The 72,089-nt window shown below is 35.0% G+C and overlaps 1 protein-coding gene across 12 annotated transcripts; it reads left to right on the top strand.

Moving 5' to 3' along the window:
• The first annotated feature begins 24,057 nt into the window (after positions 1-24,057).
• On the top strand, positions 24,058-49,477 carry LOC131166141 (uncharacterized). Of its 12 annotated transcripts, XR_009139757.1 has the most exons (7): positions 24,078-24,289; positions 46,975-47,039; positions 47,654-47,706; positions 47,784-47,848; positions 47,936-48,031; positions 48,310-48,445; positions 48,802-49,477. XR_009139757.1 is itself a non-coding variant. In XM_058124474.1 (5 exons), the coding sequence occupies exons 1-4, from the start codon at positions 24,235-24,237 to the stop codon at positions 47,899-47,901; spliced, it is 291 nt and encodes a 96-aa protein (XP_057980457.1). In that variant the 5' UTR covers positions 24,058-24,234; the 3' UTR covers positions 47,902-48,031; positions 48,310-48,697. The 12 variants fall into 12 exon arrangements, 4 of the variants coding, with proteins under 4 accessions (XP_057980457.1, XP_057980450.1, XP_057980442.1 ...); XR_009139756.1 differs by having other exon boundaries at positions 24,058-24,289; positions 47,784-48,031; XR_009139759.1 differs by having other exon boundaries at positions 47,654-47,848.
• The last annotated feature ends 22,612 nt before the right edge of the window (positions 49,478-72,089 follow it).

The following is a 72,089-nucleotide window of genomic DNA, read 5'->3' as shown; positions in this document are numbered from 1 at the left end:
AGTGTAATGCCTCAAGAAAGAATTGAACCCGTGATCTTAGGATCACCAGAGTTATAAGACACGCTGCGATTTATGCTTTCTTACAAATTATGAAATTCACATCCCAAAAAATTATGCAGGGCATTCTTTTTATTTTTTTCCATATAGCCGACAACCAAATCAATTAATTACGAAATTATGGACATCCATGCATATTAATTATTGATTTGTGAAACTAAACCAAACCTATTATGTCCATAAAAAATTGCGCAATTCGTGTAATTGTGTATATATATAATGAGTTACACAATTATGGACATCTGTGTAGGTTAGTTATTGATTTGCAGAACTAAACCAAACCTATTACATGCATACAAAATTGTGCAATTATGCATTTATTCAAACTGAATTATTCATAGTTTTAAAATTATGTAAATAGATTTTTGTAATTATAGTACTAGTTGCGTAATTATATGGTTTAGTCCAATAATTACATGCCTTTGCAGACATATGATCTAAATCAAATAAATCATGGCATGACTTGCATGCATGTATATTAGTTGGTTCGGATAATCGAATTAAATCAATTACATGCATACGCACTTACATAATTTATACATATATAATTTGAAAATTGTATATATATATATATATATATATATTTCAAATAATAATTGTCGTCAATACTATAATTAGATTCCTACATAATTACAACATATCTAAATTGAATTAATTGTGTAATTATATATATTCTTGCATATTAATTAGTTTGTATAGTCAAACTAAACAATTCATTAAGTATATAATTGCATAATTACGTAAATAGTAATTACATTATTACATAAACAGTAATTGCATAATTACGTAAATAGTAATTACATTATTACATAAACAGTAATTGCATAATTACGTAATTAGTAATTACATAATTACAAATATATTCAAATCAAATTGTTCATAATTATAAAATTATGTATATAAATTTTCAAACTATAGTGTTAATTATGTACTTACGTATTTTTAAATTTCTAATAATAAATGTTAGTCAATACTATAACTACATAAATATATACATAATAACAATCATATCTAAATTAAACCGATCATGTAATTATATACACGTATACATATATATCAATTGAATAACTAAATTAAATTGATTATGTACTTCCACAATTGCATGATTTCATGCATAATCAAATCGATTTTTCCATAATTACAAAATTGTGGGTATAGTTTTCTAAGTTATTATATTAATTACAATATTATGTAGATTAATTTCAAAGAATAAATGTAGCCAACACTATACTAGTTACATACCTAGATAATTATAGACATATCTAAATCGAACCAATTATATATATATATATATATATATATATATATGTATATGTATGTATGCATGCGACTTAGGTAATAAACCAAACTAATTGATTAGTCAATACTATAATTATATATATACATAATAATAGTCATATCTAAATCGAACCAATCACATAATTACATACATGCACGTATATATATTAATTGACTAACCAAATTAAACCAATTACATATATATATATATATATATATATATTATTTTTTTTAATTTCAAATAATAAATGTAATCAGTGTTGTAATTACAAACATACATAATAATAGTCATATTTAAATTGAACCAATCACTTAATTACACACATGCACACACATACATATATGAATTGAATAACCAAATTAAATCAACATCATACTTGCATAATTGCATAATTTTGGGTGTAGTTGAATCTGTTTGTCCATAACTACAAAATTATAAAAATGGATTTATGAATTATTATATCAATTACATAATTTTATGTAGATTAGTTTCAAATAATAGGTGTAGTCATTACTATTGTAGAAACTTATTTTATCCAACCATTATATAGCAAAATATTATATTATTAAATGTTGAATTTTAAAATATTTAAATTTTTTTCAAAAATTCACCAAAATATGTAATAAGTGGACCATTATTTTTCAAAATTAGTCAAAAAAAAAAATGTTTTAAGTCGGGGTCTTTACCTTTTTCATAGCTCTCACCTAATCTTCTAATTCACTCATCCTCCCATTTTGCTAAAAATAAATTACTCATGCATTTATCCACGTCGCATTACAAAATTCAATTAACTACAGAAATAAAACATAAAAAATAAAAGGTTTCTATAAACGTTGGATTTTGTTGATTGGAATGGTGGTCCCCAAAACAAGAAAACAAAGAGTTTTGATGAAAAGGAGGTAAAAACAATTAAAAAACGAAGTCACTAACTTATTTGTTAAAAAAAAAAAGGAAAAATAAAGAAAAACTCTGCAAAAGATCTACGAAAATCAGATTTTGAGTTTGGAGGTGCATTTGTGCATAGAAAAAGTGATTAGCCAAATCATCTTAGTGATGATTAGCCTTTCAGCATCCCTAATGATACTCATTTGTAGAACGGTTGCCGCACTTACGTATATGTTGCCCTAAAAAAAAAAAAAAGGAAGAAAAATAGAAGAAAAATACCCTTTTGGTCATTTAGTGATGGAATCAGTGTCTGAATACTCCAATGGGATTTCAAGAAGCCCAAAGTATTGCTCAATCTAAAAGGGTTGGTCTCAGAACCTTATGTTTGAATACTCCAACAGGACTTCAGGAAGCCCAAAGTATTGCTCGATCTAAAAGGGTTTGGTCTCAGAACCTTATGTTTTGATGAAAACAAGATGGCGATGGATGGAAAAACTATTGGAATGAGAAATGTCATGCTTGTATTAATGACCAAAAAACTTAAGTTTTTTAAAAAACGAGAGGATTGGGCTTGTGTTACCAGTATTTAAAATAGTAAATAAAACGAGTGAGTTTGAAAATGAGGTTTGACTTGGAATGTTTAGTGAAATGCACGAGTTTTGGAAATCATACGACTTCATCATCAACCTTTTAAAATTGAGAAAAATGTCGGAAAACACATAAATATGTATTGATATCTAAATTGGGAAATTAATATTAGAATACCTATATTATGTCAACATTTTAAATTTGTTTTCTACCTATTATATTTTTTTATTTTTTAACAATTGGTAAAAAATAAAAATGTTGCATTTCTCATTACAACTCATTTAGGTCGTAAGAAATTTAAATTCAATTTAAATTCCAAAAATGCAAATAAAAATTAAAGGGAGGAATCAAATTCAAAAAATTGGACGAGTGAATCAATCTAAAATACTCTGACCCTATGTGTATAAATGTATACATGTATATAATAGTATATTACAAATAGTTTAATGGTGTGACAATGATGACAGACATGAGAATGTGTGATCAAGAAATTAAGCTACAGAATACTTTGTTTAGTAAGAAAACAAGAGATTATTATTTTTAAGTTTTTAGAAATAATGAATAGAAATTAATCATTAATTTTTAAAGAAGATCTGTAAATTGAAGAATAATGACACCAACCCAAAAGGTCTTGAAAAAATATACAATAATGAGCAACAAAATACTGCTAAGTTCCACATGGTAGTGGTCTCCTCGATCTCTGTGGCTATTGACATTGTTCCTACTGCTTTGAGGGGACAAGTTGCCCACGTTGCTGTCTCCCACGTCCATCTACACCCTCGTTAACTTGTGTTGTTTGTGAGATTTGTTGTTGCAAGCTAGCATCATGTGAGCCTAGATCATCGAACAGATCGAATGAGATGGGTGATGAAATAAAAAATTATTGGTATTACTCCTATTCCTAGTAGATTGGGGTGGGTAGGATGGAATGGCCTGTGGTGCCTTCGGCACATATGGTGTACTACTAGATGCCCCATATGGATCCTAATACGTCCTATATGCCATATGGGAAGAAGAAGCCCCATATGACATATGGGAAGAATAAGTCTCATATGGCATATGGGAAGAAGCCTAAGTATGCCAGGTTGTCACGAGCTAAGCTTGTTCAGGGCACTATGCTTGCCTGTGACCGTTTGTCTCGTGTGCTTGGGATGAGTTACCATCATGTAAATACTAGTGTAAGGTTATTTTCTGCTAGTAGAGTCGTTGTATGTCAAATAAGGCAATATGACTCCTCGGTCACTTTGATGTTTCCTAGTGCTAGGATGATAATTACATAAAAACCTCTTTAAGGGAGGGTGAGTGTTCATCGGTCATCGTAAAACTCACTAGCTATTGTCAACGTGTTTAGCCTACTTGTCTCCCTCGCTAAGCACACGATGTCAACGGAGGTGTTGTTAATGAATTACGTTTGCTTCAATGTTTACTACTTGCTTGCCACAGCTTTCATGAATTGATTACTGTTTCCGCTGCCATTTGATTGAATGCAAATGAAAGTGTTTTGTGGATGAATGTTGGTAAAAGATAGGCTAGCTAGTTAACCAAGAGTGTTTTAGCTAGTGCCGCACGACCCTTCACAAAGGTGTGAAAATAGTCGGACCGTGACACTTGGTATCAGAGCCCAAGGTTGAGTTGTTACGTGAATTCGATTGCCTTTGTTAACTCTACGAGTTCAATCCTATTTTGATAATGACAAATCACTTGGTATTTGATCTATGCATTGAGATTGTGAATAGGAACAATATTTAGCATGCACGGAAGGATAACAAGTCATGGAAGTCATGAAGATTAAAACATATATATCTTGGCACAATCCATGGAACTGAAAGAGTAGAAGAATGAAGATGCAAGCGGTAAGTTCAAGATTCGTCATGAGAATGGGTACTTAGAACTTATGTATTCACATACTTCATATGATTTAATTTGAGGCTCAAATTATACCCTAAAATGACATTAGGACTCATGCATCTCATTAACATCATTGGGGGATATTAATGGACTTAGAAATATTTTTGAAATCATTGAAAATATTTTTATAAAAGAGCCAAGAAAGAGAGCAAAGTAGATTTTTTTGAACTAAAAAGAAAAATCGAGGAATTAGTCACTTCAGAAGATCGAACTCAACGTTCAGTCGTCTGAAGTTACGACTTCAGAAGACCAAAGTTAAGCTTAGTCATATGAAGAATTTCTTCAGAAGACCAAAGATTAAGTTCGGTCGCCTGAAAAATTAATGGTGAAACACAGAACCTGATAGAAGCACCTCAGAAGACTAAACTCAGACTTCAGTCGTCTAAACCCGACACTTCAAAAGACTAAACTCCAATTTCAGTCGTATGACCCTGTGTCTAGGTTAATTTTTCGAAACTCTAAGGAACTTTAGTCGTCTGGGACTTAACCCTCAATCGTATGAACTTGCGAGAAAGTTTTAAATTTTAATTTTTAATGAGAGAACTCACGAATTATTTTTTGATCCAACGATTGAGATTTATTCTAAGGGCAAGATACCTATATATTGAACATCTAAACCCTAGTGCTAGAGCTAAGATCAAAGAGAAGAGAGTAGAACAAACCTTTGGCATACGATTGAGGAGATTGCACGTTTAGCACAACTTTGAACATACTACTGAAACTTTAGATTGGGATTTCAAAGTTCTTACGTCAAATCTGAGCTGAGGATATCTCGATTTTCAAAATACAATCTAGCAATCATTGTGTACTCATTTTGGTATTAAAGTTTGGTAAATCAATATGCACGTTAATATTTATTCTCCTGGAGTTCTTCATATAAACTAATTCGCTTGTTGATACTTATTTTTCAAAGAACTTTTCATCTCAAAATCTGTTATTGAATATAAGTTGAGTGGTTGATCTTGAGTGTATTTACTTATAGTTTATTTACATAAGATCACTACTTAAGAAAGGTTTTTTGCCATTGGTTAAACAACTTTTGAATCAAGTGTGTATTCCTTTAAAGGCTCTATATTTTAGATATCTTTAAACCACTTGATTAAATATCCTTAGTGTTCATAACTATATATTTTATTTAGAGATATTTTTTGAAAAATCTTATATTAGGTTTTGATCTTTGGTAATCACATCATATATATATATACATTAATTTGCATATTACAAAGATCATATTGTGGTTGAAAATTTGGGAGAAAGCATATTGATTTAGATCTTTATAATATTCAAGACAAACTTTTTTTTAACAAGATCATATTTGATATTTGTGCATCTTGTCTTCAAAACTATTACTCATACAAATATTTGGGGAGATTTGATAAAAGAGAAAGTCGCTGAAGCATATTCATTCATTAACGATTGTATTGTTACATACATATTGAGCTTCAAGTTTCATCATATGTATATTTGATAGGTTTCAATTGTACTCACTAGCTTTGTTAGAAGCAAATCTTTAGTTGTTTTGCAGATTTGACATTATATAATTGTAATCACGGTTCGGCTTGTGAACCGGGTGAGGAGGAAGTTGTGCCTTTTGTAAGCAGCGGATGTAAGGGAAGCTCCATCCCAATTTAAGGAGCAGGGATTTTAATGGAATCCTTGAGTATGTTGCTCAAGGCAAGGACGTAGGCCGAGTTGGATGAACCTTGTAAAAATTGTTTTTACCTTCTCTCTTCCCTTATATTTTTATTTTCCGTATCGCTTTCAATATCTAGCTTGCATGTGCTTGTTGAATAACCTCACATGACCTTGATAAGTAATTTGTTAAATATAGAAATAGGGATAAGTGGTAAATAAGTTTTAAAAAATTTTAAAATACCCAATTCACCCCCTTCTTGGGATTACACCTAAATCAGCAACCTTCATTGTGAGATTTGGAAAGTTTTGGTAAGCAACCATGGCTCCAAACAATGCTGAGAGGATCAGTGTGCTAGAAGCACAGGTTGAGGCAACAACCAATATTGTGGCCGCAGAGGTGGTTCAAATGAGAGAACTTGTTGATGAAGTGATGGGATCACAAAAACATCAAGTAGGTTTGATAGGCGACATGTTAGAGGACTTTTACCACATAGTTGAAACTTTGTAGTCGCAGATGGCTAATCTGGATGCAAAGGTGAATTTGATGGTTCTTGCTATGGGGAACACGAACACTCCGAGAGTTAGCAAGACCAAGGTACTAGAACCCACTGTGTATGGGGGTGCCCGAGATTCCAAGGAGTTAAAGAATTTCTTGTTTGATGTGGAGCAATACTTTTGCACTGTGGGGATGGCCTTAGAACATGAAAAGGTGAATATTGCGACCATGTACTTGGTTGGTGATGCCAAACTGTGGTGGCGTACCAAGTACCAAGAGATTGAAAATGGAATCTGTGTAATCGATAGTTTGGTAGACTTGAAGAGAGAGGTCAAGGCCCAATTCTTTCCTGAGAATGTTGAGTATAATGCAAAGAGAAAACTGAGTGATCTCAAGCATACGGGGTCGATCAGGGAATATGTGAAACAATTTTCTACTTTGATGTTGGATGTTCGGGATATGTCGGAGAAGGACAAGTTGTTCTATTTTCTTGAGGGGATGAAACCGTAGGCAAGAGTTGAACTTCATAGGCAAAGGGTTTAAGACTTGTCAACTGCACAAGCTGCTGCAGAACGTTTGACTGACTATGCTGGTGATGATACCATTTCGTCCAAACGGTTTGGCAAAGAGGGAATCAGTGGAAAGTTTTTTAAGAAAGGCAAACCCAAGAGTGGGGGAGCCGACTCTAAATTGTCAACCTCAAAGGAAGTTTCGCCGCTTCAAGGCTTCAACACACCCAATGGAAAGGGGAAGAGTAAAATTTCGTGCTTCTTATGTGGTGGTTCTCACAGAGTAAGTGAGTGTCGACACAAGGGATTACTCAATACCTTACAAGCTTCCACTTCAAGTAAAGTGGTGGAAAGCGAGGAGGAAGAGGATGATACCCCGAGGGTAGGTTCAGTGCTGCTGGTGAGCGCATTGGAAAAGCAAGCAAAAACACTGAAAGTTACACGAGCAAAAAGGTTAATGTTTGTGGACTTGAGGATAAATTGAAAGAGTACGCACGCTATGGTGGATACGGGAGCTGCTTATAATTTTGTTTCGTAATTGGAAGCATAAAGACTCAACTTATCCTTAGAAAAAGATACTGGACGCATGAAAGCAGTTAACTCTGTAGCCCAGTCTACTCTGGGAGTAGCCAAGCAAGTGGCTGTAAAGCTTGGATAGTGTGAAGGTTATGCGAATTTCACAACGGTACCATTAAATGACTTTCCAGTCATTCTAGTGATTGACTCTATATACTTACTATACTTATTATTTTTATTCCTTATCTATATACCTTTTGGATAGGATTCAAAACTATTCAAATGAAAAATGACTTCGATCGATTATTCTTCTATTATATTTTCTTGTAAATAGAGAGCAAGAAAGCTCCATGGAAAAGTGGCGATTCAATTTGATATTGTCAAATGTTAAGTTTGACCACAAATGTGGAGTGAGTAAATCAATGGACAATTTTGATCCTACTAAAAATACCAGTGGAAGTGAATGTTGGGTTTTAAATGATACAGACTACTTTCTTGGTAGTCCATTGTGAATGAATTCATAATATCTATTTTGCCCTTATTATTCTCTAAATAATAGTCCAACAAAATAACTTAAAACCCATCATAGGAAGTAGAACTCAAATATTTAGAGAGACAAAAAAAATTAAGTGTCAAAATGAACAATTATTGGAGAAAGGACATGATGACAAAGGTTTTTAAGATGTTTGAAAATCTCTCTCTCTCTCTCTCTCTCTCTCTCTTTATATATATATATATATATATATATATATTAAACATGTCTTATATTTATGGAGTTAAACAAATAATTTGATTATTACAATATAATGATTTAGAATTTTTTTTTTCTGCAAATAATTTAAAACGAATATTTTATGCTTCAAAATTTTTTTAGAACTTTTAGATAAATTTTATTGTAAAAGACACTAACCTCCCATCAGGTTTCAAAAATTTTAGGGATCTCCCGTAAGATTTCAAGAATTTCAAGGACATCCTTTGAGATTTACCAAAGAGACACAAACATCGGTTTTTATTTTATAAAAAAATAAATTTCTTAAGAGAGGGTCTACGACTTTTTGGCAAACTTGAGGGGAGATTTTTGGTATTTTTGAAACCTTAAGGGAGGATTGTGACATTTTTTTAACCTCATGAGAGATCTATTTTTTTTTGCCAAACCTTAAGTGAGATGAATGTCTTTTACCTTAAATTTTATCATTTAATTTTATATTTATAAATAAAATAAAATGTGTGTGGACAAAATTGTTAAAAGTATAGATTTCACAACTACTAATATAGATTTCTCGCCTTCATAAAAATTCACTCATTTTATGAGTTAGTGAAATTTTAATGAGAGGAGAAACTTTGTTTAGTTTTTTCTTATAAAAAAATAATTTATTAGTTAATCTTTTTATATGCGATTTAATTTTTTATGTAAATTTAAAAATTTAAATAAAATTTCAACTAAAAAAAAATTTATCCACATGCAATGCATGTATATTGTTACCTGTGCACTAACTATAAATAGAAAAAATAATATAAATAAATTTTATTTTTAATTTAAATTGTGAAAGAAAATGATAATAATAATAATAATAATAATAATAATAATAATAGGAAAAAAATTCAAAATTTTAAATTTTTTGTTAGTATGAATGCAATGTGAAAGAATTCATACATGAGTTATACTTTTATATAAAAAAAAAAAATCAAAATAAACAAAATGAACGCATGACACATACTTGAATATGTGGTACATCTTGAAGAACACATGCTTGATCATGTGACATTGAGAAAATGCATTAGGTTCTATTGGGGAACCTAAAAATGATATCTACATAAGATTTAAAAAAAAATGGAAAATATAAGATAAAATCACTTTTTAAAAGACAAAACATATAACAAGATGTGTATTTTGGGACATTTGTTTCCAAAATATCCCTTTAACTAGCCATAAATATTTCAAAACACCATTTGTGATTATGTTAAATTTATTTTTATAACTACTTATAACTATTCAAAATACTCTTAAAATTGCACTCAAATCGAGTCAAGTTGAGTCGAGTCGAGTGAAGTCGAGTAAAGTTCTAGTATGTTAAGACTTGACTCATTTGATAATTTAGAATCAAACTCAAGTTAGACTTATTTACTAAACAAGCAGAGGGCAGCATTGTTCATATTTGACTAATTTATTAATTGAGTTTAAAACGAGCCTAAATGTGTTAAAACTAATCTTGTTAAAATTACGATTATGTATTAATGAACTTAAAAACTAATCTAAAATTGTTCATTTAAATATAAATTTAATATTTTAATTTGTGTTTTATTTTCATATGTAATTAAATATTTTAGAAGATAAAAAATAATGTGCATAGTGATCACTAAAAAGATAATATGTAGTGATGACTAAAAAGATAATATTTTCAAATGTGTAAAATATTATAAGTTGAATATAAATAATAAATAAAATATATAAATTTGTGAGTCTCCTAACAAGCCAATAGATATTGTTTATTTTATATACTAACAAGTTAATGAATTATTTTCATTAAACCTAAGACAACAACAACAACAACAACAAAACCAAAGATTCTTTAATTTATCTTTCAATGTTACGCCACTCATCCATCTAAGCATTCTCATCTCGGCAACTTTTACTTTTTGGATATTATGTTTTTTTGTTGCCCAACATTCTGATCCATATAACATAACTGGTCTAATAGCTGTCCTATAAAACTTCCCTTTCAATTTTAAGGGTATTCTACGATCGCAGAGCACACTTGAAGCACTTCTCTATTTTACCCAACCTGCTTTAGCTCTATGCATTACAATCATCTTCAATTTCTCTTTCAGCATGCATAATAGATCCAAGGTATCAAAATTTACAAGTGCTATTTATTTCTTCATCATCAAGTTTAATTTTGTCTCCAATATTCCTCCTATCATTACTAAAATTACATTACATATATATAGTCTTATTTTCTACTTATTCTAAAGCCTCTAGATTTCAAAGCTTCTCTCCATAATTCTAACTCAGCCTCTACTCCGTCCCTAATTTCGTCAATTAATACAATATCATCTGCAAAACAACATATACCATGGAACCTATTTTTGAATACTTTTAGTCAATTTGTCTATCACTAAAGCAAAAAGATAAATACTCAAAGTCAATCCTTGATGTACACCTATGGTGATTGGAAATTCTCTAATTTCTCCATCTACAAACCTTACACTAGCCATTACTCCATCGTACATATCCTTAGTGACATTGGTACACCTACTACATACACCATTTTTTTTTCTAAAACCCACCATAGAACTTCCTTAGGTATCTTATTATATGTTTTCTCAAGGTCAATAAATATTATATACAAGTCTCTCTTATTTTTCCTAAACTTTTCCATTTATCTTCTTAAAAGATAAATAGCTTATGTGGTGGAACTATCATGCCCTAATCTCGAAAATGGGACCCACAGTGTGATCTAATAACCTAACCTATCCCTGTCTCATACAACATCCATGATGCTACACAATATAAGGGCACGTATACCCTATCCATCATGACATACACAATATATTTGCAGCGAAAAATTCAACCTAATACATTCATAAAACCATACCAGAGTCTATACAAAATAGGATCTAGTCTCACGATACAAAACATAATCCCCGAGTATCCACATAACCCAAAATGACAACCCGACCATAGTACAATACTTACACAAGTACTTGACAGCTAACCAACAACCACGCTCCCGAAAAGCTAAGATACTAGTGTCAGCTACTCGAAGGACTTGAAAAATATTTGTATGATGGGGGTGAGACACCTCTCAGTAAGGGAGAAACAGGTTATATCAGTGTGTGGATACATAAGTGTTATTTCAATAGTAAAACATAAACATTTCACAATTTCAATATTTTCACAAATAGTTCCAGTATACATCTCACAAAACACCTTGGTCTAGTGTCGTCACACTCTTCGACCGAAGTCGGCCGCATGACACAACACCCTCGATAACCTAGCGTAGCCTAAGCCCCACAACGTTCAACCGGTGCAAACATGGTACAAACTCATATCCTTCGATGACCAACCAGAATCATAGGTGGTATTGCACACCCTCGGCCTCAAGCCGGAAATCTCCGCCTACGTTATTATTCTGGCACGCCTCATATCTTAACCTTCGATTGTTAATCGGCACACTTTGATAGTCTTTGGCCTTCGATTTTATCCCAACTCGGCATTTTCACAAAACCTAGAACATTTTGGAACTCACGTTCTTCTATCTCATTTCAATTACTCACAGTCTACAATAGTTAATTGGCACACTTTTCCACAAAATACATCATTCACAAACTACGGTAGTTAACCGGCCCACTTTTCCACAAAACATATCATTCAATATATATCAGCTCATTCCACACTTATTTAGGTAAACAAACAATCTTATATCAGGTATTCCAAAAATACAATTTAAAATAATCAAATGTACGATCATCTCTATATTACAGTTTAACTAAATATATAGTTTTCCAATAGAAATGGAGATGATACCCGAAACCCCCAATTTTCCCAAAAACTGTAAACCCGAAAATCCGGTAATTTCACTTGATAGATTTTCTCAAATAAGTAACCAAAACATCCGTAGAATCGTAAATCATAGTTTTACCTATTTAGATTATGAAAATAACTAATATAAACAGAAACCACTTACCTTCCCCGAAAATTGAAACACGAACTTAATCGGTTCAAAACAATGGCACGGGACCCCCAAAACCTAAAAATCGAAGAACAATACTTCAATATAATTCCATCCACTGCATATCTACTGAACCAAAAATGAAATCGGACTCTTACCTCGATTTTGGATCAAAACCCAAAGATCCTCGAAACGAAATTCTGATCCGCTATAAACATAGAGATTCTCCTCTTGATCCATGTGGTAACGTCAGATCTTTGATTCAGGTAACAGACGACCCGAAACCTGGAGAGGGAGAGAGAGAGAGTGATTCGAGTTATAGAGAGAGAGAGAGAGAGAGAGAGAGAGAGAGAGAGAGAGAGATTTTGAGTTTTCTTAACAATGAAGCGACCAAATATCCTATTTATAAACCCTTGACCCGATCCAATTCGTTGACGAGACGACACCTTTGTTGACGAACCAGTTAAGCATTTCGTCGACAAACCATTACCTTCATTGACGAACCATATTCTAATATTTTACAACTCGCTCGGTATCTCTTCATCGATAAGGCTCTGAATTTCAGTGACGAACAGTATGAGGGCCTTCGTCGATGAGAACAATGGCTTCGTCGACGAAGCCTACTAATTTTACCTTTTTAATATTTACTTATTTATTTAATCTGGACTTCTTGGGTCGGGTTCTTACAACCTCCCCTCCTTACAAAAATTTTGTCCTCGAAATTTGCGATCTCTCACTCGATAACTCAACTATATAACCCAAAACGCATATCCGACTCTAGAAAGAGCCGGCGGCCACCCACATAGTAGCCCTATCCCAAATTTATTACATACCCTCACTTATGGAAGAGGAATACTATGCTTACATACACAGGGTCTCGGGAGTTCACATTTATCACAAAACCCCTCCAAGTGACTAACCACACTTTAACATTCTAAACAACAAAACATCACATACTTATATAACCTAATCCTGTAAACATTACTCCTCAGAACAAGTGTGGATACTTCCGGTGTATTTTCATCTCCAATTCCCAAGAAGCCTCCTCAACCGCGTGATTCTACCACAGCACTTTCACTAACGGTATCTCCTTGGTACGCAGCTTCTGAACTTTCTAGTCCATAATCTGAACAAGTATCTCCTTATACACCAAAACATCCTCAATCTCTAAGGATTCGTAACTAATCACATGTGACGGATCTAACACATACCTTCTTAACATGGATATGTGGAAAACATTGTGGATCTGAGAGAGAGCTGAGGGTAGTGCAATCCTATAGGCTACTAGACCCACTCGTTTAAGTACCTCGAATGGTCTAATATATCTTGGGCTCAGCTTGCCCTTCTTCTCGAATCTCATCACTCCCTTCATTTGAGCAATCCTCAAGAATATCTTACCCCCACCTCGAATTCCAACTCATGACGGTGAACATTCACGTAACTCTTCTGTCGACTCTGAGCTGATTCAATTCTATCCCTGATCAACCTAACCTTCTCAGAAGCATGTACGAGTTTGGGTCCCAATACTTGCCGTTCACCGACCTCATCCCAATACAGAGGAGACTGAAACCTCCGACCATACAATGCTTCAAATGGTGCCAACCCAATACTAGCTTGGAAGCTATTGTTATAGGCAAATTCCAGTAACGGTAGAAACTAAATCCAACTATCACCGAAATCTAACACACACCCCCATAACATATCCTCCAAGATTTGTATCGTCCTCTCGGACTGTCCATTAGTATGGGGGTGAAACGATGTACTAAAAGTAAGCTTCGTTCCCAATGTCTCCTGTAAGCTCTTCCAGAATCGAGAAGTGAATCTCGGGTCTCGATCTGAAACAATGGATACCGGTACCCCATGCATTCTGACTATCTCTTTCACGTATAGATCTACTAACCTACTCAAGGAGTAGCTAACCTTCATCGGTACAAAGTGAGTAGATTTAGTCAACCTGTCCACGATCACCCAGATTGCGTTTTGCCCATGAAGTGTTGGTGGTAATCCGGTGACAAAGTCCATAGAAATGTGCTCCCATTTCCACTCCGGGATGCTTAATGGCCGTAATGCTCCCCCCCCCCCAACCTCTAATGTTCAACCTTCACCTGCTGACACATTTGACATTACTCCACAAATCGAGCAATCTCCCTTTTCATGTCACTCCACTAGAAAGATTCGTGCAAATCCTGATACAACTTCATGCTACTCGGATGTACCGTATACAAAGAACAATGTGCTTCCTCCAGAATCGTCCTCCTTATCCCCTCGTCGTTTGGAACACACAGTCTATTTCTAAACCTCAATAAACCTCCCTCGGAGATGTTAAAATCTACAGTCAGCCTCTGCTGCACCTTCTCTACAACCTCGACTAACTCTTCATCATTAGTCTGCATAGCTTTAATCCTCTCTAATAATTTCGGTTGGATCACCAAGCTAGCAATGAAAGCCTGATGATTACCATCCACCAACTCCATGCTAAGGCTTTCAAGATCCCATCTGATATGATGCTGAGCTATCACTGTAGATACTGACACATGCTCTGACTTCCGACTCAACGCATCAGCTACTACATTAGCTTTCCCCGGATGATAGCTAATGGTGTAGTCGTAGTCCTTGATTAGTTCCAGCCACCTCCTCTGCCTCATGTTCAACTCCTTCTGCGTGAAAAAGTATTTGAGGCTCTTGTGGTCCATGAAGATCTCACACTATTCACCGTACAAGTAGTGTCTCCAAATCTTCAGCGCATATACCACTGCCGCCAACTCCAAATCATGCATGGGGTAATTCTTCTCGTACTCCTTAAGTTTTTTAGAAGCATAAGCAATTACCTTCCCCTGTTGCATCAGCGCGCATCCCAAAACCTTCAGCGATGCGTCACTGTAAATCACAAAACCACCGTTCCCAGATGGGATGGTTAAAACTAGAGCAGTGACCAGCCAGTGTTTCAATTCCTAGAAAGCATTTTTCAATCCAATCAAATCTCACACCCTTCCTCGTAAATCGTGTTAGAGGGCCAGATAACTTAGAGAATCCCTCCATGAACTGCCGGTAATACCCAACCAGTCCTAGGAAACTTTGAACATCTTGCATGCTCTTCGATTTCATCCAGTCAACCACTGCTTCTATCTTACCTGGATCAATTGAGATATCACCTCCCGACACGACGTGGCCAAGAAATGCGACCTGTTTCAACCAGAACTCATATTTCTTCAACTTGGCATACAACTTCTTTTCCTGTAGAACCTAAAGCACCAACCTCATATTGTTTTTGTGCTCTTTCGAACTCTTAAAATATACCAAAATATCGTCGATGAACACCACTACGAACTGATCTAGGTACTCATGGAAAACCATGTTCATTAGGTCCACAAATACCACTGGAGCATTAGTCAACCCAGATGGCATGACTAGAAACACGTAGTGACCATATTTGGTTCGAAAAGTAGTCTTCGTAACATCCTCAGTCCTAAATTTCACCTGATGATACCCTGACCATAAAACGATCTTCAAAAAGACCTACGTTCCCTGCAGCTAGTCAAACAAATCATCTATACGAGGCAACAGGTACCGATTCTTCATTGTTACCTAACATCTCACGGTTGTCAATGCACATTCTCATTGAACCGTCCTTCTTCTTCATGAACAATACTAGAGCTCCCCAGGGCGAAATACTAGGCCTGATAAAGCCCTTATCTAGTAGTTCCTGCAACTGCTCCTTAAACTCTCTAAGTTTCGCTAGAGCCATTCGGTATGGAGCTTTAGAAATCGGCGCCTTGCCTGACAGCAACTCAATAGTGAACCCCACCTCTCGATCAGGAGATAAACCGGGTAAGTCTTCTGGGAATACCTCCGAAAATTCGTTAACCACTCGAATATCTTCAAGTTTCAAATCATCCTGAGGTGGTTCCTCACAAAAGTTAGGTACCCCTTACAACCATCCAAGAGTAACCTTCTTGCCTGCATAGTCGACAGAATCTGTGGCGTCAAACGCACGCATATTTCGTTTCCCCAGGAGGTCTGAACACCACCACTTTCCTACGGTAGTCAATCACCACAAAATTGAAAGATAACCAATCCATCCCAAGTATAACATCAAACCCGTACATGTCATATACTACCAGATTCACCAGTAGCAACCTTATCTGAATTACCACTGAGCAGTTCTCTAATATCTTCCTACAGATCAACACACTGCCCGACAGTGTAGCCATAGATAACCCCTCATCCATAACTTGGGTTTCAGCCCCACACAGTTTCACAAAATTTGCAGATATAAAGGAGTGGGTTGCTCCTAAATCGAATAAAACAACTATTTTTTTAAAAGCAGTAACATGGTACTTGCCACCACGTTGCCAGCATGCTCTGCATTGGCTGGAGTAAGCGAGTACACCCTCGCTTGAGCTGTGTTTTCCTGAGACACCTGATTTTATCCCCGATTCTAATTCGGTGCAGGTGTACTCATCATCTGCGTATGACAGTCTCAGGCTTTATGGCCTGATTTGCCACAGTTGTAACAGTTACCCCCAAATAACTGGCATTCACCATCATGCCATTTGTGGCACCTGATGCAATGCTCGCGAGCTCAGTTCTCCTGTGGACCCCATAGTTCCATACCCTGGCGATTACCCAAACAGTAGTTCCTCTTCTTCCACCGCCTTGATGGGAACGAGTCTATGAACCAGAAGGTACTGCCCTCTTCTTCTAATCCCGTGTCACCTTATCCTCTCGAAGACCAGCCTCAACTATGACGGATTTCTCCTCCAGAACAGGGAACTCCCGAATCTGCAGCATTCCTACCAGCCTACATATGTCCTTCCTCAAGCCCTTCTTGAACCTTCGAGCCTTTTCGTACTCGTTCAAGATCATATATTGCGCAAAGTGAGACAACTCTATGTATCTAGATGCGTAACTTTGCACTGTTAGGTCCCCTGAATTAGAATTAAGAACTAATCTACCTTTACGTCATGGATGGAGGCCGGGAAGTATCTCTCGAAGAATACCTCCTTAAAGCAGCCCCACGTCATCCCTGATGAATCAGTTCTCTGCTCCTCGAGCAGACTCACAACCATCCACCATCTCTCAACTTCTTCTGCTAGCTAAAACATAGCATAGATAACTTTCTGCTCGTCGGTGCAATGCAAAACTTTTAGTATCTCTTTTGTCTTTTGCACCCAGTTCTTGGCTACAATTGGGTCGGATCCCCGAGTAAACATCGGAGGATGCATGCGGGTGAACTTCTCAATGGTGTAACCTGTAGCCGTAGGTGGACTCTCCCGTCCCCTAACACTTCTCCTAATATCTTGCATAATATGCCTAGTTAAGCCCCGAGGCAAAGAAGGTGACCTTTCACTCGCAATCTCTTCTGAGCTACTATTTTAGTTGCTATCTTTGGGCTCTATACTGAAAATAGTATAGAAATAGATTAGCATTCCTATATCGTAGCACAATTAACACAATCATTGCAGAATAATTATGTTAAACTCTAGACTCTCAGGCCTAAGTCTGCCTTACTGCACAAACACGAAACCATCAATGGTTTGCCATGATTTTACTAGAATTGTCATTCCAGGAAAAACACATAACACCTGTAACGACCCGAAGAATAATGGTATTTAAATAATAAAAAGAAAGGAAACTCGAAACAGGAACAAAAGGAGGTAGTCGACTTCATCGACAAAAGCTTCGAGTTCGTCGACGACGTTGCGTTTTGGATGGGATAATCCTGAGGAATTTTCCAGGCCTCATCAACGAACACAGGGGTTTCGTCGACGAGGGTTCTTCAGGATCTCGTCGACGAAGTCCTGTCTCGTTAACGAGAAGATACCAAGGAAGGGTTTTTGGAAGCCTGAAATTCATCGACGAGGGTTGAAGTTCATCGACGAACTTTCTACAGGACTCGTCGATGAGGTGACGTGGCTCGTCGACGAATCCCGCAGTATAAATAGGATTAAAAGTGATTTTTCAACTCATTTCCTACGCGAAACCTCTCTCTCTCTCTCTCATCCTTCGGTTTCTCCTCCTTATTTCTAAGATCTCCAGCCATTTTTCCACCAGTTCGACGATCTGAAGCCATCACGACACTCCTGGAAAAGTTTTATGCAAGTCTGCCGGAGCGGATTATCGGTGGGGCTGAGTTGGAAACCATTCCAAATCCAGGGTAAGACTTTTTACTCAGTATTTGGTTATTTGACAGTTGTAGAAAGCGTAGTACGCATAAAAATACTAAACTTTAGTTTTGGGGAATGTTGTTTTCAGGATGTTGAACGGGGAACCATATGGTTGCAGTAGTGTTTGATTTAAGGGTTTTTCAAGAATCCGGTAAGGGGATAAACTAAACTAGTATTTTATGAAAAATATGTATATTTTTATAGCATTTGATTTCAGGAAAATAAATATATTTATATATATGCTTTATATTTTGGAAATACTGCTGAAAATGATGGTATGTTAAATATATGAAAAACCTGTTTCTTGTGGCATAAATAAAAATCGTTATGAAATACTGTTTTCTGGAAATGTATTAATGATACGGATTTTTATATTAGAAAATCAGCGTACAGACCGAGATTTTTATATATGTTTGCGGGAATACGGGCCAAGCTATATGTATGTTTACCGGCATACGGGCCGAGCTATGGTAAAATGTGAAATACCGGCGTACGAGGCCGATGATTTTCATGATATATGTATATATGCAAAATGATATGATTGATTTGATAATTAATGATATTGAATTATCCATGTATCATAGTTTTAGTATATGTTATATGATATCAGAACCTGGTTGGCTTGGTCTAGGCTAGCATTTGCACGGTACCGTTGCTATGTGTCCATGGTCATGACATTTGTGTTAACGCTGCTGTACGGAGTGGTGTGAGATTGGATGATCGATGTGGTTTTTAAGAAGTGTGTGAGTGCCCCTGGTGTACGGACCAGGTTTGGCAGACCCATTAGACTTACAGACTATACTTTTGACTTGACAGTGGTCGGCCAACCATTGTCAGGTCCCGCCTTCGGGTCACACAACCCAGTCATGTGGGGTTAATACATGACAATAGCCAGCTAACCTACCAGGAATGTTTTTGTATTATTATTATATGAGATGATATATGTTTATGAAAATGCAGTATGTTCGGCCATGTTTTGATGATATATATGTTTTCCCAGATTTGACATAACAGTTTACTGAATATGTTCGGTATGGTATATGTATAACATAGAATACTCATGTTGTCACACACTAGTATTAGTTTATTTCCCTTACTGAGAGGTATCTCACCCCGAATTTATAAACATTTCAGGAGCCCCTGATAGGAGAGCGGGTAAAGCCCCGCTGATCTAGTACGGTTGGTCTACCCTTCCAGAAAGGTAAGTGTTTTGATAGGGTCGAATGTATTTTGTGGGATGGCCATAGATATCTTTTGGGTTGTGTATTTTGTACATATATATATATATACAGTGATTGTAGTAACTCTTGTATTGTGATGTATGGTATAATGAGGTGTTTACGATTTATGTTTCTTGCTGCATAGGCTTCCGTGATGTGTTTTTGATGTATCCCTGGTATCCACGGGTCTAGGTGGATTATGATCTGCTGGATATATGACATTGGTTTTATTATATTACGAAAAAAAAAATATGTGGAAATTAAGTAGGTCGTCACAACACCGTCAATGAATCCCTATCTAGCAACAAGACAACTCTCGACCTACCCTACCCATTCCCTATATCCTATACTCTGGTATGTTCACAAAATCACGCCTAACTAAATCTATAAGACCTAACAACCTGGTTAACTCTGATACCAAGCTGTCACGCCCTGAACCCGAAAATGGGACCCAGGGTGTGATCTAGTAACCTAACCTATCATTGTCTCGTACAACATCCATGATGCTACACAATATAAGGGTCCAACCCCGTAAGGTTCACGTATACCCTATCCATTATCACATACACAATTTATTCGCAGCGGAAAATTCAACCTAGTACATTCATAAAACCATACCAGAGTCTATACAAAACAGAATCTAGTCCAATGATACAAAACATAATCCCCGGTTATCCATATAACCCAAAACGACAACCCGACCATAGTACAGTACTTACACAAGTACTTGACAACTAACCAACAACCACGCTCCCGAAAAGCTATGACGCTAGTGTCGGCCACTCGAAGGACCTGAAAAATATTTGTATGATAGGGGTGAGACACCTCTTACTAAGGGAGAAACAAGTTATATTAGTGTGTGGATATATGAGTGTTATTTCAACAGTAAAACATAAACATTTCACAATTCCAATATTTTCACAAATAGTTCCAGTATACATCTCACAAAACACCTCGGTCTAGTGTCGTCACACTTTTCAGCTGAAGTCGGTTCTACGACACGGCGCCCTTAGTAACCTGGCGTAGCCTAAGCCCCACAACGTTCAACCGGTGCAAACATGGTACAAACTCATACCCTTCGGTGACCAACCGAAATCATAGGTGGTATTGCATACCCTCGGCCTCAAGCCGGAAATCGCTGCCCACGGTATTATTCCAGCACGCCTCATATCTCAGCCTTCGATTGTTAACCGGCACGCTTTGATTGTCTTAAGCCTTCGATTTTATCCCGACTCGGCATTTTCCTAAAACCTGGAACATTTTGAAACTCACATTCCTATATCTGATTTTAATTACTCACAGCCTACGATAGTTAACCGACACGCTTTTCCATAAAATACATCATTCACAACCTACGGTAGTTAACCAACACGCTTTTCTACAAAACATATCATTCAATATATATTAGCTCATTCTACACTTATTTGGGTAAACAAACAATCTCATATTAGGCATTCTAAAAATGCAATTTAAAATAATCAAAGGTACGATCATCTCTATATTACAGTTTAACCAAATATATAGTTTTCCAATAGAAATAGAGATAATACCTGAAACCCCTAATTTTCCCAAAAACTGTAAACCCAAAAATTTCATAATTTTACCCTATAGATTTTCCCAAATAAGTAACCAAAACATTTGTAGAATCATAAATCATAGTTTTACAGATTCAGATTATGAAAAATAACTGATATAAAAAGAAACCCCTTACCTTTCCCCGAAAACCAAAACACAGACTTAAGCGATCCAAAACAATGACACGAGACCCCTAAAACCTAAAAATTGAAGAACAATACTTCAATATAATCCCATCCACTAAATATCTACTGAACCAAAAATGAAATCGGACTCTTACCTCGATTTTGGATCAAAATTCGAAAATCCTCGAAACGAAATTCTGATCAACTATAAACGAAGAGATTCTCCTCCTAATCCATGTGGTAACGTCGGATCGTTGATTCGGGTAATAGACGACTGGAAACCCTAGAGAGAGAGAGAGAGTGGTTCGAGTTCTAGAGAGAGAGAGAGAGATTTAGAGTTTTATTAATAATGAAGCAACCAAATATCCTATTTATAGATCCTTGACCAGGTCCAATTCGTCAACGAGACAACGCTTTTGTCGACGAACCAGTCAAGCATTTCATCGACGAATCGTTACCTTCGGCGACGAACCCTATTATGATATTTTACAACTTGCTTGGTATCTCTTTGTCCACGAGGTTATGAATTTCAGCGACAAACAATATGAGGGCCTTCATCAATGAGAACAATGACTTCGTCGACGAAGCCTACTAATTTTACCTTTTTACTCTTTACTAATTTATTTAATCTGTACTTCTTGGGTCGAGTTCTTACAATAACTCCGAGACATAAAACCAAATTGATTTTCTGAGACTTTTGTTTCTAACCTTAATCTTTGTTCAACTACCATTTCCTATAGTTTCATCGTATGACTCATAAGTTTAATTCCACGATAATTATTACAATTTTAGATATCTCCTTTATTGTTGTATAAAGGTATTAAAGTGTTTTTCCTCCATTCATCTGACATTTTCTTAATTTTTATAATTGTATAAAATAAATTAGTTAATCATATAATTTCGTAATCACCTAAGCATTTCCAAACTTCAATTGAGATGTTATCTATTTCCATAACTTTCTCATTTTTCATCTTTTTTAGTGCAAATATAACTTCGTTAACTCTAATTTTGTGCATAAATCTCATATTTTTAGTCTTTTCCCCATTTGACAATTCTAAGTTTAAGTCTTCTATTTGGTTTTCATTAAATAACTTACTAAAGTAACTTCACCATCTTTCTTTAATATTTTCGTTTTTAACCAAGACAATATCATCCTCACTTTTTTATACATTTTACATTTCCTAAGTCCTTACTTTTCCTTTCTCTAACTTTAACAAGTTTAAATATATCTCTTTCTCCTTCTTTTGTACCTAATCTATCATACAAACTATTAAATAATCTATATCTTGCCTCCTTATATTTTTCAAAGTTATATTTGTTTCTACATTTTTGTCATGTTTTATACCAAATTCTTTTTGTCTTATGATTTTTTGTACATCTTTATCCAACCACCAACTCTCTTTGCTATTCGAGAATCTTTCTCTTGATTCACCTAAAATCTTTTTTACTATCTTTTTAATAGAGTTACCTAATCTATTCTAAAGAGTATTTGTATTTATCCCATCCTCTATAGTCAAATCCTCATCTTTGATAATTTTATCTTTAAATTTTATTATATTTTCTCCTTTTAGGTTCCACCATCTAGTTCTCTTACACTTGTTTAATTTATCCTTCTTTTTCTATTTTTCAATACATATATCTAACACTAAAACTCTATGTTGTGTGGTTAGACTTTCACTTGAAATAACTTTACAATCCATGCGTGATAAACGATCCACCCTTATAGTAAAAAAAAAAAAAAAAAATCTATTTGACATCTATTTTGTCCACTTTTAAAGGTTATTAAGTGTTATTCTCTCTTTTTAAAACAAGTATTTATTATGCTAAAATCATATGACATAGCGAAGTTTAAGATCATCTCCTCATACTCATTTTTGTTTCCATATTCATATCTTTTATGTATCATCTCATAATTTTTATTATTTCTTTCAACGTGTCCATTCAGATCTCCTCCTATAAATATTTTCTTAGTCCCTGGTATGCCTCATATAATATTATCCATATATTTCTAAAATTATCTTTTAAGATTTTCTATTAAACCGACTTGAGAAATATAAACATTAATGATATTTATTATCTATTGTTCTAAGACTATATTAATTTTTATAATTCTATCCCCTACTATAGTTATTTCCACAACACTATCTTTTAAATTTTTATCTATAATAATACCTATTCCATTCTTATATTTTTCTTTTCCAATATATCAAATTTTAAATCCTAATTTATCAAATTTTCTAACTTTCTTCTTCACCTATTTAGTTTCTTGAAATCAAATAATATTAATTATTCTTCTTATCATTCTATCAATAATTTTCATTCTTTTAACCGTATCCCGTAAATCATATACATAATATTTCATTAAACCTATTAAATAATTAAATTATATAAATTATAAAGCCGTGGAGTGCGTGACCCGCTAGTAATAATAAGAAAACCGTGCAAACAAAAAGGCGTGAGGGGAGCGAGGAAAAGCATCTCCTAGAAGCAAACCCCCGCCTTTGCGCTTCTTGCAGCAGCGTCGCTACAGCAGACGATCGCCGTGGCCCCGCAGGAGTATAACCCCGGCCTCGCGCAACTTCATATTCGTAGCCATGGGCCATGGCTGCTCACAACGCTACAAGTTCATCAGAGTGCCTCTTCTTCGCCGCCACAGGTGAGTTTTCAGCTATCTTCCAGATCTCTTTGCAGATTCTAAGGACCTTCCTTCTATGTCTTTATTAATCATGATCTACATTTGAAATTTATTTCTTCCCGATGGTTTTGGTTTCCGATTCGCGTTGGATCCATTGTTTATCTGAGTTTCTCATAATTGTTGGTTGAGATCGGGAGTTTTTAGATTACTATTTTGCTAAATCTTAGTGGGTTCACCATTTTCTAGCACTTTCTAGTGATTGTCTCACATTTCTCAACCATTCACAGGGAACAAACCAAGCGAATCTGAATCTGAATCTGAATCCCCGCAAGCTTCAATCTTCAGCTCCTTAGATGTCTTTATCCTAAGATGTCTAAAAGAAACTGCAACTCCTTTTGCCTCTTGTATTCCTTGCTTGAGTTGCCTTTCCACCCTAGTTCTCTGATTCTAATCCCAACACTGGTTGCCTTTCCAAACACGAGTTGCCTTTGGGGATTTCCTTGAGCGTGTTTGACTTTGGCATCCATGGCCTTGTTTGGGTTGTGTTATGTTAGCGGCTGGTTTTTGGCTTGAGGGACCCTTCCTAGGTGGGCTCGAGGTGGGTGCACTTGGTCAGGGGCCACGGGAAACAACTCCTACACATTATTCTCGGGCCTATGTTTTTTAAGATGCTGGTTTGTTGATAGTTATGCTTTTGAAGGCTTGCATTTTGTTAAACTTCCTTTTTTTTCTTAAAATGTTATTTAAGCAATACCCATATTTGTTGAATTGTTACTTTGAAAAACTTAGTTCGTGAGATTAATTGTCGTTGTGAAAACTAAACTTAACTTTTAGTAGAATTTAAAGTTCAGTTTTTCTCACCATCATTGTTACACTATATTCTTTTATTTATCTATAGAAGGATTCAACGTAACGAATATTAGACTTGGGTATTATAATTCAAGTATCTCTTATAATTATTTTTCTTGGTAATAGTAAATTGAATTGATTTTAAAGAAGAAGTGATTGTCTTTGCCAATATAAAGTTAATTGGGTCATGGGAACCAAGTATAAATAGGGGTGATACGTCAACCATATTTTGAGCATAAAGAGGGCTCTTCCGTTGGGGAGTTAGAAGACAAATTGGTAATTGTTCTCATTTTATTGTAAATTTGTCATTTAAACATTTTTTGCTTTTAAACCCTTGGTTTTAGTGTACTAGAAGAATTACTTGGTTTGATAGTCGGGTTTGAGGCTGCTTATGTGAAAAGTAAAGCCATTTTTTTATTAATAAATATGGAGCAGCAGATTGGAGTAGGCTGTCCATGTGAATGTTAGGGATTTATATTGAAAGACATGCTTTATGTAATCGGTTTTAGTATTTATTAATAATTTCAGTTAATCCATTTTAATGAGAATCTTTGTGAGTAATGTTTGCCTGACATTGTTTATTTAATGGTTATGCATGTGTGTCTTTTATTCTATATAGTAGGTGATCTAGTGTGTAGAGTACGACTTATACACAGAATATTAGATCATTAGTTCTTACAGAATATAAGTTTATTGTTCACAGTTTTAAATGGAATTTGACACACCATTTGTAGGACTATAGCATAAGGTTTTAATAGGTCTGTCTTGACTAATGGGAATGGTACAGTTCCAACTCCTTGTGCTAATACACTTTGTGTGTATTGAACATGACCGTCTTGAGGTAATTATTTTTATACTGATTATACAAAACAATTAATACCTTATAATTATTATGAATGCTTATGTTCTTAATCCTGATATGATTATTGGACACGTGCATATGATATTTGTTATTTTGATTCATAGAAGAGTAAGATTCTTCATGGGTCAAAATATTTAGTGAGTTGGGTGGTGACATTATGTGTATGGTGAGTATTAATTATTGATGGAATCCATGTTCCGGTATTGGGATTGATGATACCCCATTGAGGAAACTTATAAGTTTTGATTGTTTCAAACCTTACAGGTGGATTTTGAATCCGGTACATCAAATAAGTTGAGTGGAAGGTCTCAGGGAAAAATATGTTAATTAATTAAATTGTCAATAATTTAATTTAATAGACGGGTATCTGTAATCTTTACGTGGGGAGATAAATAAACATTTAATAATAGGAGCTCGAAATTTAATTTCAAATATGATAGAGAGTGCAATTATAATTCTTTAGTGGTTGAATTATAATTTACGTAATTAAGGATAAATTCGAGTTGAATTAGGAATTCTTGATTGTGTGGCAAGTTTTAGTCATATTTGCCCAGAGATTCTTGCTGTAGTCTATACATACGTGCTCCATTCAGTAGTTAGGAGGGACGAAAAAACTCTCATAGAGGCAGACATTTTCGTGAGAGAAGAAAACCCTAGTAGTCGCTTATGAGCCCACTGTCTCAGGAGTTAGGCGTGTTCAAGGAATATAGTAGAAGATTTCTGGTCATCTTCAAGAGCTCGTTTTCGTACTTGCAGATTCCGGATCAAATCAGACAGATCTTGTAGGTATAATCCTAATCACGTAATTAGGGATTGCATGATTTGATTATTTTTTTGTTATTCGTATGCACTACAACTGGATCTTAGGGCTATTCTGCAAATCCCTTTAGTGAAGACCTGCATCAAGTAATTGTAAAGCAGGCTACAGATTAGAGCACGAGGTGGGGCAGTGTGCTGCCTATGCTGCTCACATGCAGCCCAAAAGCATCTATGCTATGCCAATATGAAGCCTATTTATTTCCTGCATGCTTGTAGCTGCCCATACCATCCATGTGAAGCCTACAACTGCTCCATACATCCACGTGAACGCTGCTCACATGTTGTGCTCATGCAACTTATGATCTGCAGTTGACCGTGCTCATGCTTGGGTCATGTGATGACTATGATTTGCTGCCACTCGTCTCACAACGCACATCCGTATTTCCTTCATCTAGAATTATGCTCGAATGCTTATAAAATGGCATGCGTGCGGTTCAAGGATATATAATCCGAAACATCTTCAATTTTTGTAGTTTCTCCTATTGTAATTAAAGAGATTTGTATACTTCTAATTCAAGAAAGAGGTATCATTGTTTTCTTCTTGTAATTATAGAGAAGTTATATTATCCCTTGTTTATAGTGGATTTCTTTTAGCCTTACCCATGATTTTTCTCTAAATTTGTTTGAGGTTTTCCACGTAAATTTTGTTGTCAATTCTTATTTTCTCATTTCTTATTTTAGTTGTGTAATATTGTTTCTACCCATTCAATTTCCTAACAGTAGTATCAGAGTCTTGGGTTAGAGCATTTGGGTTGGGGTTACTATTCACGATTACTATTCACATGTGTCATCGGATATTTTTACAGTATTGCGAACGTATACAATATTTATTCAAGTATATAGTTCCATTCATTTACGATATTGTTCACGTATATGGTATTGATCACGGTGAAAAAGTGGGAGTCAGTTTAGTGGAGGAGTAGATATTATCTACAACAATGACAGCAAAGTACGAAATTTAGAAGTTCAATAGGGGTAATTTCTCCATTTGGAAATTGAAGATGGAAGCGATCTTGAGAAAGGACAATTGCTTAGCGGCAATTGGAGACATACTAGTAGGGATAACTAATGAAAAATGGAGCGAGATAGATGACAATGTTGTGACCAATCTTCATCTAGCATTGACAGATTCGATGTTATCAAGCATTGTGTAGAAGAAGTCAGCAAAAGAAATTTGGGATGCGCTGATAAAGCTCTATGAGGTTAAGTCACTTCACAATAAAATCTTCTTAAAGAGGTGACTCTACACTCTTCGAATGAGTGAGTCCACATCGGTTGCGGATCATATCAACAACCTTAATACGTTGTTCTCCCAACTGACAATGTTAGGCCATAAGATTGAGCCAACCGAATGAGTGGAGCTTCTACTCCAAAGTTTGTTAGATTTGTATGATCAACTCATCATCAACATAACAAATAATATTCAGTCAGATAATCTAGTCTTTGATGATGTTGTGGCGGCTGTTCTAGAAGAGGAATCCAGACGCAAAAATAAGGAAGACAGATCATTCAGTTCCAACAAGTTGAGGTACTACGGATGACGAGAGGAAGATCTACTGAACATGGCTCTAGTGGGATTCATAATCATGGTAAATCAAAGTCAAAGAGTAAGAAAAATTTTAAATGCTACAATTGTGGCAAAAGGGGGCACATCTCGAAGGATTGTTGGCATAAGAAGAAGAATGTAGGGAAAGCTAATGAGAACACTTCTCAAGGACGCGTTGTGAGTACCTCCAGTGATGTCGAAATCCTGCACAACGAAGTAGAAACTATCTCTAAAGGTGGTAAGAAACTCACGAATGTATGGATCATAGATTCAGGAGCAACTTGGCATATGACCTCTCGTCGAGCCTAGTTACACTCATATGAACCTATTTTAGGCGGATCTGTGTTCATGAGTAATAATCATGCCTTAGAAACATCGCTGGTGTCGGTAATATTAAATTGAAGATGTATGACGATACGATTCGCACTATTCAAGTGGTACGACATGTGAATGGTTTGAAGAGAAATTTATTGTCTCTTGGACAGTTGGATGACCTCGGCTGCAAGACTCATATTGAAAAAGGGATGTTGAAAGTTATCAAAGGCGCGCTTGTGGTGATGAAGGCAGAAAAGATTGTGTCAAATCTATATATGCTGCTGGGAAATACTATACAACAGGGAGACGCATCAATTGCATCAACCCAGGAAGAATCAACGATAATGTGGTATCGAAGACTTGACCACATGTTTGAATGTGTTTTGAAAATCTTTTCAATACGTAATCTTCTTCTCGGGCTCAAATTAGTAAGTCTACCTTCCCATGAGCATTGTTTTACAAGTAAACAATATAGATTAAAATTTAATAGATCTACTGCTAGAAGTAAACACATTTTAGACTTAATTCACTCAGATGTTTGGGAATCACCGGTTGCATCCCTAGAAGGAGCAAATTATCTTATGTTATTTATTAATGATTATACGAGGAGATTATGAGTATTTCCAATTAAGAAGAAGTCTAATGTGTTTAACGTATTTAAAGAATTCAAAGCGTAGGTGGAACTTGAATTTGGAAAAAGAATCAATTGTTTAAGGATAAATAATGGAGGAGAATATACAGACGACAATTTTATTTCATTTTGCAAGTAAGAGGGTATTCAAAGGCAGTTCACTGTTGCATATATACCTCAGCAAAATAGCGTAGCAGAGCAGATGAACAAAACCTTATTGGATAGGACCAGAGCCATGTGAAAGACTACAGATCTAGCCAAGTCATTCTGGGCTGAAGCAGTCAGAACCGCTTGTTATGTAATGAATCGGTCATCGTTAATAGCAATTGGGTTGAAGACACTAATGGAGATGTGGTTCGGTAAGCCAGCCTAGTATTCTTCTCTTCACATATTTGGATGTCCTGTATATGTAATGTATAATGCTTAGGAAATAACTAAATTGGTCCCAAAGTCCAGGAAATGCATATTCTTGGGTTATGCTGACGGAGTCAAGGGGTATCGCCTCTGGGATCCCACTGCTTGCAAGGTCGTAGTCAGTAGGGATGTGATATTTGTAGAAAATGAACTGCAAAATAAAGAATATAACAGCACTTCGGAAACGACTATTACTGTTCAGATAGAAGAAAATAAAGATTCTTCTGAAGCCGCACTAAAGCATGAGGAACGAGAACCAAATAAGGCCAATAGTACAAAAGTTCGACGTTCAATACTTGAGACAAAGAAACCATCATGACACTTAGATTATGTTATGGCAAGTAATACTGCATATTGTCTTCTAACAGAAAATGGAGAGCCATCAACTTTCCATGAGACTATTTGTAGCATTCATGTTTCTCAATGGATGACAACAATAGAGGAAGAAATTGAATTCCATTACCACATGGACGTAAAACCATTGGAAATAAGTGAGTCTATAAGATCAAACGAGATGACAACGATAAGGTGGAGCGATATCGTGCAAGACTGGTGGTGAATGAGTATGCTCAGAAAGAAAATATTGATTTTAATGAGATGTTTTCTATAGTTGCTAGACTTACTACTCTCAGAACTGTATTGACTATGTGTGCCGTGTTTGATTTATATCTAGAGCCATTTGATGTGAAAACTGCTTTTCTTCATGGAGAACTTGAAGAAGAAATTTACATGCTCCCACCAGAAGGTTTTGAAGAAAAAGGAAAAGAAAACTTGGTTTGCAGGTTAACCAAATCTCTGTACGGCTTAAAGAAGGTGCTAAGATGTTGGTACAAGAGATTTGATTCTTTCATAATTGGTCTTAGATACAACAGACTCAGTTCAAACCATTGCACATGCTACAAGAGGTTTGGTAATAATGATTTTATAATTTTGTTGTTGTATGTGGATGATACGTTGGTTGTAGGCCCCAACAAAGAAAGAGTCCAAGAATTGAAGGCATAATTGGTTAGGAAGTTTGATATGAAAGATTTGGTACTAGAAAACAAGATTTTAGGGATGCATATTATCCGAGACAGAAAAGATAAGAAGATTTGACTTTCTCAAAAGAATTATTTGAAGAAACTCTTGCGACGCTTCAATATGCAAGATTGTAAGCCAATTTCTATTCCACTTCCTGTTAATTATAAATTATCCTCATGTATGTGTCCTAGCAATGAAGTCAGTGGGAAGCCTAATGTACGTTATGATTTGTATGAGACCAAATATTGCTCAAGCAATCGATACGGTAAGTTGGTTCATTGCGAATCCTGGTAGAAAGCATTTGAATGCTATGAAGAGGGTCCTAAGATACATCAAAGGGATCTCAAAAGTTGCATTATGTTTCGGAAGATCAGAATTCATTGTTAGGGGATATGTTGATTTAGATTTTGCAGGTGATCTTGACAAAAGAAAACCCACTACAGGTTATGTGTTTATTTTTGCAGGAGGAATAATACGTTGGTTATCAAAGTTGCAGACTGTTGTTGCATTGTCAACGACTGAAGCTGAATGCATGACAGCTACTTAGGCTTGCAAGGAGGCAATATGAATTAAAAGGTGTTAGGAAATTGAATGGGTAGGAACAATATTGCACAGCTAAAATAAGAATTGACACCAAAATTTACGTGAAAAACTTCAAAACAAATTGAGGGAAAAACCATGGGCAAGGCTAAAGGGAATCCACTATAAACAAGGAATAATACAACTTCTCTCTATTTACAAGAAGAGAACAATGATACCTCTTTCTTGAATTAGAAGTATACAAATCTCTCTAATTACAATAGGAGAAACTACAAAAATTAGAGATGCCTCGGGTTTTATATCATTGAATCGCAAACATGCCCTTTTATAGGTATTCAGGCATAATGCTAGATGAAATAAAATATGATTGTGCACTGTGAGACTGCTGACAGCAAATCATAGTCATCACTTGGCCCAAGCATGGGCATGACCAGCTGCAGATCATGGATTGCACGAGCACGACATGTGTGCAGCATTCACGTGGATGTATAGAGCAGCTGCAGGCTTTACATGGATGGTATGGACAACTGCAGGCATGCAGGAAATGAGATGGGCTTCGCATGGGCATAGCCTAGCTGCTTTTGGGCTGCATGTGAGCAACATGGGCAGCATACTGCCTCACCTCCTGCTCCAATCTGTAGCCTGTTTCACAATTACTTCATGCAGCTTTTCACATGGGCAGCCTGTTTCAATCTGCTGCTCCATATTTGTTAATAAAAAAATGGCTTTACTTTTCACATTCTCCCACTTAAGGCTATTCTTAAACATCTTTTCATCCTTTCTAGTATTGCCAGTTTCATGTTACTTACGTTTTTATTAGGCCATAAGAGGATCTACACCATATGAACTTGTCAGCATTGGTTAGTTTTGTCATGACATTTGCTAGGTTGTTTTTGGTGTGTATCTTTTGCATGTCCACACTTCCTTCCTTCACAACTTCTCGAACAAAGTGATATTGTACTTCGATGTATTTTGTCCTGGAATGAAAAATCGGATTCCTTGCAATATGCAAGACACTCTGACTGTCACAATATAAAAGAATTCTCTCTTACGTGTGCTCGAGTTCTTCCATTAACCTTTTTAATCCAGATTGCTTCCTTGCAAGGCCGAGTGGCTGTCATGTATTTGGCTTCAGTCATTAACAATGCAACAACAACCTGCAACTTTGATATCCAACTTGCTGTTCTTCCTGCAAGAGTAAACACATAACCTGTAGTGGATTTTTAAGTTCACCTACAAAATTTGAATCAACATATCCCCTGACAATGAATTCTGATCCTCTGTAACATAAAGCAGCATTTGAAGCCCCTTTGATGTATCTTAGGACCCTCTTTATAGCATTCCAATGCTCTTTAACAGGATTCGCCATGAACTGACTGATTGTACCGATTGCCTGAGCAATATCTAGTCTTGTACAAATCATAGCGTACATTAAGCTTTCCACTGCTGATACATACGACACTCGAGACATTTCCATTCTCTCTGCTTCGTTGCTAGGATACATACATGAGGATAATTTATAATTGATAGGAAGTGGGGTAGAAGTTGGCTTACAATCTTTCATGTTGAAGCGTCGCAAGGCTTTCTTCAAATGATTCTTTTGAGAAAGCCAAATCTTTTTGTCTTTTCTATCTTGGTTAATTTGCATCCCTAAAATCTTGTTTGTTGGTTTCAAATCCTTCATATCAAACTCCTTAGCCAATTGTGCCTTCAATTCTTGGACTCTTTCTTTGTTGGGGCCTACAACCAACATATCATCCACATATAACAACAAAATAATGAAATCATTATTACCAAACGTCTCGTAGTACGTGCAATGGTATGAACTGAGCTTGTTGTATCTGAGGCTAATTATGAAAGAATTAAATCTGTTGTACCAACACCTTGGTGTATGCTTTAAGCCGTACAGAGATTTGGTTAACCTGCAAACCAAGTTTTCTTTCCTTTTTCTTCAAAACCTTTTGGTTGGAGCATGTAAATTTTTTCTTAAAGTTTTACATGAAGAAAAACAGTTTTCACATCTAATTGCTCTAGATATAAATCAAACACTATCACACATAGCCAATATTGTTCTGATAGTAGCAAGTCTAATAATTGGAGAAAATATTTTGTTAAAATCAATACCTTTTTTTGAACATACCCTTTCACCACTAGTCTTACACGATATCGTTCCATCTGATTGTACCACCTCGATTGATCTTATAGACCCATCTATTTCCAATGACTTTACGTCGGTGTGGTAATGGAACAAGCTCCCATGTGTTATTTATGTACAAGGCTTCAATTTCTTCATGCATTGCTGTCATTCACAAAGAAACATTAGTGCTACTAACAACCTCATAGAAAGTTGATGGCTTTCTATCTTCTGTTAGAAGACAATATGCAGTATTGCTTGCCATGACATAATCTGAATGTCATGATGGTTTCTTTGTCTCACGTACTGAACGTCGAACTTTTGTATTATTGGCCTTATTTGGTTCTTGTTTCTCATGCTTTGGTGCGGCTTCAGAAGAATCTTTATTTTCTTCTATCTGAACGGTAGTAGTCATTTCCGAAGTGTTATTGTTTTCTTTATTTTGCATTTCATTTTCTGCAAATATCACATCCTTGCTGACTACGACCTTGCAGGCAGTGGGATCCCACAGGCGATACCCCTTGATTCTGTCAGCATAACCCAAGAATATGCATTTCCTGGACTTTGGGATCAGTTTAGTTATTTCCTGGGCATTATACATTACATATGCAGGACATCCAAATATGTGAAGAGAAGAATACTGGGCTGGCTTACTGGTCCACATCTCCATCGGTGTCTTCAACCCAATTGTTGTTGACGGTGACCAATTTATCACATAACAAGCGGTTCTGACTACTTCAGCCCAGAATGATTTGACTAGATCTGTAGTCTTTAACATGACTCTAGTTTTCTCTAATAGGGTTTTGTTCATTTGGTCTGCTAAGCCATTTTGTTGAGGTGTATATGCAACAATGAACTACCTTTGAATACTCTCTTGCTTGCAAAATGAAATAAAATTTGCGTCTGTATATTCTCCTCCATTATCTATCCTTAAACACTTGATTTTTTTTTTTTCAAATTCAAGGTCCACCTGCGCTTTGAATTCTTTAAATACTTTAAATACATTAGACTTCTTCTTAATTGAAAATACCCATAATCTCCTCGAATAATCATAAATAAATGACACAAAATAATTTGCTCCTCCTAGGGATGCAACCGATGATTCCCAAACATCTGAGTGAATTAAGTCTAAAATGTGTTTACTTCTAGCAGTAGATCTATTAAATTTTAATCTATGTTGTTTATTTATAAAACAATACTCATAGGAAGGTAGACTTACTAATTTGAGTTCGGAAAGAAGATTAGGTTTTGAAAGGATTTTCAAAACACATTCAGACATGTGGTCAAGTCTGCGATGCCACATTATCGTTGATTTTTCCTGGGTTGATGCAACTAATGCGTCTCCCTGTTGTATAGTATTTCCCAGCAGCGTGTATAAATTTGACACAATCTTTTCTGCCTTCATCACCACAAGCGTGCCTTTGATAACTTTCAACATCCCTTTTTCAATATGGGTCTTGCAGCCGAGGTCATCCAATTGTCCAAGAGACAATAAATTTTTTTTCAAGCCCTTCACATGTCGTACCACTTGAATAGTGCGAATAGTATCGTCATACATCTTCAGTTTGATATTACCGACACTAGCGATCTCTAAGGTATGATTATTACTCATGAACACAGATCTGCCTGAAATAGGTTCATATGAGTGGAACCAGTCTCGGCGAGAGGTCATATGCCAGGTTGTTCCTAAATCTATGATCCATACATTCGTGAGTTTCTTACCACCTTTAGAGATAGTTTCTGCTTCGTTGTGCAGGATTTCGACATCACTGGAGGTATTCGCAGCGCATCCTTGATAAGTGTTCTCCTAAGGAGCTTTCCCTGCATTCTTTTTCTTATGTCAACAATCTTTTGAGATATGCCCCCTTTTGCCTCAATTGTAGCATTTAAAATTTTTCTTACTGCCTGACTTTGATCTACCATGATTATAACTCCCACTAGAGCTACATTCTGTTGATTTTCGTCTCGTCATAGGTAGTGCCTCAACTTGTTGAGAACTGGACGATCTGTCTTCCTTGTTTGTGCGCCTGGATTCCTTTTCTAGAATAGCCACTGCAACATCATCGAAGACTAGATTATTTGACTGAATATTATTTGTTATGTTGATTATGAGTTGATCATACGAATCTGGTAGACTTTGGAGTAGAAGCTGTGCTTGTTCGGTTGGCTCAATCTTATGGCCTAACGTTGTTAGTTGGGAGAACAATGTATTAAGGTTGTTGACGTGATCGATAACCGATGTGGACTTGCTCATTGGAAGAGTGTAGAGTCTCCTCTTTAAGAAGATTTTATTGTGAAGTGACTTAACTTCATAGAGCTTTGTTAGCACGTTCCAAATTTCTTTTGCTGATTTCTTCTCCACAATGTTTGATAACACTGAATGTGCCAGTGCTAGATGAAGATTGGTCACAACATTGTCATCCATCTCGCTCTATTTTTCATTAGTTATCCTTGTTAGTTTGTTTCCAATTGTCGCTAAGTAATTGTCCTTTCTCAAGACCACTTTTATTTTCAATTTCCAAAGGGAGAAATTATCCCCGTTGAACTTCTCAATTTCGTACTTTGCTGCCATTGTTGTAGATAATATCTGCTCCACTAAACCGGTTCTAACTTTTTCACTGTGATCAATACCGTATACATGAACAATATTGTAAATGAATGGAACTGTATACTTGAACAAATCTCGTATACGTTCACAATACTGTAAAAGTTTCCGGTGACGTGTGAATAGTAACCGTGAATAGTAATCCCAACCCAAAGGCCGTAACCTAAGGCTCTAATACCACTTTAGGAAATTGAATGGGTAGGAACAGTATTGCACAACTAAAATAAGAAATGAGAAATTAAGAATTGACACCAAAATTTACTTGAAAAACTCTCAAACAAATTGAGGGGAAAACCACGGGCAAGACTAGAAGGAATCCAGTATATAAACAAGGGATAATACAACTTCTCTCTAATTACAAGAAGAGAACAATGATACCTCTTTCTTGAGTTAGGAGTTTACAAATCTCTCTAATTACAATAGGAGAAACTACAACAATTGGAGATGCTTTGGATTATAGATCCTTGAATCGCAAGCATGCCCTTTTTTAGGCATTCAGACATAATGCTAGATGAAGGAAATACGGATGTGCGTTGTGAGACGGTTGGTAGCAAATCATAGTCATCACATGGCCCAAGCATGAGCATGGCCAGCTGCAGATCATGGGTTGCACGAGCACAACATGTGAGTAGCATTTACGTGGATGTATGTAGTAGCTGCGGGCTTCACATGGATGGTATGGGCAGCTGCAGGCATGCAGGAAATGAGATGGGCTTCACATGGGCATAGCATGACTGCTTTTGGGCTGTATGTGAGCAGCATGAGCAACACATTGCCCCACCTCCTGCTCCAATCTATAGTCTGCTTCACAGTTACTTCATGTAGGTCTTCACATAGGCAGTCTGCTCTAATCTGTTGCTCCATATTTATTAATAAAAAAAATGACTTTAATTTTCAGAAAAAAAGTTAATGGAAGAACTCGGGCACACGCAAGAGAGAATTCTTTTGTATTGTGACAGTCAGAGTGCCTTGCATATTGTAAGGAATTCGACTTTTCATTCCAGGACAAGACACATCGGAGTACAATATCACTTCGTCCGAGGAGTTGTGGAGGACGGAAGTGTGGGCGTGCAAAAGATTCACACCAAAGACAACCTAGCAGATGTCATGACAAAACCAATTAATGCTGACAAGTTCATATGGTGTAGATCCTCTTATGGCATAACAGAAACGTAAGTAGCATGAAACTGGCAAGACTAAAAAGGATGAAAAGATGTTTGAGAATGACTTTAAGTGGGAGAATGTGAAAAGTAAAATTATTTTTTTATTAATAAATATGGAGCAGCAGATTGGAGCAGACTGCCCATGTGAAGACCTACATTAAGTATTTGTGAAGCAGACTACAGATTGATGCAGGAGGTGGGACAATGTGCTGCCCAACTTGCTCACATGCAACCCAAAAGCAGCCATGCTATGCCCATGTGAAGCCCATCCCATTTCCTGCATGCCTGCAGCTGCCTATACCATGCATGTGAAGCCTATAGCTGCTCCACACATCCACGTGAATGCTGCTCACATGTGTGCTCGTGCAACCTATGATCTGCAGTTGGCCATGCCCATGCTTGGGTTATGTGATGACTATGATTTGCCACCAGCCGTCTCATAACGCACATCTGTATTTTTTTCATCTAACATTATGCCCGAATGCCTATAAAAAGGCATGCTTGCTGTTCAAGGATATATAACTTGAAGCGTCTTCAATTTTTGTAGTTTCTCGTATTGTAATTAGAGAGATTTGAATACTCCTAATTCAAGAAAGAGACATTAATGTTCTCTTCTTGTAATTAGAGAGAAGTTGTATTATCTCTTGTTTATGGTGAATTTCCTGTAGCCTTGTTCGTGGTTTTTCCCTCAATTTGTTTGGAGGTTTTTCACGTAAATTTTGGTGTCAATTCTTAATTTTCTCATTTTTTATTTTAGCTATGCAAAATAGTTTTCCTATTCATTCAATTTCCTAACAGTTTAAAATTAATTAGTTAGGTTGAATATGGTGCGAGTGATTTTATTAAATGGTCCATTAATGGATAAGTGGACACTTAAATAGATGAGTTGGGGTTTGCTTAAATTAAGTCATTGGGTTAAATATTTTTTGAGCCTAGGAGAATTATTATAAATTTGATATAAATACAATTTTTTCACTTGTTTTATTATACAGAACAAATGGAATGTATTTGACATTTCGTTCCAATCTTGATTTCACACTTCAACTAAACATTGGAATGGAATATATATTGTATTCTATTACTACAATGATTCTATCCCTTGAGTTAAACAGCTTGTTAAATCATTTATTGATTTAGAGAACAATAAGTTAGTTCTCATAATATATCAAATAAATAAATTTTGAATTAATATTTTTTAAAATTAAATTTGGTCTTAAAAGGGAGGAAAATGAATGTTATTTTTATGTATGGGCATAGGAGGGACCTTTTTTCAATTAGGGAAATCACTTGTAAATATAAACAGCCCATGGGGGTAAATGTACAGATTTTAGTTTGGTAGCAAGCCTTTGAAGTTTGAAGAGTCCTTCATATGCAAGGACTTAACAATGAGGAATATATGGAGATTTTCCTTTTTTAGAATTAAACAATTGGAGCTTGATTGGATGAGGGAATATATTTGATTAATGTTTACTTAATAATTCTTAAGAATAAGATAAAATGAGAGGAAAACAGCTTTTCTAGGAATAAACTAATTTAGAATAAAAAAATGACTCACATAAAACCCAGTTTTATTCCATTGAACATCAAGTAGATTAAGATTAGACATTCTCAAGTTGATATTTGGGAGTAATCACTCTGTCTATTCCATTTTTGAAATACATATATATATTTTTGTTTTTATCTGCTTTAAAGTGATTACTCTACCTTCCTTTGCAAAATATCAAATATTATCTCCCTTTTACTAAGAAAGACATTTTGTTTGCAAACATAACTTAAAAATAGAATGATTTCAACTTGTTCTATTTCAACTATAGGACAAAGAAATTTAAGTTATTTTCATATAATTTCATTCATTTATAAACATATTTAGTTTAATAACAATAATATTTTCAATGTTTTATTTAACAATGATGAAACCTATTTTATGAAAAAATTTCAAAATTCAGTATATGCATGTGTTGAGTTTATCAAACTTCCATCACACCTACTCACTTTGTTGAAAATGATGAAATTTAATTTACTCATCTGTTTGTTTAACTTTATCCCTCTCCACCATAAACAATCTTTTATCATTTATTATTGTCCCTTAATGACCTAAAGCATTTTACAACATTGTCCAAGTTCTGTATGTCAAAAATCCATGACAAGAATTTTACATTCGTGGACTTTAGCTGGTTTCGCAAGGTGCCACTAATTGTCTTTGGGAGGATATAATCAAGAAAAGGATAAAGACATTATTTTATTTATTTGTTTATTTATTTTTTAAATTTATTTCCATTATGTAGACTAGTCTTGCTCTACTTATTAACGGAGCTAATTGATGCTCTTTTTTTTTTTTTTTTTTTTATCTCTACAAACAATAAGTTAAAAAAAATAATACAGAGACTTTTAAAAGCCAATTAACTTAGTTTCACCAATTATGATGATTATGGAAAATTCAATAGGACAAACACAGAGAATGTTTAATATGGAATCCATTAGCTACTTTAAACAAATCATTTCTTGGAAGAAGACCATCCTTGACTAGCTCATAATGCTATGTTCTGAAGGCAATACTAAATTTAATTTCTAGAATGTACTACAATTATGAATTTTTATTTGTAATATTGAATTTTACTTTCTTCTTTTTTGGTATTTTTCAATAAGTGTAACAGTTGGACAAACACCACATGACTCGTGAACTTTTCAAAACAACAAGCATAATATGTTAAACAATATATTCATTGAACATAGTCTAACTCCATGAAATAATTGTTTATTTTGATCTTAATATCAAACAAATGATTATTTCATGAAGTTGAACTATGTTGGAGCCATACATATTACAACTTAGTTGTGGGCCATTGCCTAATGTGGTTTTAAATATTCTGTGGGTCATGTGGTGTTTGTTGATTGAAAAATAATCAGGAAAAAAAGAAGAAATTCAATAAATTCAAAATTGTAGTACATTCTTATGAAATTAAATTTAGCAATACCTTGGTAACTGGGCATTGTAAGCAAGTCAAGGATGTCTATCCAAAAAATGATTTGTTTGAACTAGCTACTATATGCACATCTGAAAATTTTTCATTTTTGTTTGTTTTAAATTTCTAAAAATCAAAGTCATCTTGATCAATGAAACTAAGCTAATTGGCTTTTAAGAGAGTCTACATATTACTTTTTAAAATTTTTTGTTTGGAGAAAGGGCATCTTGAATAGATTTTGATAACTAGAACAAGACTAGTGTAGTAAGTATTAATAAATAAATTCAAAAAATAAAGGGTAAACAAAATGATGGGTACCTTACTTTTCTTTTGCTTATGTCCTCTCTATGGCAATTAATGACAAAAGTGTCCTCTTGAGAAATTGGTCAAAGTTCATTAATGGTAAACTCTTAAGAGTGACCTTTTTATGCATGGATTATAGATAGTGTTGCAAAATGCATTGAGCCGTTAAAGGATGAGTTTAAAGTGATTAAAAGATTGTGCATGGAGGAGAGACATGAAAAAAAACAAATGGATGAGTAAAATGAATTTTATCATTTTCATTGGAGTGAGTAGGTGTGGTGGAAATTTGATTTTATTTTGAAAATCTTGAAACGTTTTTCTTGAAGACTTCATCGCTGCCAAATAAAGCGTGAGAATACTTTTGTTACTAAACCAAATATGTCTATAAATAAATGGAAGTATATGAAAATAAATGAAATTTATGTTTAATAGTTGAAATTATTCTATTTTTAGATTACGTTTAGCCAACGAAAATGTCTTTCTTAGTAGAAATGTGATAATATAAAATTTTGATATTTTGATTTTCATTTTAAAGTAAATAAAAGTGTAACGATCTTTATGAGTTAAACGAAATATGCTCCAAAATTTTAATTTTAAATAGAAATCTCCCAATATGAGTTGGTAATGCTACATTCCGTTGCAAAATATCAAATATTATCACCCTTTTACTAAGAAAGACATTTTGTTTGCAAACATAACCTAAAAATATAATGATTTCAACTTGTTCTATTTCAACCATAGGACAAAGAAATATCAATTATTTTCATATAATTTCATTCATTTATAAACATATTTAGTTTAATAATAAGAATATTTTCAATGTTTTATTTAACAATGATGAAACCTATTTTATGAAAAAATTTCAAAATTCAGTATATGTATGTGTTGAGTTTATCAAACTTCCATCACACCTACTCACTTTGTTGAAAATGATGAAATTCATTTACTCATATGTTTGTTCTTAATCCCTCTCCACCATAAACAATTTTTTATCATTTATCATCGTCCCTTAATGACCTAATGCATTTTACAACATTGTTCGAGTTTCGTATGTCAAAAGGCCATGACAAGAATTTTACATTCATGGACTTTGGCTGGTTTCGCAATGCGCCAGTGCCAATAATTGTCTTTGGGAGGATATAGTCAGAAAAAAGATAAAAACATTATTTTATTTATTTGTTTATTTATTTTTTAAATTTATTTCCAATATGTAGACCAGTCTTGCTCTAATTATTAACAAAGCTGATTAGGATGCTCTTTCTTTTTTTTTATCTCTACAAACAAGAAGTTAAAAAAAATAATACAGAGACTCTTTTAAAAGCCAATTGACCTAGTTTCACCAATTACAATGATTATTTATGGAAAATTCAGTAGGGCAAACATAGAGAATGTTTAATATGGAATCCATTAGTTACTTCAAACAAATCATTTCTTGGAAGTAGACCATCCTTGACTAGCAAATCATAATGCTCTGTTATGAAGGCAATACTAAATTTAATTTCTAGAATTTACTACAATTTTGAATTTTTATTTATAATATTGAATTTTACTTTCTTCTTTTTTGGTATTTTTCAATAAGTGTAACAGTTGGACAAACACCACATGACTTGTCAACTTTTCAAAACAACAAGCATAACATGTTAAACAATATATTCATCGAACATAGTCTAACTCCATGAAATAATTGTTATTTTGATCTTAATATCAAACAAGTTATTATTTCATGAAGTTGGACTATGTTGGAGCCATACATATTACAACATAGTTGTGGGCCATTGCCTAATGTGGTTTTAAATATTCCGTGGGTCATGTGGTGTTTGTTGATTTAAAAATAATCAGGAAAAAAAGAAGAAATTCAATAAATTCAAAATTGTAGTACATTCTTATGAAATTAAATTTAGCAATACCTTGGTAACTAGGCATTGTAAGCAAGTCAAGGATGTCTATCCAAAAAATAATTTGTTTGAAGTAGCTACTATATTCACATCTGAAAATTTTTCGTTTTTGTTTGTTTTAAATTTCTAAAAATCAAAGTCATCTTGATCAATGAAACTAAGCTAATTGGCTTTTAAGAGAGTCTACATATTACTTTTTAAAATTTTTTGTTTGGAGAAAGGGCATCTTGAATAGATTTTGATAACTAGAACAAGACTAGTGTAGTAAGTATTAGTAAATAAATTCAAAAATAAAGGGAACAAAATGATGGGTACCTTACTTTCCTTTTGTTTATATCCTCACTATGACAATTAATGACAAAAGTGTCATCTTGAGAAACTGGTCAATGTTCATGAATGGTAAACTCTTATAAGTGACCTTTTTATGCATGGATCTTAGATTGTGTTGCGAAATGCATTGAGCCACTAAAGGATGAGTTTAAAGTGATTAAAAGATTGTGCATGGAGGAGAGACATGAACAAGAAAAATGGGTGAGTAAAATGAATTTTATCATTTTCATTGGAGTGAGTAGGTGTGGTGGAAGTTTGATCCACTTAACACATTTATTTTGAAAATCTTGAAACGTTTTTCTTGAAATGGACCTCATTGTTGCCAAATAAAGCGTGAAAATACTTTTGTTACTAAACCAAATATGTCTATAAATAAATGGAAGTATATGAAAATAAATGAAATTTATGTTTAATAGTTGAAATTATTCTATTTTTAGATTACGTTTAGCCAACGAAAATGTCTTTCTTAGTAGAAATGTGGTAATATAAAATTTTGATATTTTGATTTTCATTTTAAAGTAAATAAAAGTGAAAAGATCTTTATGAGTTTTATAATTGAAACATGCTCCAATATTTAATTTTAAATAGGAAATCTCCAAATATGAGTTGGTCATTCTCTTTTCTCAAGGTATCCCCAAAGGCTCGAACTACTAGATTTAAGATTTGTGCTCCATGATTTTGCCCTCAATGGACTGTCTCATTTTCTCACTCTTTGATGCCCTAACCCACCATGTCTTTTTTGGGTAGGTTGTGTCATGTCATCAACATTAAACTAAAATTGTGTTCAAAAGTATGGACTTCATTACTTAAATTCGAATTTGTGCAAACTTAAATGAAATCTACTACTGTTTTATATATCATTTTATCAAATTTTATACAAATATAAACATTTCCCATTATAGTTATTCCTTGGAATAAGATGAAATGTAATGAGAAACTTGACCATAGAAGGAATAGTTAATCCTTGCATATTCCTTATTATTTCACTCAATATATAACAAGAAAACAATAGACATTCCCAAGGTAAAGTTTGGGAGTAATTATTCCTTGTCTATTCTTCATCATGGATTGATAAAAATTTTTACTTTATTATTTGGTTTATGGTAACAACAAAATTTTTTATCGAATTGATTGTAACTAACTTATGATAATTAATCTATTCCTATGAATAGGTATTCTGAGAACAAAACATTATCTAAAAGTGTAAATTGAACACCCATTTGAACTTTTAAAAAACTAAATGGGGTCATTAGACATGTTATTTTACATGTGAAATGTGGAACTTACAAAATAAGTTCTTTTACATGGGCTTAGATTTGGATGGTATTATAATAAAGTACTCTTTGTCCAAGAGGTAATTGCTAAATAATTTAAAAACCTAATTTAATTGAATATACGATTTTAATGTTTATAAATAATAGATATGGACTCTAAGAATGCAATTGATCTTAAAGGCTATCTTATATTCTCTCTCCCTACTTGGTTCTCACTCTTCTCTGAGTCACCGTCTTGTTGTGAGAGCTTCAAAATTAAAGGATATCGAAAAACACCTTCAAGTTCCTGTTTCAAATAACCACTTCAGTAACCCTAGAAATAGCGATAGATCATGTTTAATCCGGTGTGGACAATTGCCCACATTGGATTTGGGAAATTGCATTGGTGGTTTGTATATTATGTGGGTCAAGCTTTTAAAAGTTGCCCTCATCAGTTTTGTTTTGTAAAGTTGTTTAAGAGGATACACCAATTTCCTTCCAAGTTGGTAGTGTAGTGAGCTAAATCTGATGTTTGAAATATTAATATTGGTCTTTTAGAAATTGTAAATTCTGAAACAAAATTATACGTTAAAAAATACAGCACCTATTCCTTTTGTTTCTCACTTCATCAATTGTAAGATAGTTTTGTAGTTAATTTAAGTATTGAAATTATTTAAAATTCTTCTGTTTATTTCCTATAGTTTAAATATTTATATGGTATGTTTATTTTTCATGACTGTGTGATTGCAAATAGTTCAATTTTAAAAAGATTTGCCTCCATTGAGAAAATCCTATACCTAGCAATACTGTCCACCTTTCTTTTCTTTTAGAACCAAATTTGACAAAAAGAAAGAATTAATTTGAAAATTAGTTGTTTGATATATAACGAGAATTAATAAACTCAATTTTCTATCCAACTTAATAAATGATTTAATAGCTTGTTTGGTTCAACTAATGGAGTTGATGGAGGAGGGGATCATTGTAGAAATGGAACAACATATGTTACCCATTCCAACATTTGGTTGAAGTCTTAAATCAAAATCAGAATAAAATATCAAATCCATTCGATTTACTATGTGCAATAAATCTAGACAAATGGAATTATATTTATACTAATTTTACAATAATATTCTTATGTAAAAAATATTTAATCCGACCCATTATTTTAAGCAAATCACAACTTGCCTATTTAATATTCCATTTACCCATTCATGATTCATTTAATAAAACCACTTACAACCCAACTAAATAATTTTAAGTAGACCTCAACCCGACTATATATTAAACTAAGTAATCCCTCCAGTATATTAAAACTAGGGATTATATTGCAAAACTAATATTTTGCAATTTTACCCTAGTAACTTTTAAATGACAGATTACTATTTTGCAATTTGCCCTTGTAACCTTTCCCTCCCATTTATACCCAAAATGTGGTTGATATCACTCTTTTCATATTTTAGGAATGCAACTGATACATCACCGTAATCTAATTAAATTTATATTGGTAAAAAACAATGGCATGTGCTTTAGAATCAATTCAATTTACTATTACCAAATAAAAACTAATCATAAGAGAAAGACTTGAATTATACTATCCAAAAGTGTAAAACCCTTTTCTTGAATATCCTTCTTAGGTTTAGGTTAAAAATTCATCTACTTCAATGCTTGTTCGAAACAAACTATTGGGGGATGTTAATTAGGCTTGTTTACTGAGTCTCCATTTAAAGCTTCATTCCTATATTTACAACTAGTGAAGGCACATTAACCTAGAATGCATCATTATATGTCTTAGGGCTACAAACCCAAACCCAAAGACGATCGATCACAGCTGACTTGTTTCAATGCGCATTGATTTAGAAAAAATGCCTTGAGTAATCAGAATTTTCTTACACTTGATTTATCTTTTTGCTGCAATCTAGTAAATTGACATTCACCTGCAACTATATTTTGTTTTGACATTCATATGAAGTTTGTAGTTTTGTACCCTCAAACAAGTATGGGGGAGCATGAATTCATTAATTTAGATCAGATTGGGTGGGCATGCAGATGACTTCTAGGTTTTTACGCATAATTGCAAAGCAGATATCTGAGCAAAGCAGGGAGCTTCTCTTGAGTCACATATGCCAATTTCATCCTCATTGACACACTCTCTGATGGCTCCATAGTAGTCATGAACTATGGCCAAAATTTTCCTTTCTATGTAACTTGAAAATCCTAGGAGATAATTAAAGTGATTCTTTAATACTAGGAGTATCCAAAATGAGGTTCCATTGTATATGTTTGCAGATGATATTGTATTGATTGATGAAACAAATGGTGAAGTAGAATCTAACTCACAATCATGCAAAGAAGTTTTAGAATCTAGAAGCTTTAGGATAAGTAGAAGTGAGACAAAATATATGAAATGTAATTTCTATCATGGTAGAAGGAATATTTGAGACTAAGTTAAACCGATGATGAAGAAATCAATAGCACTATTAAATTTGGATATATTATGCAAGCCAAAGGAGAAATTGAAGGTGTAACGCATAGAGTTAAAAGTAGGTTGGGCAAAATGGAGAAGTGCTTCAAGTGTGTTGTGTGATTGTAAAATACCCTTAAAATTGAAAAGGAAATTTGATAGGACAGTTGTAGGACCCTCTATGCTATACGGATTAGGACGTTGAGGGGCTAAGAAATAACATATCCATAAAGTAAAAGCTGTCGAGATGAGAATGTTAAGATAAATGAGTCGTATAACATTAAAATATAAATTAAAGAATGAACATATTCGCGGTAAGTTAGACGTAGCTCCTATATCTATCAAAGGAAATTGCCCATGCTTGCATAAATTGGCGGAAAAGGATTTATGTAACTGACTGCACCTAGTGGACTTCAGGCTTGGTTTGTTGTTGCTTGATCCTCAAACTTCACAAAACTTGATAAAAACTCATTTTAAAAAATTTATTTTTACTAATTCCCTGAAAGAAAGAAACTTTCCAGTCTCAAGCTAGATGATACTGACAATGATTGTTCTCTCTTTTCCTTTCTTGGGTAACTGATAAACAATTGTTTTGAAAAATAGTCTACATGTACAGCAATATCTACTACAAGCAAGCTTGGAGCTTCACTATGGTGCATAATACTAAGGTACAAAATTAGTCTTACCAATGTTTTCTTTTTATCAAACAGCAACTTGTAAAATCAACTATTGGTCTATTTGACAACATGAATTTGGAGCTGTGTATTTGAATTCAGGGAATTCAAATACAAATATGCTGTTTGGCTTTCATTATAAAGAGTGAATTTGAATTTACAGTGAATTCATTGTGTATTTCAACCTACCAAAGACATGAATTTCAAATTACCCATAAACCTGTGAATTTCAAATTAAAATCCCCTGCTCTAGCAGAACTATATCATCCACACTCCTCCTTAAATAAAAATTTTCATAATGATTTTCATAATACTCTTAAAATTGGAATTTAATTGAAAATGATTTTCTTTTTAAAAAGAAACTCTTTGGGTTTTTTCAAACTTATCTTTTTTCCAACTAATTGTTTGTACCAAGGTTTCATCCTACGTACGACGTGCTGGTTTTCATTTTCTGTCTTTTACATATTTTTTTTCTGGGGATTCCTAAATTTCATGAAGGAGTTCTCTTCTGATTGTACATTCTTTCTCTATCTAATGAATTTTTTTTTCTATAAAAAAAAACTATATCATATTATCATCCGCTTCTGTTCCTGGAATTTCTGGGCAAGAATTCTGAGCACAAGCTTCAAGCTCTCTCCATTGTAGAAGCTCCAACTTTTAGGTATGGATCCATCTTCTCTTTTTCAGTTTGCTTTCTCGTTGGTCTAGGGTTGTCTTTTACAGGCACACATATTACAGAGAGTGCACGCCTGAGTGCGAGTTGCAGAGAAAGAGGGGATGGAGATTCATAGGCTGCCATTTCTGTAAGTTTCAGTCATTGGCAGAGTCTTGTGAGCTTGCAATTGCAGTTGAGTAGTGGTGTCTTGGGGCTGAGATCATGAATCCCTCAGGAAGCTGTTGAGGCCCCTTCAGAGCCAATTGCCTGTCCTTGTCCCACCACGAAGGCCATCCCCACCATTGTCTCCGAGACCTCAAGGACTCTGTAGGTCAGCAAATACATTTCTCTGTAGTCTGCACTTTTAATTTGTTTTGTTCAAGTTAGATCTTGAAGCTTGGGGTTTGTTTGGTGTCTTTTGGGGCTTGGAATCTTGATTTTTCTGTGTTTGCAATTTTTTATTGGATATTTTGAGCTCAGTTAGGTTGTATATGCTTTTCTTTTCTGCGTTTAGATTGTATATCCTCTTCTCAAGTTAAATTTGTGTCACAATGCTGTGGATTTTGTGGATAGCCGGATATCCTCATTTTTAAATTTGGAACTGTGTAGATGAGTTGCAGGACATTCCATTTAAGGTTTTACTGGACCTTGTGAAGTTGTTAGCATGAGTCCGGATGCATCAATGTCTTGGGACAATCAGTCGGAAAATTGGGGGAGTATTGGAAATTCATTGAGGAGCCATTAGGTATTTGACATCAAAAACCCTGTATATATATTTTTTACTTTAAAAAAAAGGTGGGTGGTTTCATTTGAAAATTTTTATTCACATTTATATTGGCTTGGGGTCTATGTTCAATTAATCATACTTTGGAATTCTGCAAGAACCTTGTTAATTATCCATGAAAGTTAAATGGCTTTAGCATGTGATCATACAGAAGGGGTTTAAATTACACCTTTTAGCTGAGACTCAATTTATCATATGATGGTCTTTTTTCTCCTTTTGTGTCTTGGTGGTGAAGGAAGCCTTTCTGATTTTATTTATATTTATTTGTATAAAGTGGACTTCAAATTGGGTATACAGATAGTTTTATAATTTTGCAGGCCCAATTTTACTACTGATTTTAGCTCCTTGTGAAGATTTTGTGTTTGAAAGCATCAATGGTAATTCAAATCAAAATCCCATGAAAGAACTTCAAAAAAAAAAAAGAAGAAGAGTAATATTAGATCAAGACGTGATTGGGTACTGAATTTCGTTGCCAATAAGCAAGAAGAGGTACTCATAAGCTTAGCAAGAATATACTTGACAATGGTGGATATGGTAATGTGTACAAGGGATGGTTAGAAGATGGCATTATGTTGGCAGTGAAGCGGCTGAAGGATGTGGCAGGCATCATCTAGGAATTCCAGTTTCAGACAGAATTGGAGATGATTAGCCTGGCTGTACACTGCAGTGTGGCCTCCATGCTTAGGTTGGTACTTCCTGCTTTGCTGCTACCATTGCTGGCAACCAATCAATGGTTTTCATTATTTCCCCTTGATTGTTACATGTTACTGTTAATGTACTTACCATTTACCAAATGGATATATCTAGCTAGCTTTGAACTTGCCCAGGACCCTGATATGTTTTCCTTCTACAAGGGTCCCAAAATTCTTAAAATGGATCATTTCCTTCTATGCCCATGTATGTTGACAACAAACTTCTTTTGTAGAAGTACAATCCTTTGCCTAATCTACCTCTTTGGAATGATTTAAATATTTATTACAGGCTTCCATGAAATAAGCAAGTGCTCTGTCTGTAAGCTGAATTATTTGTCATGGGCAAATCTCTTATTGAAAATTTTCTCATTTTTGGATAAATTTCTTAGAAACGGCTGGATACAATCAATGTGACTTACAGCAGGTTTTGGGCATATTGAAAATTCGTATCTGAGACTTGGAAGCATGTACGAGTCTCAAGCAAAGTGAGTTAGGGGCACTTTTTCTTTTGATGAGAAGTTTTCTTCCAGCCAATTTTACTTTTGAACCTTTTCAATAAGATTTCAGTGTTTCTTGTCCTTGGTGCTCTGCTGGTTAATTTTTCTACTGATTTTACCTCCTAGCTGGAAGATTTTGCAGATTAAACTTCAGGCCAACAGTTTAGATTTATAATTGTTAGCTGTTCTAGAATTAAAATTTTTGTTTAGATTATTATTAAATGTTGCAGGCCCAAACAGCTTTGAGTCTTGATTCACTAAATCCTTTTTGTGCAGACGGTAATACAATTCGTGCTTGAATTTGCTGTCTCAATATTAAATATGAACATATATTATATATCTATTGAATACGATTAGAAGATCAATCTTTGGAAGGTAGTGAAATTTGTGGAAGTTATGTTGCCAAGTTACGGATGTGGATGCATTATGGTGAGATAACTTGGCTTTCATAAGACCTGGAGTTTGATGTTGATGCAGAAATCAAAATTGAACCAAAGTGTGGGGTGGGGAGGTTTCCACTTATCTTGCTCTCTTGGGAGGGTGGCTTCCAATATTTGCCAGAGGTGTAGAGTCAACTTAGGAAATGAAGATTGAATTCCTTCTCTTAGTCTCTCATGGTTCACTATAGCATGTTGTTCCTTGTATTTCATATTTTGTCCATCAGGATTGCTGCAAATAGTGGAGTTGACTTTAACTGTGGGTAATTGAAACCCACAAGACTTCGAGGCTCACTGACCAATTTTATCCAATCCTCAATGGTCACAAATGGAAGTGGCTCTGTATTCAACCCCCCGTAAATAAAGCCAGAGAATACTTGCAAGGCTACAATTGAAAAACGAATGCACCGATGATTCCACATGGGCTTCACAAATTTGACATGTGAATCTTTCGAAAATATTAAAATCATTATACCCCTCACCTTTCAACTATTATTGCTATATGACAACAAATTTGGAGCCATTGGAGGAGTAGGGGTGCAAGTGAATTAATATATATATATATATATATATATATATATATATATATATATATAAATTTATGACTGAGCTGAACTTAATTAAGTCCGAGTTTATGAATATATGCCAAGTTGAGTTTGAGTTTAACCATTATAAAATTGATTGTGTTTATGTTTTGAGTTTAAAATTTTCAAGCCAAATTGAGTTTTGAGTATTTTACTTTGTTAATGCACTACTATTTGGAGCCAATAAAAGGAAAAGGAATTGCGAAGGGCCAGGGGAGGGGGCTGCTCTTACCTCAGTTATAGTTGGGAAGAAGGAAGAAAATGAGTATGAAGTCAAATATTGGGGCCCCATTTGATAATATTTTATTGTTATTATATTTTTAAAATCTTGGATGGTTTGTTGCTTTTTAATTATGTTTTATTAATTTTTTTCCCAAAAAAATCAGGGATATTCGACCAACTTCCCAATTTATATGTCTTTGTTGCATTTTGGAATGCGAATTATAATATTACAAAATGAGAATAAATAATTTGGGAAAAAAAAGGTAAGGGGTCATATGGTATCATTGTTAAAAATTATAAAAATAAAAATTAAAAATAAGAAATATAAATTAAAAATCTGAAACTAGCAACTTATTTGGTTAATATTTATAAAACTAAAGCATATTAAAAACTTAATTAAAATTCTTATTTTTGTCTTTAAATCAAAAAATATTATTAAAAATTTTAAAAATACTACAATAAAAATTACTATAATTATTTTATTTGAATTGTTATATTTTTTTTAAAATGTACTCTAAGATAAAAATCTGATTGTACATGATTATTGTAAAATAATAAAAATATTTGGTAATTATATTTTATTATTTTTAACTTTTTTTTTTTTTGAAATTTATGTATATATTTTAATTTTAATTAAATTTAAAATAATATGATTATTGTATTTAAATTTTAATTAAAAAGTCAATGAATGATTTAATCCAAAAAAATTATTTTTAGATATTAAAATGTCTAACAAGAAGTTTCCAAAACAACTAAAAATCATAAATTTTGATTTTTAATTTTTTCGTAAATAATTAAAAATGACAATGAAATTCGCAAGCATTTTTATAATTTATTTTTTTCACCACATGGAAAAAAAAAACAATTATACCAAATATGTCCTAAGTTTTCAATCATATGAAAAGGAGCATAATACGACACATACTTGTAACAACCTATGGGACTCATAATTAATTTTGTAATACCAACTTCTTTTCCTATTATTTTGAGTTCGGCTGCGAATTTTGTGTACCCTAAAAGGCGGTTGCAATTTCAAGGAAAGTAAATAATTTTTAAATTTAGTTTATTCAATGTTGAGTGTGTGTGTGTTTTTTTTTTAAATATATATATTTCAGGTAAAATGAGATGTTTTGATGCTATCAAGGACTCTTGAATGTTTAATTTTATTAAAGCATGATTTTTGATATTATGAAAAAATTAATTTTACAAAATTGTTAATGTGATATCTATAGTGCTCAAAAAATTTATTTGAAATGAGTAATTTTTATATATGAAGTTATGGAAAAAATCTTACTATTTTTAGAAATTTATTTCCAAATAAGAATTGGAGAATTTTTCCTAAGATTGATTTTGAAAGCATCAAAATTTATTTTTCAAATGAAATTTGGTTTAAAATATTTCAAAAGTATCTTGCAAGTAGTATGTAAGTAATGACAATTGTACACGCCTAATTCTATCCAAGATAGAAAATTTTCAATTAATTGAAGGAAAAAAAGATATTAATTGGTCATGAAGAAATTAATTAAAGGCCTTTTGTCCTTCTTTAGGTCATTGTTTGTACTTTTTAGATTTTCATTTCCCTAATTAAATAAGGAGTCATCCTTAATTGAATTAAGGATTCTTCCTTATGGTAGAATGGAGTTAGCTTCCAAACACCTGGACAAAGAAGGGATTTTCAAGGACACACTTGTTCGCTTAGAGAGAAAACAGGGGAGCTGCATTGAGGATTTGGAGAAAAAGCTTCTTCCAACTTTGGTTCCTTGTGGCAAACTTCATTGAAGATCCCAAGTTGAAATGGAGGATTAAAGATTGTTAGGACAAGGGCATGCCTCTCAATTTTTTTTCTTCTAGTTTCATGTATCTTTGCATGTTTATATGGATCATTAGCAAAGAATTAAAGTAAATGTAGGTAGTATGTGTTAGATAATATGTATATTTGACTAGGGGTATTTTAGTCTATGCGCATATATTAGGTTTATATTTTTTTTATTGTGTATTTAGTCTCTTTGTATTTTGTGTTTTGGACAAAGTTTTGAGGTTGCCGTGCGCGGCATCTTCGTCTCTCTCTCTCTCTCTCTCTCTGTAATTGTATCGTGCATGGAAATATGAATCTTCACATGGTATCAGAGCAGACGATCTTCTTCGTGTATGTTCACTGTTAAGTGGTTATTCGGAACTGCAGTCGTCGTCGTTGTTCGAAACTCTTTCTCCCTGCAGACGCCGTCGTCGTTCGGCATTCTCTCTGCTCTACAGTCGTCGTTCGCCGTCGCAGTTTCCGTAGTTGTTCGGAACTCCTTCTCCCTACAGTTGCCGTCGTCGTTCGGAATTCCTTCTCCCTGCAGTTGCCGTCGTCGTTCGGAACTCTTTCTCCCTGCAAACGCTGTCGTCGTTCGGCGTTCTCTCAGCCCTTGATTTTTGAAGCAGATTTGGTTCAGTTCTGGCTCAGCTTGGTTCGACGTTCTCTCTGCCATTGATTTCTGAAGCAGATTTGGTTTGGTTTTGGCTCAACTTGGTTCGACGTTCTCTCACAGATTTGGTTCAGTTTTGGCTCAGCTTGGTTCGGTTCAGGTGAATTAAATCCAATTTTGAAAATTGTGTTGATATATATATATATATATATATATATATATATATATATATATATATTTATAATATTGTGCTTGAAGGTTTTGAATATTCACATTTGAAGATGGTTGGTGAACGAGACGACTCTCTCCAAGCCATTAGTGCGAAATTGAATGACAATAATTATTCATATTGAGCATATGTTATGAAAAATATTTTGATTGGAAAAAACTTATGGGTATATGTTTTTGGTAATGTGTCTATGCCCTCTGATAGTAAGATTAAGAATTATATAGAATTATTAACCGTTTGAGAGGTGAATAATTCTAAAATTCTTACCTGGATTAATAATTCTGTTGATAAGTCTATTGACATGCAATTAGCCAAATTTTCTACAGCTAAACAAGTTTGTGATTATTTAACAAAATTATACACGCAATCCAATTTTGTTAAACAATATTAGTTAGAGATGGATATTAGAGCAGCATGGTAAGGAGATCAAAATATTCAGCAATTTTACACCTTTATGACTAGTTTTTGGGATGAATCGACACTAACTGAACCTGCATATCTTAGTTTGAATACGTCTTATTGCACTTATAGAGAAGAACAACGGTTTGTTCAGTTTTTGATGGCATTTTGAGATGAATTTAAGGCACTTCGTGGTTCTATTCTTCATTGGAGCCCTCTTCCTTCTGTTGATTCGGTTGTTAGTGAATTAATTGAAGAGACTTGCGGAATAGCCCTAAGATTCGGTTGTAGTGCATACGGATAACAAAAAAAAAAAAAAAAATGATCAGATTATGCAATCCCTTATTACGTGATTAGGATTATATCTGCGAGATCTGTCTGATTTGATCCTGAATTTGCAAGTACAAAAACGAGCTCTTGAAGATGACCAAGAATCTTCTATTGTATTCCTTGAACACGCCTTGCTCCTGAGAGAGTGGGCTCGTAAGTGGATACTAGGGAAAACGTCTACCTCTATGAGAGATCACTCGTCTTTCTAACTGCTGAATGGAGTGTGTGTATATAGGCTACAGCAGGGACCTCTGGGTAAATATGACTAGGGCTTCCCACGTAATTAAGAATTCCTAATCCGACCCAAATTCATCCTTAATTGCGTTAATTATAATTTATACTACTAAAGAATTATAATTGCACTCCTTGTCATATTCGAAATTAAATTTCGAGCTCCTATTATTAAATGTTTATTTATCTTTCTACGTAAAGATTACAAATACTCGTCTATTAAATTAAATTATTGACAATTTAATTAATTGATATATTAATTCCCTGAGACCTTCCACTTAACTTATTTGATGTGCCAGATTCAAAATCCACCTGTAGGGTTTGACACAATCAAAATTTATAAGATTCCTCAAGGGGGTATCATCAATCCTGATACCGGAACGTGGATTCCATCAATAATTAATGTTCACCATACACATAATGTCATCACCTAACTCACTGGGTATTTTGACTCATAAAGAATCTCATTCTTTTATGAATCAAAGTAATAAACACTATATGCACGTGTCCAATAATCATATTAGGATTAAGAGCATAAGCACTCATAATAACCGTGAGGTATTAATTGTTTTATATAGTTAGTATAAAAACAATTACCCCAAGACAGTCCTATTCAATATACACAAAGTATACTAGCACAAGGAGTTGGAATTGTACCATTCTCAATAGTCATGACAGGCCTATTAAAACCTAGTGCTACAATCCTACCAATGGCGTGTCCAATTTCATTTAAGACTGTGAACAATAAACTTATATTCTATAAGAACTGATGATCTAATCTTCTATGTATAAGCCGTACTCTACACACTAGATCACCTACTATATAGAATAAAAGACACATATGTATAATTATTAAGTAAATAATATCAGGCAAACATTGCTCACAAAGATTCTCATTAAAATGAAATAATTGAAGTTATTAATAAATACTAAAACCGATTACATAAAACATGTCTTTCAATATAAATCCCTAACAATCTCCTACTTAGACTCAAAGCCATGCTGCCATACATCTCACTCCCATTCCCTTTACATGATTATCAAAAGTCCTAACTGGTAAGCTCTTTGTAAATGAGTCTTCCAGGTTGCTTGCTGATGCAATCTTGGTCACCATCACATCACCTCTCTGCACGATATCTTGTATCAGGTGATACTTACGCTCGATGTGTTTTGTCCTCTTGTGGGTCCTGTGTTCCTTTTAGTTAGCAACCGCTGCGCTATTATCACAGTAAAGTGTAATAGGCGATTGTACCGAAGGAACCACTCCTAAATCCAATAGAACGTTCTTGAGCCAAATGACCTCCTTGGCAACCTCAGAGGTTGCCACATATTCAGCCTCTATAGTGGAATCAGTAACACATGATTGCTTGATACTCCTCTAACAAATGGCTCCACTTCTTAGGGTAAACACATTTTCTGAGGTTGATTTTCTAAAATCCTTATCTAACTAAAAGTCTGAGTCTGTGTACCCAATAGGTACTAGACTATCTGCCTGATAAACCAACATATAATCCCTAGTCCTTTTCAGGTACTTGATTATATGTTTTACTGCAGTCCAATGCTCCAGCCCTGAGTTAAATTGATATCTGCTGACCATGCCTGCGACAAAATAGATGTTAGGTCTAGTGCAAAGCATATCATACATGAGGCTTCTTACTACTAATGCATAAGGAACTGCCTTCATGTTCTCCACCTCAATCGATGTTTTAGGACATTGATTCTTGGATAGATAGATTCCATGTCTGAAAGGGAGGAACCCTTTCTTGGATTCCTGCATGCTAAAACTGCATGCTAAAACGGGCAAGAATCATATTGATATAAGTAGCTTGTGATAAACTCAACATCCTTTGCTTGCGATCTCGTAAAAGCTTAATCCCAAGGATGTGACCGGCTTCTCTCAAGTCCTTCATGTTGAACTGTTTGGATAACCATACCTTAATCGAAGATAATACCCCCACATCGTTTCCGATGAGTAAGGGGAGATTGTTGACCATATGGGTCATACCCTATTTTGATTATGACAAATACTCAGGTATTTAATGACTGCCGAGTTGATATGCAGGTTTATCTTGGTAGTATCCTGTGATGGCACTTGGAGACCCGGAGGAAAACGAAAACTTTGAAGACCCTAGATATAATTTACTTGTTGTAATTTATATTCGGGTCTGTAATATTTAAGTTGGAAAGGTATGTAATAGTAAATAGGGATTGGTTTGTAATAAGCTCACACACATCACATGTATGATTTATTACGTAAGCTTAAACAAACCGTAAATGATAAATGACCTTAGAAAGACCTTAGGGTGTACCCTTCGGTCGACCGACATCGGACTTTTTCGGTGTCTTCAAATTGGACCCCAAGTGACCCTAGGACACACACATTTACACGTATGTTTGTTACGCATTTGAATAGGGCTTGTTTGTTTCAAAACGGGATTGAAATGCACACATGGTGCACTTTCGATCGACCAGCAAAGTTAGTTCATTTTGGCCTGGTCGACCGAAACCTCCCTGGGTCAAAGTTTGACCATCTGGTCGACCGAACCAGGTAGTTCAAAAGGCCTTGGTCGACTGAAACCGCCCTGAGTCAAAAGTTTGATCACCTGGTCGACCGAACTAGGTTATTCAAAGATCCCTGATCGACTGAAACCCTCCTTGGTCAACATTTGACCATCTGGTCGACCGAGCCCTTACCGTTTATTTGACCCTGGTCGACCGAACCACTTGAGAGTCAACATTTTGACCTCCCGGTCGACCGACCACTTTTGTACTCCAACTACTTGGTCGATCGGAGGGTCCTCGGGAGAATTCCCAGCGGTCTGGTCGACCGAACCAGGCAGTTCAAAATGCCCTGGTCGACCGAACCTCGAAAAATTGAGGAATCGCCCTCTCCTGGTCGACCGAGCCTTCGGGTCAAAAGTCCCCTAGTCGACCGAAACATATGAGACTTGGTCGACCGAAACATTTCTGGTCGACCGGACCTCTCGGGTTGCCCTGATTTTTTACCGTAGTTAATATTTTTTAAACAGAATTAAAATGTCTTAAACATCATTAAACTTTCTTAATAATACCCAGTAGGTCCCCAACGGTCATATTTTCTCCCATGTCTATATATATGAGTTCATTTGAGAAAATTAAGGGTGATTAGCCATCTTGATTAGGGAAGAATTCTCTGAAAAATATAAACCCTATATTACTCATTTTCTTACTCAAATCACTCGAGCTTACCTTCTATTATCGCCTACATCATTTGTAAGTGGGTTGAGTTTGAATTTGGGAAGGTTTGCTCTCTTGGTTGTTTTTGTTTGACACGATTTTCGTGAGAGCCAAACCTAAGGAGTCTTAGGGGGGCTTTTGATAATAAGCCTATCCTAAGAAGACTTGTTTAAGCTTCTGAGTATTGCACTTGTGTTGCAATGTCTTAGGAAGCTTGTATTTGTCTTTGGGTTGCAAAATCATTTTCAAAACACACTCAAATATCTTGTGTGATTTATATTGATATATTTGTGAAAAGATATCTGTGTTTGTGATAGTGATCTTTGTTGCAATATTCATCAACTCACATATCCTTTGCTGAATACAAAGATTGAATATCTTTTGCAAACCAAATATATACATTACTGGAGCATCATATGATTGAGGAAACCTGCTCATTGAAATATACATATTATCTGGCTAGTACCTTTGTGTGAACTATTATATTGAACATATCTTGTGATACAAAGATTGTTTGTTTTACACTCTCACGTACGCATTACACTGATAGAAAATACTTTGAGAGTTAAACCATCTAGACCACATTGAGCTTACATATTAAATCATATTGTGGTGTATGTTATTGCGCGCATTTGGGTACATATCTGCTTTTCACAAAAGCACAATCACTGTACCATCTGATTATATACACATTTGTTGTATATCCAAGCACGGGTCTGAAGAGGGAGACTAGCCCTGGAATAGTCCTGGATTGGCTTAGACCCGGTTAGGAAATCTAGGTGCGTCGTCCTGTTAAGGCGTGTAGGTTGAGGTTAGCCCCGCTAATTGACCTGGTTAAGATTGAGGTCAGCCCTGTGTTAATTTGATCTGGTTGTAAACGGTACCGCTCCACCCTTAAGTGAGCTATTAGTGGAATCTTCTAGCTTGCGAGCTAGAGGCGGGGACGTAGGCACAGTTGGCCGAACCCCGATAATATATCGTGTGTCTATTTACATTTCAGCACTTTATATTTATCGTACGTATATGTTATTGTATGAATGATATGCATGATTTAAATTCCACGTATTTTATTTATCAGCACATTTGGAACCGTGTAGAAGGATCCTAGGTTACCAAAACATATTGACTTCTAACTTAACTTAGGAGAAAAAATAATATTTCCAATTCACCCCCCTCTTGGGAATACACATTTTCTAACAGATATCATCCACACATAGCACCAAGAATACCACCATGTTTTCGTCATGCTTTTTGTGTACACATGACTCATTAGGGCATTGATAGCAATACGGGCATGAGAGGAAAGTTTTGTTTTTATATTAAGGTAAAGGGACACGTTTTTTATTTTATTTATTTATTTTTAGTTATTCATTTATCTCTTTTACTTGTTTAAAATTTTTTAGAATAATAAAAATAATAAAAAAAAGAAAAATAGGGAAAAATTTTGAAACATATTTTTGAAGTCAAAAAAAATATTTTGAATTATTTTGACTTGGAATTTTAAAAAATCAAAAAAATCAAAAAAATAAAAAAAAATAACGAAAACTCTTTAAAATCTCAATTTTTTTTTTTGGAAAAATGCTAAAAATGTTCAGAATAATTCTACAAAGATTTTGAAAAATAAAATACTTTTTAATAATTTTCTTGATTTTTGTGTGGGTGCGTCCTAATGATTTTAAAAAGTGTAATGAGGTATTTTAGACCCCACCTGTATGAGCTATGAGGAGAGTTTATCTAATAAGATCCTCTCATTTAGAGGTCTTATTAGATATTTCTAAATCACACTTTGATTTTTATTTTCCCTTTAATTTATTTTATTTGTTTACTTTTATTTATTTATTTATTTTGTTTATTTATTTATTTGTTTATTTTAAGGAGTTAATTAAAGACCATCAAATTCAATTTAAGAATAATTTATAATTAATTAGGTACCATTCGTAGAACAGATGTGTAGGGGTGCTAGTACATTCCTCTCGCATAATTGAACTCTCGATCCTAATTCTGGTAAAGTAGATTGAAACTACTGGTTCCTTGACCTAAGAATCGTTTAGAGACCAATCAATGAGTAGTAAATAGGTGTTCTAATCGCATTAAGATAAATAATAGGTTATTGGCGATTCCATTCAAATTTCAATATCTATTATCCCTCGCCATTCCGGAGCCTTCTCCAGGTTGTTGCGACAATTTGGCGACTCTACTAGAGACTTAGAGAGTCGAGCCATTAGTTAGTTATGAATTATCCTAAATGTGATTTTAATAGTCTTTTGATTACTCCATGAGGTTTTGTATGTAAACAAGAATTTTGTGCATTTGTGAATATTCTACTTGTATATATAACTTTTGTATCTTGTATATTTGGAATGGATGAATGATCCTGTGCACGGTTTATTGATATGTGGGGATTAAGGGGATAAAATTTAAAATTTATGTGAGCATACACATTTTCATGAGTCTCCTACCTAGGCTTTACCTTTTAGGATTAGATAGGTGTGTAGTACCGTTAGCTCTCATGAGACAAGGTCTTTGGGGGCGCGTGAATTACTTTGCTCAGTCTAAAATTTGTCTAAGCCCATTAGGTAAGGATATGGGACATGCTGGGAACTTATTGTTGATAAGGAAATAGAGCTTGAACCACACATATTTTTAACTCTAGTTTCCTCCCTTAGGATAAAGCTTTGGCGAAAGCCTATAAGTGATAAATCCACCTGGGGTTGGGACAAGAGCTTCATCATTCTTTATATGATTTAGTACAGTTTTTTGTTGTGTCTACTTGAATTCCTTTGTGTGGTTTCTCCTACTTTGCATCCATTTTAGGTATACATGTTACTTTGCCAAAATTCTGGAGTAGGTAAATCTCCTCATGGACAACCTAGTAGTGGTATACAATAAAGAAGAAATAGAGGTTCAATAGTATTTTGGAGTCCAAAAAAATCATCAAAAGGGTAGGTGAATTGAAAGAACTGAGGTGTGGTTAAGTAAGGAACTGATAGGTAATCTGGTCAAGTTAGTGCATTCAGTGAATTAATCCTTCCAATCTTCAACCATTGTGCCCTTAAAAAGTTCCTACTCTTCAAATGGGATTTTTAATTGCCAGGTCTTGCCTCAATAAGTGTGAAAGTTCAAAGAAACAGTGTGGTTGAAGGGGAAGGTAGGGCTGCATAAAAGAATTCCTAACTGAAAAATTTGTCAGAAGTAGAATACTCAGCAAGTGGGGCAATTCTTAGGAGTCGGAAGAGGAAAATAAATTTGCCTGCAAGTTGGGGAGGATAGCTTGTGTCTTAAATTGAGGATTGTATAACAAGAGCTGGGTTGCTTTGGGAGTTTTCATTAGGCGATGAGGATTTTCCAAGAATTCTAGCAAAGTGGTTGTTTAGGTTGCATCGTATGCATATGCATGCATACATAGTCATAGTCAATGGGTCCTTGCTCATTTTCGAGTTGCCTACAAAAAAAGTGTTTCAGGGTGGTAGAACTAATATCTGGGGTTCCAACATTGAGTAGAACAAGGCAATCTTTCTACATCTTTATAATTCCATGCAGAAGCTTACTATCATGGGTGAGCATTTGGAAACCGCTTGAAGGGACTTGAACAATGTCATGAGGAGGTTCCTCAAGATATTCGAGAGATTAAAGATCAAATTAGTAAGTTAATGGAGATACTTATCACCATAAACAAGGGGAAAGTTGCACAAGTTTCAGAGCCTGTAATGGAAGAGGAGACCGTGTTTTCACTTGAGTTTACACCTGTTGATAATCACCCTCTAGCTCAACTAATGAATGCGGCAACAGGTCCTGGTCCAAGCGCACTGCCATTCATCCCAACGGTACTAGTGTCAGGATTCCCATCGATGGGGACACCACCGATTATGATTCCTGATGCTGGAGAGAAATGTGCAACTAGGGAAATAGTCAGGAACAAACTCCAAGCTCGGAGTTTAATCCTAAATATGAGGTGTTGGAGGAACACTTGAAGGCAATGGAGGAAGCAAATATGTGTGGATCAATTGATGCGTTTGATCTATGCTTGGTGCCTAATGTGGTTTAACCCCCAAAGTTCAAGATCTCAGTTTTTGAGAAGTTTAGTGAGTCCAAGTGTCCATTAACTCATTTGTAGATGTATTGTTAGAAGATGACTGCGTATTATGATAATGATGAGTTGCTTATCCACTATTTCCAAGATAGTTTGACTAGGGCAGCTATGAAATGGTACGTTCAGTTGGATCAAGCAAGGATTTGCACCTAAAAGGATCTAGCTTAGGTCTTTATAACCCTGTACATGCATGTGATCGAAATAGCTCTTAACAGGTTAACTCTATAGAATATGGAAAAGAAAATGAGTGAGACATTTAAGGAATACACTTACTATTGGAGAGAAATGGTAGCACTGGTTCATCCTCCGGTTGAGGATAAGGAAGCAATTTATTTATTTGTCAACACCCTCAAAGATCCATATTTTGGTCATCTTTTAGAAGCACTCCCCAAAAGTTTTCCGATTTGGTAATCACTGGAGAGCAAATTGAAGGGGCATTTAAGATGGGAAGAATAAGCAATTCCAGTATTAGGCAGAGAGTTGGGAAAAAGGAAATTGACAAAAACAAAGATGACGAGGTGTAAGCAGCACAAGGACATCCTTAAAGTGGAGGTAATGCCAAAAAGAAGAGGATTCTCCTCTAATAGAGTTCTATACTGGGTTGGAGGATTGACTGGTCGTTAACTTCAAAGGTGAATCAACATGATGCAGAAGTGATAGTGGAAAACTAGACATGTGCTCGAGTACCCAGTGGTGATAGAATCAGCAACACCTTCATTCTTGTCAATAAAAAGACAACACCTGTAGAGACCCGAATCTGTAAAATAAGAAAAAGGGTAAAAAGGGGATTTTTTGAGGCTTTGTCGACGAAGTCCAAGTTCTCGTCGACAAAGGCCCTTCTATTCTTCGTCGACAAAATTCAGAGTCCCGTCAACGAAGAGATCCCAACCGACATAAAGAAAATATCAGACTAGGGTTCATCGACGAGGGAAGAGGTTTGTTGACGAAGATCCTTTTGTGGTTCATCAACGAAGGACCAATTCATCGACGAGTTGGATTGGGTCAAGTGTCTATAAATAGTATATTTTGTTTGCTTCTTCATTAAGAAAGAAAAATTCTGATGTAGGATGAGAATGGTCGACCTATGTGCTACGATTCAACCCTCATACAAGCACATACACTTAAACACTTTAACTTAATAATATAATTATCCGAACATAAACACAATAAATCATGCTTTATTTCACATATTCAAGGATTTGAAAAGGTGTATGACTTGTCCAGAACTTAAGTCCCGATTGGTTCTTTCACAAAGGAATCAAGTTATATGCTCAAAAAGTGTTTATTTCAAAGATTCAAGAGTAAAAGTTCTATGTTAGCAAACTAATATTCATACAATTGATTTTAACTAGTAAGTACCAATATTGCAATCTATGGATCAAATGGGTTATTCAAAGATGTGATTTTAATCTACTAGCAAGGGTTCACAAAATATAAAAAAAGATTCAAACACAAGTATTGAGGTTACTAAGATATTGGTTTGGATGACTTGACGTTGTTCCACATGTAGTTAGGTCACACCGTTGGTCCTTCATACAAGCTTTGGATCACAAGATGAACGCAGCAATGAAGTGTAGATGATGATCGTCGTGTGGGTGTATGAAGGTGCTGGCCGCCGTGTGGTGTTGATGGGGTTCGTGAGAGTGTTAGATGGAGGAGGGGTTGATGGAGTCGTTGGATAGTTTAGAGGTCTCTCACTGCTTGATCTCCGAAGAGAACCCCGTAGCCTTACACTACTCACTCACAAGGAGAGGAACAAGCTTTACAAGCTCAAGCAAAGAGATGCTTCTTCAATATTCAACTTCAACTTCCTATCTTTGTTTTTACAACGAGAAGACTATTTATAGGCATAGCCTGGAAGACAAAGCATTAAACACTCAACAACTCTCAACAACTTTCAACGACAACTCTTAACAACTTTCAACAACTATTAACCTAACACAATTAATACTTACTAAAAAACAGGGAACTCCAACTCATAAGCACACAAGTCAAGTTTAGTTGTCTTGCATTATTACAGTTTAAATTTAAAATTTAACATATTTCAAAAAGAAGGCCAAAATCGTGTGGGGCCCAGAAGCCATGTGGGGCCTATATGGGTTTTGAGTTGGATTTTGTTTCAATACTTCACTTGGGTCTTCAAGCATGGTCTTCAAGTACCTAATGATCTTGAAATAACATATCCATGAAAAATATAAATTAACAGAATAACAAAGTCTTCACATAAAAAAAGTCTTCCATTAAAGAAGTAGAAGATCTTCAATTGATCTTATGTGTTTTTGCAAAACAGATATAAACAATAGTGGACATCTGGAGGTCATCCACGTGTCATCATGTTAGCAAAGGAGTAGACATCAGGAGGTCATCCATGTGTCATCATATCAGTAAAAGGGATACATAAGGCATGTTGATCCCCATCATCTCTTTCGGCCCAAAAGAATTCTTCTCTGAAGAATCAGAGGTGATGTACTGGGAATACAACTTCGAGGTGCGATGAAGGAGGTCTTCTTTAAGTATCTAGATCCTCTCAGAAAGTGGCTTGTCTCTCCACTTGACAAAGAACTTTTGATATGATCCTGCTCGTGTGGACGTTGCCTTATCATCCAAGATCTCTTCGATCTCATCAAGGTTTGTTGGTATGGGTATAGGTGGAGACAAAGATAACTCTGGAGTTTTTGGTTCAAGAGGATTAGGGAATGAAGTAGGATCACCTGCATGGTTAAAATTTGAAGGCTCCACAAAAGGTGCTGCTTCAAGAAAAGGGGTTAAATTTTTAACATTAAACACAGTGCTTATGCCAAAATCAATAGGAATATAAACATGTAATCATTACAACTAATTTCCTTTAAAAACTTTGAAATATTCTATCTTTTTATCATGCAACTTTCTTACCCTTTCTAATGGCATCCACTCGGGACGAATGCGGAACATAACCATATTGCCTTCTGAAAATTTTTGCAACTTGCGATATATGTTAGCACCAAATTTATAATGTTCATTATTCAAATTAATTTTCATTCTTATGTCAGAGTGTAGATCATGTATGTGCTTTGAAAATGTATCAGACTGCTCAGACACTCTAGACTTAAATGGTAGATTAGGCAGAGATGAATAAGGAACAAGGATAATGACATGTTGAATCTCTTTTATGGAAGGTAATTCACTAGGTGGCTTAGAGATGACATCCTCAAACTTGGAAAGTATAGGTGATACTTCTAGTGATGTTTCCTTCTCAGGTTGGGGTATTTCAGTCTCCTTAGTAACAACCACCTACACTTCCTATATATCTTGACTTTCCTGCTCAAACGGCTCTTCACTTATGATATTCAAGGTTTCTCCACTAGTTTCTTTCTTTTCCTTCTTCTTTTTCTCACCATCTTCCTTATCAAGTGCCAAGTTCCTAGTGGGACATTATTTGGGAAAGTGTCCTTGTTTATGGCACCTGAACCACACTGCACTACTAGAACTATGGTGAGAGGATCCAGTCATGGATGCTTTCCCTTTGTTAATTGGTTTTTAGATTGTGGGATTGCTCCCTCGAGAGGCTATTGGACTTGATTGTGCTGGTCGAGACTTGTTATAACTCTGTACCCTTTGAGAGTGTGGCTCATTTGAAAAGGGGCCAAACTGTTTTCCTAGAGGCCCTTTATTCATTTGTTCAAAGTCATGAGCTAAATTATAGGCTTGTTTAAGGGACTTAATGTGATGGAGAAACAGTTCTCTCCTTAGTTCAGGCTTTAATCCTTAGAGAAATCAAGAAATCTGTTGACTAACAGTCTCATAGACACCACATCTTATAGAAAACTCATCAAATTGACTCATGTATTCTGAAATAGTCATATTACCCTGGTGCAAGCTGTAAAGCTGATCTATAAGGTGCTCTTTATAACTAAGGGGTACATACTTCTCCCTTAACCTATCCTTCATTAGATTCCAATGCTCAATGGGTCTATGATCTAACCTCGCTTCTTGCCTCTCAACATTCATCCAATGGAGCTTGGCTTGCCCCATTAACCTCATTTTTGCAAACTTAACCCGATGAGGGTCAGTCATTTTATACCAATCAAAATAGGAATCCATCCTAGTAAACCAATCTTGGAAGATTTTAGGGTCCATTTGTCCATCATATGTGGGGGCTCCTATCTTTACTTGCTTCATTACATCCTCGTAAGGAACACGATGGTCTCTTCGGTAAGATCTCCTAACATGAAGGTCAACAATGTCGTAGTCCTCATCATCCCAATGTTGGGCATATGGCTCATGATGTGGGGGTGTCCTAGCAATGTCATCTTGGTGACTCACTCGCCTTTGTGGAGGGAGGGAAGGTCTTTATCTAGGAGTCATAAGTGGCTCTCTCTCAACATGAATCCTACAACCTCGGTAAGGATTCCCGACTTGAGTAGACATCCTAGGGGTTGGGAAAGGATTTGGAAAGCACTAGGGCAACCCTTTGGAATGGTGTTTGGTTACACAAGGTAAGGTCAAGTGTAAACCTAACATAACTAAGTTCCAAATACCCAAAATTTAGAGTATAGGTGGGTTGTTTTGGGCAAAATCGTCACCCATTTTCTAGAAACCCAAGAGCTGCTAAAGGATTTTCAATTGCAAACACCTTTTGGTATTTGGGGCATAACTTTTGCTACAGAACTTCAATAATAAGATTTTGGTGTCAAAAGAAAGTTAAGAAAATTTCCCACAACTTTTGTGTTTAAGGTTTTTGAATATGGGAAGGTTTTGATAGTGAAAATTGCACATCAATTTGGTAGACGAAAAATGAAGATGTTGGGACTTAGAGGGTTCGCCTAGTTCGAACTAGGCTCTGATACCTAGATGATGTAGGACAAGAATGGTCGACCTATGTCCTATGATTCAACCCTCACACAAGCACATACACTTAAACACTTTAACTTAATAATTTAATTATCCGAACATAAACACAATAAATCATGCTTTATTTCACATGTTCAAGGATTTTGAAAAGGTGTATGACTTGTCCAGCAATTAAGTCCCAATTGGTTCTTTCACAAAGTAATCAAGTTATATGTTGAAAAGTTGTTATTTCAAAGATTCAAGAGTAAAAGTTCTATGTTAGCAAACTAATATTCATACAATTGATTTTAACTAGCAAGCACCAATATTGCAATCTATGGATCAAATGGGTTATTCAAAGATGTGATTTTAATCTACTAGTAAGGGTTCAAAAAATATGAAAAAGGATTCAAACACAAGTACTGAGGTTACCAAGATATTGGTTTGGATGACTTGACGTTGTTTCATACGTAGTTAGGTCACACCTTTGGTCCTTCGTACAAGCTTTGAATCACAAGATGAATGCAGCAATGAAGTGTAGATGATGATCGTCGTGTGAGTGTATGAAGGTGCTGGCCGTGTGGTGTTGATGGGGGCCGTGAGAGTATTAAATGGAGTCGTTGGATAGTTTAGTGGTCTCTCACCACTTGATCTCCGGAGAGAACACCATAGCCTCACACTACTCACTCACAAGGAGAGGAACAAGCTTTACAAGCTCAAGCAGAGAGATGCTTATTCAATATTCAACTTCAACTTCCTATATTTGTTTTTACAACGAGAAGGTTATTTATAGACATAGTGTGGGAGACAAAGCATTAAACACTTAACAACTCTCAACAACTTTCAACAACTCTCAACAACTTTTAACAACTATTAACCTAACACAATTCATACTTACCACACAATTAATACTTACTAAAAAACAAAGAACTCCAACTCATAAGCACACAAGTCAAGCTTAGTTGTCTTGCATTATTACAATTCAATTTTGAAATTTAAACATATTCCAAAAAGAAGGCTAAAATCGTGTGGGGCCCAAAAGCCATGTGGAGCCCACATGGCTTTTGAGTTGGATTTTGCTTCATTACTTCACTTGGGTCTTCAAGGATGGTCTTCAAGTACCGAATAATCTTGAAATAACATATTCACAAAAAAATATAAATTAACACAATAACAAAGTCTTCACATAAAAATAGTCTTCCATCAAAGAAGCAGAAGATCTTTAATTGATCCCATGTGTTCCTGCAAAACAAATATAAACAATAGTTGACATCTAGAGGTTATCCACGTGTCACCATGTTAGCAAAGGAGTGGATATTGGGAGGTCGTCCATGTGTCATCATATCAGTAAAAGGGATACATAAGGCATGTTGTTCCCCATCAAATTCTCTCTCTCTTTCTCTCTAGAACCAGCGTAAACTCTCTCTCTCTCTCTCTCTCTCTTCGATTATTCGTGTTGACCTTATAGGTCACATCCGGTTTTGATAATGACAAATACTTGTTGTATTTGACGGCTATCTAAGGATATGCGCAAGTATATAATTGACAAATCAAAATGATGGCACATGAAGTAGAGCTTGAAGACCATATTTGTGTTGTACTTTAAATTCATTTTATGTAACGCGAGTTTGTAATAGAAAGTAAGAGAAAAATGGTCTGTAATAATCAAATGCATTACATGCATGATATGATAGGTAAGCTTAAAAAGACCTAGAATGACCCTAGGATCCACATTTATGCATAAACATGTATGCTTATATGAATAGGGTGAATGTATAAGGGAATTGGAACTGAAATGCATTAAAAATGCATGTTCGGTTGACCAAACTTGAATGTCTAAAAACATTCGGTCAACCGAACCGGTTAGAGGTCAACTTTTTGACCATAGTTCGGTTGACCATACTGTGCCAAGTTCATACAACATGGTCGACTGAACTCCCACAGGGTCAACGCTTTGACTCCTCAGTCGACCGACCAGAAATATACGAGCAACGCCCTGGTCAACCGAACCCCCACGTGGGAGAATTCAACTGCTTGGTTGACTGAACTTCATAGTTCAAAGCAGATTGGTCGACCAAACCGCGTGGAATTGGAAAAATCGCCCTTGAGACCCTTAGTCTGGTTGACCGAATTATTATTTCATTTTTTGCATGGTTGACCAACTTTGTCACTTGGTCAACTGAACCTCATGTTTGGTCGACCGGTGGTCTCGGGTTGGACAATTTTTTTTTTTACTGCAGTTAAAATTTTTAAACAGGGCTAATTGTGCTAAAATGTTTTAAAACAATCCTAACAATACGTTATGTGTCCTGGATGGTTATAATTATGGGGTAGTCTATATATACCCCATCATTTGAAAAGATTAGCACCTAATTAGCAATCTTGATTAACAAGAATTCTCTAAAACTCAAAATCTCCTATACTCATTTCCAAGCCTCTTACACTCACTTTTACTACTTCTTATTGCTAAAAATCCTCTCATAAGTGTGCTTGCGTGTTATTACCAATAGGCTTTTGCTCTCCCTTACTTGATTGATTGAGATTATTTTCTTTGGGAGCAAAGCTTTAAATTTTTCCTAGGAGACTTTATTGATAAGTCTTCCTTAGGAAAACTTTATTTGAGCTTGTGAGTATTGCATTCTCATTGCAATACCTTAGGGAGTTCATATTACATTTTGATTGCTAAAAATATTTTTCAAATCATTTTCGAATATGTCGTATGGTTTACTTTAAGAAATATTTGTTGAGATATTTGTCAATGTGCTAAAAGATCTTTGTAACAGTATCATTTGATTGTTTTTATCATCTTGTACACAAAGATCAAATTGTTTTGATAAACTAAATTTGAATATCTTTTAAGGTGTATATTTTGAGAAAAATATTTGTTGAGATATTTAAAGTGTGCTATGGATCTTTGTTTGTGCATTGTGATTGAAATCATTATTTTGACACAAAGATCATATCACTTACACTCTCATGCATTGATTACATTATTTGCATGAATAATTGAGAGTAGACATTTAGATCGCATTGAGCTTACTTCATTATATCATTTGATGGTGTTTTGATTAGATTGGTACATATTCTACTTAGATAAGAAGCATTATTGTTGTACGCAAATTTAGTTGAGAAATCTGTTGTGTTCCAGGCGTGGCTTGAGGGGGCGGTAATCTAGCCCAGTAAGGATTGTCTATAAAGGTTGAGGTCAGCCCTGTGCTAATTGACCTGGTTATTTAGGTGCCGCTCCACCCGTTAAGTGAGCCTTATAGTGGTAATCCTTGTGCTTGTTAGCCAAGGCGTGGACGTAGGCAGTTTGCCGAACGTCGATAACATTTCTAGGTGTCATCTCCTATTTACCGCTTTATGGTGCATGCTTGGTTAATTTTATTATGCAATTTAATTTTCACTGCATATTTAAATTAATTTAATTTATCCGCAATAGATTGGCCATAAGGTTGTGTAATACTGCTGTTAGGGGATTTACCTAGGGTATCAATTTTGAAAATACCAATTCACCCCGCTCTTGGGTTAACGCTAAAGCTAGCAGTTCGCCGTTCGTTGGCCGTTTCAACGATCGGAAGATACTGTGACGATCAGGGAGCGAATATCTACTAGTCTAGCAGAGCAGATTCTAGATTTCGGGAAAAAGCTAGGGTTGGATTTTCGAGCTTCTCGGGTTGTTTTCAGGATAAAGGTAAGGAAATTTGTTTATATCAGTTATTTTAGAAAACTAAACCAGTAGAATTGTAGCTTATGTTTATATGCACGTTATGACTATTCATTTGGAAAATTCTACTGGGTAAAATGGTCGTTTTTACGATTTTACAGTTTTGGTAAAAACTAGGGTATTGGCGTATGATCTCCAAACTTCTTAAAACTCCTTTATTTGCATTAAATTTAAAGTAGGAGATGCTTGAAACCCTTGTTTGTAGTTTAAATGATATTTTACGAACCATTTTACTATGTATTGTATACTTAACCAAATGAGTGTGACATATGATATGAAATAGGAATGTATTGAAATGAAAAGCATGTTTATGAAATATGGGAACTGGAGTTCCAATTGATTATCAAGAAATACGGAAAAGAGATGCCGGTTAGATATCGAGTGCTATGTATGCAAGGGTTAAATCGAGAGTGCGTGTGCTGGTTTATACCGCAGAATGAATGTATGAATGAGTTTATGAAAAATATTGGCATTGCTTAGATTATTTATGGAATGAAACAAGTTAATATGCTTTTATTATAAATTGTATATATGATGTTGGAACCACCTTAGAAAGCTTGTTACTAATAAAGTTTTAAATAAGCTTATTATCAGAGAGCCTTAAAAAGCTCATTATTATCAGTAAGCGCGATACCATTGCTAGAATATAAGGTATAGTGAAATCACACGAGAGTTTCTTTGGTGTGGGTATCGAGATAGTCGATTGGTACGAAGGACCACCGGTTGACTTAAGGGCCAGGGTGGTGATGGCCAAATCGAGCTGGAGAGAACATGATGCCTGACAATTGTTGTGCGAACAAGGCTAGATTAGAGCTTTATTATCGCACAACCCTTGCCATGGGGGCAGTATATGGCTTAGTTATGATGTTTCAAAGTTGGGATGAGTTCTATATACATATACATGATTTAAAAACTAAAATGGGCAAAGTCATAGGGTTGAGTACTGAGTGGAGGGATTGTATAGTGTATGAGCCTGTACCCTACCCTAACCTCGGGAACTCTCGTTTGTAATGATGCTGAATTATCTATTGTAGGAATTTTATATATATATATATATAACGACCTACCTATTTTACCATAAAAACTTTTTTTTTTCTATAATAAGATTTAATATATTAATCTTGATATCCTGATTAGCTGAAAAAACATGATCAACTTGAACCCATGGGTACTAGGGATATACCTGAAATACGACTTTGATACCTAAGTAGCAGAAAACATAAAATCGTATACATATTAAGTCATCCAACAAACACAATACCATAGTTCTACCAAACCTGTCATATACATACACACATCCCAAAAAGACCAAAAAGTGCCCTAGGGTCATAACCCAATAATCCATCAGACCCTAGCATAACGCCCTTCTGATAGGCTAGAACAGTCGACCTTTAACGCTGCGGAGCTCTATTCGCTCTTCTATCTGGGTTCTTGAAATGTTTACATAGCTGGGGTGAGACACCTCTCAATAAGGGAAATAAACTAACATTAGTGTGTGGTAACATGAGTATTTTCGTGTTATACATGTAATAGTTCATAAATCATATTTGGTAAAACTATCTGTACCATATCTAGATAAAACATAATTTATCATAACATGGTATAACATACTGAGTTTCTATACATGAAAATCATCTTATACAATTGTACATGAAATAACACCCTAGATGGATAGCTGGCTGGTGTCATGTCTTACCCCTACATGATTAGGTTGTGCGGCCCGAAGGCGGGACC

Source organism: Malania oleifera, chromosome 1 (assembly GCF_029873635.1).
Source record: "Malania oleifera isolate guangnan ecotype guangnan chromosome 1, ASM2987363v1, whole genome shotgun sequence".
Lineage (NCBI taxonomy): Eukaryota > Viridiplantae > Streptophyta > Magnoliopsida > Santalales > Ximeniaceae > Malania > Malania oleifera.
The sequence above is the reverse complement of the archived record's forward strand: the minus strand, read 5'-3'. Positions and strand labels throughout refer to the sequence as shown.

What these genes read in the sequence shown, in the direction of transcription:
- LOC131166141 (XM_058124450.1), top strand. Translation starts at nt 24,235, where the DNA reads ATGGCTGCTCACAACGCTACAAGTTCATCAGAGTGCCTCTTCTTCGCC. An exon ending in CCTCTTCTTCGCCGCCACAG is followed by an intron (nt 24,290 to 46,974) that starts GTGAGTTTTCAG and finishes TTTGAAAAATAG; the next exon opens with TCTACATGTACAGCAATATC. An exon ending in CTATGGTGCATAATACTAAG is followed by an intron (nt 47,040 to 47,653) that starts GTACAAAATTAG and finishes TTTCTGGGCAAG; the next exon opens with AATTCTGAGCACAAGCTTCA.